The 72,089-nt window shown below is 46.9% G+C and overlaps 1 long non-coding RNA gene across 2 annotated transcripts; it reads right to left on the minus strand.

Annotated features, from left to right (window-relative positions):
* Window positions 1–35,287: 35,287 nt before the first annotated feature.
* Window positions 35,288–39,118, minus strand: LOC139363655 (uncharacterized). Of its 2 annotated transcripts, none has more exons than XR_011624377.1 (3): window positions 38,779–39,118; window positions 36,417–36,584; window positions 35,288–35,580 (listed from the first exon to the last, which is right to left on the minus strand). It is a non-coding gene; the product is annotated as an uncharacterized lncRNA (long non-coding RNA). The 2 variants fall into 2 exon arrangements; XR_011624378.1 differs by lacking the exon at window positions 38,779–39,118 and adding an exon at window positions 36,704–37,043.
* Between the last annotated feature and the right edge of the window lie 32,971 nt (window positions 39,119–72,089).

The raw sequence follows: 72,089 nt of genomic DNA on the forward strand, positions 1-72,089 counted from the left end.
CCTGCACGTGGTCGGCATGTGCCCTCTGCCCTCCTCGCTGTGATGTGTGCTGTTCCCATCGCTGGACCACTATTCTCCTAGCTGTGATGTGTGCCGTTCCCGTCGCTGGACCACTATTCTCCTCGCTGTGATGTATGCTGTTCCCATCGCTGGACCACTATTCTCCTCGCTGTGATGTATGCTGTTCCCATCGCTGGACCACTGTTTTCCACCTTGCACCCTTTTCTCTTGACTGAGACAACTTTATTCAGGTCTTGGATCTAACTGCCTCTGGAACCACAGTCCAGGTTCCAGTTGGACCTAGAAGGCCTTCCAGCCCTACTGATTTTGATTTCCCCGGGATCTGATATGCAGGTTTAGGAGACGTGAGTTCGCTTTCCTCTGGCGTACCAGGAGGCATGGCCCACCTGCTCTGTCTGTGGCTGTGCCCACCAGGGTGGTGCCCAGTCCTCCCTCACTGCTCACAAGCAGCATCCTGAGTGGGAAAGAAAATGCCAACTGGGAGACAGAGGCTGAGCTACAAGCCAGAGAAAAATGGCCCTAATGTCAGAGTCTGGGCACCCCAACCCACCATCCTGGGCTCCCCAGGCTACGAGCCATTGTCTTTGTTTGTTCAAACCAGTTCATGTTGAGTTCTGCCCCCTTTTAACCATGAATGTGATGATGACATCACCTTCCTCCTGGCCTCCTGCCTTTTTTTTGTTGTTTGTTTGTTTTTTGTTTTTTGTTTTTTGGCGGACAGAGCAGTGGGGGAGGAATGTTCTGACTGTCTATGCATTGACTGGTTCCCCACAGGAATGCCAGGTCCCAGGTCCCTGAGATGCTTCACATTCACTCCACGCGGTGTCTATAGGGGTTTGTAAAATGGGAAGTCAGGAGGTAGTTGTCGAAAAAGGGAAGAAAGATGTAGGGAGAAAAGGAGGGAGAGATGGAAGAAGAGAGGGAGGGAAGGAGAAGAGGGCAGAAGAGAGGAAGAGAGAGAGGGAAGAAGAAAGGGAGGGAGGGAGAAAAGAAGAGAGACGGGGTGGAGGGAGAGAGAAAAAAGAGAGAGAGAGATGGAGGGAGAGAGGAAAGGAAGAAGAAAAGGAAGGTTCGAATATTTTACTATATATTGCTGGAGGAAAGAACTATAGGCTAATATCAAGGAGAACTCAGATTCAGCATGGCTTAGCCACAAATCTACTACTGAGTGTGACCAAATCTCCTCTCCCATTGGCTCTTCAGTCTTCCATCTATGCAATGAAAGTGTAAATGGTCCAAGACCTTTCCCAGCCTCGACACTGCTCTGTGAGACGGGAACAAGCTCTTCAGTTGAGTCTGCTGCCACTGAAGGAGTCCACGGAAGGCACTCAGTGTGGACTCCACAGCCTAGAGTCAGACATGATAAGGGGTTGGACTGAACAATCTCCAAGCTTCTTTCTGAACCATTTGTAAATCTCTAGCTTATAAGGGATGAGTAAAAATAAGACTGTGAGGACCAATATCTGCCCAGGCTCAAAGCCCCAGCACAGCACCTGTTGAATTATTATTATTATTATTATTATTATTACTTTATTTTAAGTTCTGGGATATATGTGCAGGTTTGTTACACAGGTAAACATGTGTCATGGTGGTTTGCTGCACCTATCAATCCATCACCTAGGTAAGAACCCCAGCGTGCATTAGCTATTTATCCTGATGCTCTCCCTTTCCCCAGCCCCACAACAGGCCCCCGTGTGTGTTGTTCCCCTCCCTGTGTCCATGTGCTCTCATTGTTCAGCTCCCATTTGTGAGTGAGAACATGTGGTGCCTGGTTTTCTGTTCTTGCATTAGTTTGCCAAAGATAATAGCCTCCAGCTGCATCCATGTCCCTGCAAAGGACATGATCTCACTCCTTCTTATGGCTGTATAGTATTCCATGGTGTATATGTACCATGTTTTCTGTATCCAGTCTATCATTGATGGACATTTGGGTTGATTCCATGTCTTTGCTGTTGTGAATAGTGCAGTAATAAACAGATGTGACACCTGTTAAATTACTGGGTGACCCTCAGATTCTGGGGCCCAGGAAACAAGTGTCTGTAGTTGGGTGATGTTGCCACTAGATGTCGCTAGCCCCCCTCAGGCAGCAGAACACTGGGTTTCTGCTCCTCAGGTACCTGGTAGGGGACTGGGCCCAGAACTGGGGACCAGGGCAGGTGTCTTCAGTGGGAGTCTCCCTTCCTGGCCAGGTGAGGCAACACTCAGACAAGGAAATCAAGAAGCAGAAGGTTAGTATGGGACTGGTTTTAAAATTGGATCTTAAAAAGCAATAAAATAGTTCTAGGGTACATGTGCACAACGTGCAGGTTTGTTACGTATGTATACATGTGCCTTGTTGGTGTGCTGCACCCATCAACTCATCATTTACATTAGGTATATCTCCTAATGCTATCCCTCCCCCCTCCCCCCTCCCCGCAATAGGCCCTGGTGTGTGATGTTCCCCCTCCTGTGTCCAAGTGATCTCATTGTTCAGTTCCCACGTATGAGTGAGAACATGCAGTGTTTGGTTTTCTGTTCTTGCGACAGTTTGCTGAGAATGATGGTTTCCAGCTGCATCCATGTCCCTACAAAGGACACACACACATCCTTTTTTATGGCTGCATAGTATTCCATGGTGTATATGTGCCACATTTTCTTAATCCAGTCTGTCACTGATGGACATTTGGGTTGATTCCAAGTCTTTGCACATGCACCCTAGAACTTAAAGTATAATAATAATTAAAAAAGAAAAGCATAACATATTCTATAAATGAGAGGTAATTATTATAATTTTTTATTTATTTAATCATTGAGTGTTTTATTTCCATCTTTGTTATTTCCCATTCATAGTTAAATATATTTTTTCAAGGTGAAAAAAAGCAATAAAATAGACATACAAGGTAGATATTTACTGTGGACTGAAGTTCCAGAGAGTAGTTACCAGAACAATCAGGACTGTGGGCACAAGGGGCCTGGGTGGCAGCGGCTTCCCAAAGCCCCTTTCTTCAAGCATTGACCGGCGGGCCCCAAGCCCAGCAGGGGTTTCGGGCTTGGGCCTTCAGGTGCCCAACAAGGTGCCATACGGGGGGACGGCCTGCATGGGTTACCCAGGCACCTTCCCACTGCCCTGGCCCTGACCCTGCCCAGGAGGCAGCCTGGGCTGCTGCATGAAGACCCTCGGCTGTGCACAAACCACAGGATGGCTGATTTAAAACTCAGGGAACAGGCAGAGCCAGAAAGACCCCTTGGTCTGGTTTGGCTGTGTCCCCACCCAAATCTCATCTTGAATTGTAGCTCCCATAATTCCCACGTGTTGTGGGAGGGGCCTAGTGGGAGATCACTGAATCACGGAGGCGTTGTTCCCCATACTGTTCTCATGTCAGTGAATAAGTCTCACGAGATCTGACAGTTTTATCAGGGGAAACCCCTTGCACTTGCCTCTCGTTCTGTCTCTTGCCACCACCACGTAAGAAGTGACTTTCACCTTCCACCATGATTGTGAGGCCTCCCCAGTCAAGTAGAACTGTGAGCCCATTAAACCTCTTTTTCCTTATAAACTACCCAGTCTCAGGTATGTATTTATCAGCAGTGTGAACACGGAGTAATACACCTCTTCTGTAAAGAGAGGAGTCTTTTTAATTAGAAAATGATCAATTCCTAAATAGCCCAATTCAATGCATATTTCGAAGGTCATTGCCTGTCATTTAATCTTTGCAAATAGCGAGGAAGGGGGCACAGATGGGCCAGGCCAATGGACACTGTGCCTGTGTTTCTTTGTCATCTCCTGAGATCCTGTTACACTCCATGCATCTGATGCTCTGCAAGGTTCTCCTGCAAATGCACACCTTGCCCACAGGGGTAATGGTGAGGGCTTCACTGACAAGGGCAATGACGAGGACCCACACAGCCCTCCAGGCGACAGAGAACCCTCCTGTACATGAGCTCCTCTGATTCTCCCATCAGCCTCGGGAGGTGGGCTGTGTTACAGTCGCAGAAACATCAGCTGTATATGGACCCCTGACTCTGCCATGCGCTGTTTCCTGAGTGGCCAGGCATTCTGGTACACCCAAGCCCAGGGAAAGGCTGGCTCCTGGGAGGTGGTCCCCAAGTCGCTAATGAAGAAACCCTCATTTTACATGAGGAAAAAGAGAGAACCTGTCCCCGACATCGTCGAACATCAGTAAAAACCAATGCCTACCCTAAAAGCGGCAAAGAATGAAAATTAAGCGAAACAAAAACAAGAAGCCACAATGAGCTGGCTTCTCTGTGGTGCATTCTCCAGAGAACACCAGACGCTTGGGGGTCAAGGAGGTCCATGGTGTGTGAGGAGAGGAATTTCATGCAGCCCTGGCCATGGCCTCTCCCCTCAAGATCCCAGCACAAACCCAGAGGCTCTGGACTCCCTGGGAGTCCAAGGAGGCAGGTGTCTCCCAGGCAGGGCAGAGGTCAGCGGGAGCCCTGGGCCTCACATGCACAGCTGGGACCCAGAAACGCCGTGTCCACCTGCCTATCCGCGGACTGTCTCCTACTGGCTACAGTCAGAGGCTCCAAGTGGTCTCCTAGTAACCAAGAAAGTCTTCAACACCAAGCCTGTCTCCTGAGAGGGGGCACACGCCTGCCTCCAGCTTCATTACCCGGCAAGGATGCAAGGAGTCTCTCCAAGGCCAATTATTCCCGCCTGAACTTCAAACACCAATCAACAAAAATTAATTCAATGGAAACTAGCTTGAAACTCGATCACGCTGCTGAGATATAAGGGCTGCTGCTCTGAAATCAATAACACTTAACCCAGGGCTTCCAGCCACTCACTCAGTGGCTGGGAAGTGCCCCCTCAGGTGACCCGTCCTGAAAGAGGCCAGTGAGTCAGCCACACAGAGGCCACCCAGCAAACGGCGGCCAGCTTCACGGCGGCCAGCTTCACGGCAGCAGAGCGGCCCGATAAGGGGCTGGGTCACATGCGTCTCCCACCTGCATCAGCGGGAGGGACAAATGACCGCTTCACAATGCCACACCAGCAGTGGAGTCTTTCTTCCCGAGAGCGTCATGAAAAATCAGACTTTAAAAAATGCTCAAAGGTGACGTCTGTTCAATCTTGAAACAGCAAGTAACACAGTTGGAGGTATAATGGCAAAATGCAGATTATTGTCACATCTGATGCCTCTGCAGGGTGCAGGGGGGCAGAAGTGCAGCTGCTGAGGGCCAGGCCCAGACCAGGAAGGCCAGAAGGACGCCCTGAAGATGCTCCTGGTGATCACATTTGCACACTCGACGGTCTCCGGCCGCTCGTGGACCACAGACGGGGCAGGGGCAGGGAGTGCTGGCCAACCGGCCCTCTAGAGAAACCCCGTCTGTGGCCTTTGTACATGTCCACGTCCCACGACCTGGAGCACATGTCCTCGTGCTGCCACCCAGGAGAGGGAGAGGACACACTTCCCTGGATGGTCGGGGTCATGAGACTTGGGGTAACTGTCGTGTGTTCCCCCATCCTATGTGTACCCCCTGTTGGTCATCTGCTGTGAATCCTGCTTGGGGCAAGACAAAGGAAAAGCCTGGGTTTAGCCTTGGAGCAAACTGGGTTGTTGACAGGTGGCCCAGGTGTCCACAGAGTCCAGCTGCGGTGGGAAAAGCCGAACACAGCAGGGTCCAATGAAGGCGGGCTTTCCCTTGCCCAAAACCCGGCACAGGTAGGCCAGGGAGGGGGACAGCAGGGCAGGTCACAACCCCCAGGCCCTTCTGCCAGGGTGGCGACACCCTCCGCACACAATCGCATCTGTGTCCTCCCTCCTGACACTCAGGCTGAAACCACGGCCCGTCTGCCAGAACCTGGCCACACTCTCTCATATGCAGCGGGAAAGCTGGGGCTGGTGGCCTGAGCGTGGGAACACGGCCCAGTCCATCGTGGGGAGAATGGGTATCGGGAGACAGCAACAGTCTCTGCTGCCGGTCAAGGACCAGTTGGGGGCACCTCCAAGGGCCTACCCTGAGGTTGTAACATGGAAGGGGACACCAACATGCTGAGGGTGAACTCATGGTGTGAGCAGCGTGGCAGACCTGGGATGTCTGGAAACACGCAGGTCGTCTGACCTCAGGATAACGGGGAATGGCCAGGGTTGGGGATGTCAAACTGCCCTTCACAATGGGATTATCCCACTAAACCCTGCGGCACCCCTGCAAGAAGCAAAGTGGGAATGCCCTGGATATCCTGGGCACCCAGCGGGAAGTGGCACAGAGCAGAGGGTGATGGGAGAAGGAAGAGGAGGGGGCGACAGGTTCTTCAGGGGAGGCCAGGCTTTTCAGCCCAAGCAACTAGGACTGCCCCAGCTGTGGGCTGTGCCTGCAAACCTGAGGGTCGTGTGAACCCTGGGGAGGAAACGAATGGGAGAATTAAAGTCTCCTCTGGTTCAGGAGGTGGGCCTCAGAGTCACGCCAATGAGGCCAGGTGCAGTGGCTCAAACCTGTAATCCCAGCACTTTGGGAGGCCAAGGTGGGCGGAGGTCAGGAGTTCAAGACCAGCCAGGCCAACACGGTGAAACCCTGTCTCTACTAAAAATACTAAAATTAGCCTGTAATCCCAGCTACTTGGGAGGCTAAGACAGGAAAATTGCTGGAACGTGGGAGGCAGAGGTAGCAGTGAGTCTAGATTGGGTGACAGAGCGAGACTCCATCTCAAAAAAAAAAAGAAAGAAAGAAATGTCAATGAGAAGATTCTAGGAGCTGAGCCTTGGTGGCACCGGGGCTGAGAAACAGGTGCAGCAGTGATGTGGGGACCCAGGTGAGAGTTGAGAAGGTGGCATTTGGAGGGATGGGCCAGCGGAAGTGGGCTGAGCCTCGTCAGGGAAGGAACATAGCAGGACATGGTTCTGCGAACAAGGCGTGTGGCATAGGAGACACAGTCAAGGCCAACTCCAGCTGACTTGGGCACACACATACTCTGCAGGGGTAGCTCCCCTCACCGAGAAAACTCAGCACCAGAGATAGAAGAGGTTTGTGGAAAAGACAAGGTTACTCTGGGATGTGTTAATGCAATGGGCTGCATGTGTTCACCCCACCCCAAAGCCATGTATTAAAGTCCGAATCCCCAACATGATGGTTAGCAGGTGGAGGCTCTGGGAAGTGATTAGGTTGTCAGGGTAGAGCCCTCCTGAATGGGATTAGTGCCTTTTAGTTGTTGTTGTTGTTGTTGTTGTTGTTGTTGTTGTTGTTGTTGTTGCTGTTTTTTGAGACGGAGTCTGGCTCTGTTGCCCAGGCTGGAGTGCAGTAGCCGGATCTCAGCTCACTGCAAGCCCCGCCTCCCGGGTTCACGCCATTCTCCTGCCTCAGCCTCCCGAGTAGCTGGGAGTACAGGCGCCCGCCACCTCGCCCGGCTAATTTTTTTTGTATTTTAGTAGAGACAGGGTTTCACTGTGTTAGCCAGGATGGTCTCGATCTCCTGAACTCGTGATCCGCCCGTCTCGGCCTCCCAAAGTCCTGGGATTACAGGCTTGAGCCACCGCGCCCGGCCGGGATTAGTGCCCTTAAACCAGAGGCCCCAGAGGCATCCCTGGCCCCTTCCACTATGAACCAGAAAGTGGGGCCTCACCAGTCTCCAAGTCTGCTGGGTGCTTTTATCTTGGGCTTCTCATCCTCCAGAGCTGTGGGCAATAAATTTCCATCATTTATAAGCTACTTGGCCTATATATTCTGTTATAGCAGCCAGATGGACTAAGAGTTGAGTTTAGAAATCTATAAACATCTTCTTCTGGAGGCTGAAGTCCAGGTTGGGACGTCAACGTATGAGACAGCGTGCAACTGCTGTGGCTGGACAGCCTGTGGTGCCAGAGATTCTCAGCCCGGCATTCTCAAACCACACGGCCGTGCAGAGCTGAGGAAGCCACGTGCATACTCTAGCCTCATGGAGGGAGCCGCCTACCATAGCTGGTTTTGCAAAGGGACTTTCTCCAGCCTCACAGAGGGAGCCTTCTACTAGAGGTGGTTTTGCAGAGGGACTTTGGGTTTGCCTCCTTTTGCTGTGCTTGCACTTTTGTTTGTCCTCCTGGGTCTGTTACTCCATCTCCTTCCAGGGTCCGGCTTTTTCTGAACCCCTGGGTGTGCCTGTGCATGCTAGGACTCCATAACCTTCTCCACTCGAAAAGGAGAAGAGATTCAGAGCATGCGGGTGGAACAGGGCTGCTGGCCAGGCGAGGTGTCCTCACGTGGGATGGAGGAGAACCACAGCCAGGCAGTATAGAAAGATTTGGAGAAATCCAACAGGTGTGGGCGTGAAGTTGAAAACCCTCCTCCGCACCACGCAACAGCCGAGTCATGATTGCTCATGCCTGATTCTGGGCAAGCGCATTCTTGCTGGAATTGTTGAGGGAGAGGCAGCTGAGTGGGGTGCATTGGTGGGATCAGCACCTGTGGCCTCAGAGGACTGTGTCACCTGGCCCTCTGTCACCCAGTGGCATCCCAAGGAAACGGGCTGCTCATGTTGAATCTGGAATAGCCCCTTGCACGTAGGTTGTATCTCTATAATCAAACAGGAAACGGGGCTCCACTGGCTGCTTTTCTTACAGCACCATATATGCCCTGCAGGCTTCATGGGGAGCCATCATCTCTCAGGCAGGCAGCCCTCCTGGGGTTCACCAGATGGTCAGAAGGAGGGGTGAGCCCCGGATTCAGCAGCCATTCGTGTGAGATCACAGATGCCGCTCAAGGATCCTCCCAGGTCAGTTACTCCATCTCCTTCATGTGAGATCACAGGTGCCACTCAAGGATCCTCCCAAGTCGGTTACTCCATCTCCTTCGTGTGAGATCACAGGTGCCACTCAAGGATCCTCTCAGGTCGGTTACTCCATCTCCTTCCAGGATCAGGGTGGTGGGGAGAGGCCTTCCCACCAGAATACCTGTTGTGACAGCGCTTCGTGGCTTCCACATTGCAAAATACCTCCCATTCTGACCCTTCAAAGAAGTCACTTTGCTGCAAGCGAAGAGCAGGTGGTTTAAGCAGATTGAGTGATGCGTGGGCGGGTGCCGAGGTCTCCCAGCAAGATTTCCGTGTTCCGGGTGCAGCTCGCCAGCTCTGAACATGGGCCTGTGGGCATCAAGCACTCAGATCTGAGGGTCCAGGCAAGGCGCAGGGCTGACGAGGCACAAGAGTCACCAAGGCTCAGCTGCTAGAATCTTCTCTGTGACATTTTTTCTTTCTTTCTTTTTTTTTTTTTTTTTTTTGGAGATGGAGTCTTGCTCTGTCACCCAGGATGGAGTGCAATCTAGGCTCACTGCTACCTCTGCCTCCCAGGTTCCAGCAATTTTCCTGTCTTAGCCTCCCAAGTAGCTGGGATTACATAGTGGAAGGGGCCAGTGTTCATCACTGACAAAATAAAAAAAAAAAAAGGATAAAGAATTGAATCTAAAAATGTAGAGGCGGCTAAAAAAGTTATGGAACATTCAGGCACTTAGGTGTTATATAATTACTTTAAAATAGTATTTTAAATTATAAATGCATAATTTATAATTATAAAACAATAAAATGGTACTCATAATGTTTAATGAAATAAATGACAGAAATGTTTAACTTGGGTATGTTCTACTTCTATAATGCTTACATGTTTATATTTTTACAGGGAAAAAATCAAAGAAATATTTGTATTTACACCTGCAGATATTAGTATGCTCTTATTTTTATCATTATGCTTTTCCCTAATATCTAAATATTCAACAAATGTTACTTTCAAAACAAAAAATGCTGCTTCGGAAAAAGAAAGGGGGGGAAGGGGCATGGGTGTGAGGCTGTGGTTCCCATCGGCCGCTGCACGGTGCCTGGCCGGTCCATTCTGCCCTGGTTCAGCTCAACCTCACAACACTCCCAGGGACCCCTCATGCTGGCGACAGAGCAAACAGTGCATGTGGGGTCCTGGCTTGGGGGAAACGCTCTGCACGTGGACACCAGAACATTCCGTGAGGATGGTATGTGGATTCGCCACTTAGGGAGGAGCCTCGGATGTGGAGGGATGAGTGTCTGGAGCTGCCTTCAGGCCCCCAGGGGCTCCAGTCTGGGGCTCCCTCTGTACCTCACCCTTGTTTTGAGTGACGCCCACAAGTCAGGTGCACCGAGCTGGGGCAGGAGAGAGCTGAATCCCATGTTTACTGCATTCTTGTCTGAACATTTTGGCAGGAGAAAAATCGTTAGCACCTCTTTCTGAAAGTCATGATTTTAACGTGGAGCTCCGTCCCCGGGAACTGGAGCTCCCCAAGCCCACTCCTGTCTGCATCCGGGCTGCAGTGGATGGAATTACAGAAAACATACAGGGAAGAAGGTGATTGCCGGGGGTGCCAGGACATCAGAACCCAACCACGCTCCGAGCCTCGCAGATTCCAGAGTGGCTTCCAAACCTGAGGCGGGAGGCATGGGGAACACTGGTATGGTGGTCCTCCCCTGCCGTGCAGCTCTCACCACAGCCTCTATGTTAGGCAGCCTGGCGTCCCCGCGCCAGTGACATCGGCAAGATGGGAAGGTCCAGAGGAAATGTCACCTTCTGTCCTCAAAGAGCAAACAAACGAAAAAGCTCCTCAACACTCGTAGCTGTGCTTCCTCAGCTCAGAAACAAGGACTTTTAAAATAAGCATGCACACCACACACACCCTCACACACCAACTTTCGCTAGGTGTCTGTTTTAACATGTGCATGTGCTTTCACTTTGTAGTAGATTAAAGCGGCAATTTCTTCTTTCTTCAAAAATAAAAGCTAACACTGTTAAACGCCTCTAGCACCACATTAGAGCTATACTATAAGAACAGTGTTGCCTAGAATAATAGCTTACAAAAGAAATGTAAAATTAAGATCCAAACACAGCAGTAATGTAATGCAAATAAAAATTACAACATCTTCGTAAGATGTTCTCCATCGCATGGCTGACTTAGGGTCCTGAGCCTTCCAGATGAGTGTTCCAAACTGACCTGGATGAAGGGGATTCCACACCCCACAGCCTGGGTGCTCCTGCCTGACCTGTCCTTCATCCTCTGATTTTATCCCCTGTAAGCATCCTACCCCTACAACCACCCATGCTAATTCCCAGCCCCTGTTTCAGATGCTAACTCATTAAAGTGGGAACAGAACACTGAGCATCCTGGTTCCATCTGCTCGTCAGTACGAGGAGCCCGGACATGACCAGGATGTGCAAATGGCCCATGCCCATGCCAAGGGGCCCAGCGCCCAGAATGCCAGCTCCTGGGCCCAGGCGTGTGGCTCCAGCCCTTCCCCAACTGCCTCCTGTAAAATCTACCCTCAGTGACGATGCCCAGTCAGGGCCTCTCAGCCTCACGCCATTGCTGTGGGGGCCAGACGGTGCTTTATGGGGTGGTTAACTAGTGCACTGGGGGATATTGAGTGGCCTTGAGCCCAGACCCCAGTGGCATCCCTCACCTGCCCCTGCCCTTAGTTCTGACCATCAAAACTGTCTCCAGACACTGCTAAAGGTCCCCAGGTGGGCGGGGGGTGCAGAGAGCATCGTCACCTCCATTGAGAATTAGTGCATTGATTAGCTTAACCTCAGACTAGAGCTTTTAGCAGAGGAGATCATGTTCCTAAATATACCGCCTGCTGGTCTCCTTAACAAACGGCGTTGAGTAAGAATGAGGTAATGTACCTTCAAGATACAAAAGAAAAATGAGTGAAAAGTGAGCTGAGAAAAATAAACAGATGATAGAGAAAAAAGCTTTGAAGCGGATAATGGTCTAAAAAAATAAAATTTATTTTCATTATTTCTTTTATGTGCTTTGGAACCGAGGTTTATATTGAACCTTGAAGAAGACAGAGAGACTCTGTGCCTTCTATGCCCCATTTTGGCACTGACTGGAACGCTAACTTCCAGAAGGCTTGAAACTTCGTGTCACTTGGCCAATCCAGGAATAGAGGAACCCAGCCCCTTCTCACCAACAGGAAATCTCTCAGGAGAGAAGAGAGCTCGTGCCACGGCCGCCCTCCTGCTTCCACACCAGGCTCCACTCTAGCCACCGGGAAGACGCCTTTCGATTCCTGTCTCCAGGTATGTTCCAGGTTTCTTTTTCTTGTCGATTGGTTAAAATGGCGTATTCCACCGCAGGGAGTCTCCCACAAGTGTTGGGTGTAGGACACTTCCCTGGCCATCCCCGCAGTCATCCACAAGCTACCTCTCACAGGAACGTGGCATTGTTCTGTGGTCTTGTCGCGGAGGCTCCACCGTGGTCACCAAAGACTCCACTCTGTCGGAGGTTCCTTCCTAATAAAAAGCTGGAGCCATGGTAGGGGCCTGTGTGTGACCCTGTGCCCCTGACCCGGATGTGCCCACAACGCAGGTGCGCCCTTCTAGGGTTATGGGGACGACAAGACCTCCGCCTCTGAGGTAGATGGGAGCCGGGGCCGTCCAGCCTGTGGTGGTTCCAGACATGACCCCACAAATGCTTCCCTGTGTATTGCCTTCCCAGAAGGTGGAGATCCCACGCCAAAACCGGGCTCAGCACCCTGCAAGTTTCAGAAAATGGTCCTGCCCCTATTCCTGCGGGCCCACTCCTGCCATTTCCCTAATGTAAATATTAGCCAAATGTGACTTAGTGGTGCACTTCCAAAATTACTACAGTGCCCATGGTGATGTACTGAATAACGCAGCAGACAAAGGGGCTGCGGAGGAAAAGTGTCAGCCCCAAATTCAGACACGGGCCCCCTGGACTGCGGGGCTGTAATACACAGAAGAGCTCACGTCTAACATTCCCGGTTGTTAAATAAGATTCTTTGTGACTTGCAAAAAAAGGAAAACACAGTGAAGAATTATCAGGGCCTCCTCCACAGAAGTAATCTACATGTGTTTATTTAATAAACAGAAGATGGCTTTATTATACACATTTGATTTCCATATGCAATCGTTTCCTTATCTGTCACTTGTATCTAAGCAGGGCGCTTTATACAAACCTGAAAATGAAAAATTCAGCACCGGGCACAGGAAACTCATTTAATGTCGAGAGCAGTCAAAATCAAGATTTCTTTATTTGTAGTAACAATGCTGTTAAATCAGAAAATTACTCCCCCTTTCTGCATGTCCTTCTTCCTTTACAATTTCGTTGTTTGATCATAAATTGTCGAGTGCTGTGACTTGTCTCCGCCACTTCCCACACTGGCCGAGACAGATTAAAAACTCTGCACACAGACCAGCCTCGGCATACCATTAGCATATATATGAGATTTGAGACATTTTCTAATATTCTCCAGCAGGACTCATCTGTCAGCCAGGTGATGGATTATAAAAACTCTTAACTTGTTTGGGAAATAAAAGGGAGGGGGCGAGAGGAGAGATGAAAAGGACTCAGACCCACCTTTCCTTTTCCCAACGCGTGATCCAAGGGGGTTCGGAAGTCCGTGTCCATCCACTTTGGGAAGCAGAGAGTGTCCAGAGCCCGTTTGTCCCAAGGCAGGGAACCGCCATCCCAGGACTGGAATGTGGGGTTGATGAGGTCCCTACAGAAAATGGGAGAACTTTCAGCTTTTCTAAGCACTTTTGTTATGTTTTGTTTTGTTTTTTGACGGAGTGTCACTCTTGTTGCCCAGGCTGGAGTGCAATCCCATGATCTCGGCTCACTCCAACCTCCACTTCCCAGGTTCAAGCAATTCTCCTGCCTCAGTCTCCCAAGTAGCTGGGATTACATGCATGCGCCACCATGCCCGGTTAATATGTGTCTGTCTGTGTGTGTGTGTGTGTGTGTGTGTGTATTTTTATTAGAGACGAGGTTTCACCATGTTGGTCAGGCTGGTCTCAAACTCCTGACTTCATGTGATCTGCCCGCCTCAGTCTCCCAAAGTGCTGGGATTACAGGTGTGAGCCACCATGCCTGGTTAATGTGTGTGTGTGTGTGTATGTGTATGTGTGTGTGTGTGTGTGTGTGTGTGTATTTTTATTAGAGACGAGATTTCACCATGTTGGTCAGGCTGGTCTCGAACTCCTGACTTCAGGTGATCTGCCCACCTCAGCCTCCCAAAGTACTGGGATTACAGGTGTGAGCCACCATGCCTGGGCCCCCAAGCATTTTTAAAATGCAATGCTTTTGCTTCTAAATTACATGCCTCTCAGGGTTAATAAAACAAAGTATTGAAAATGTGAATTCAAGGTTTAAATACTGGATCCAATAAGATGCAATATTGTACCTCCTGGGAATTAGAATGTAAGCTTGGGGCAAAGGGAGTGCTTTGGTCAGAGTATGTGTGTGTGTGTGTATGTGTGTGTGTTGTGTGTGTGTTTCACTTTCCAAGGCTCTGTCCCCATGACCCAGACACGTCCATTGACTCAGCATCCAGTGAGTACTTGGGTTGAAGACTTCAGTGCGATTGAAGACTAGGTAGAGCAGGTATCGTAATTACAAACAATAGGTGTGATTATTTTCCTCTTGCATTTGATTTTGTAAAGTCTTAGAAAAGCACCCAGTGATGATTTTCTGCCTCAGAAACATTTGGAGTGGGAATCAGATGAATTGCTGACACTGAGTGAGCTGCAGATGCAGGGCTAGGAGCCCCCCAGGAGTCCTCAGTGGGTGGGAACCTAGGGTGGGTCCGGCCCCCATTGGAGGGCCCAGCTCTCTCCTGTCCCGCCCCACGCCCCAGTCATGAGCCTGGAAGGGTAACACTGACTAGTGTCTGGAAGGGTAACACTGACTAGTGAGTGTGTGTGTCATGCCCTAACCTGAGTGCCCTGCCCCACATGGCCTGCTGTGAGCTCAGTTCATCCTTGAAGAAGCAGCCACTTCTGTCTGGGCAGTGTCCACATGCACCACGTCTCCAGGAGCATCAGTGGACTTCTCTGTGATTTGTACACACCGAGTACATATTTCCAGTGCAGAGGTAATCACATGGTATTGTGCTCATTTGTTTATATTTCTGTCTTTTTTTTATTAAAGGAAAACTCCTTAGACATGGAGTCCACATGAGGCTCACTGGCGTCACAGCCCACCTGACAGCGGATGCCACACAGGCAGTGTGGGCCACGGTGCTCTCCAATGAGGCACAGCCACGCCTAACCACAGATGCCACACAGCGTGGGCCACAGTGTGCTCCAGCGAGGCAAAGCCATGCATAATAATGGATGCCACACAGGCTGCACGGGCCACGGTGCTCTCCAGTGAGGCACAGCTTTGCCTAACCACGGATACCACACAGCGTGGGCCACAGTGTGCTCCAGCGAGGCACAGCCACACCTACCAGTGGATTCCACACAGGCAGCGTGGGCCACGGTGCTCTCCAGGGAAACAATCAGAAGACAGAGACTCACTGGACATAAAAACGCACAGGATTCGGGACAGTGCTTTGGATGGAGCCGGCCACCTATAAGGAAAAGGCAATGAGCGAAGTCCCTGCAAGGGGGGTTTGAACAAAGTGATGAGGAGTTTCTTCTCCAACTCCAAACTGGTGCCAACACATACACAAGGCGTGCTGACTCAGGCCCATTTAGAGGCATGAGACGGGAGCCCCTGGGCAGGAACAGACCTTCCACAGGCTCCAGTGGTGGGCTCAGCAGGCTTGCACGAAGGAGCAGCCTGCTGTGGATGCTGGTAGAGAGTCACAGCAATAATTAATTAATGGATTAATGTGTGAAGACACAAGCACTTTGGAAATGGTGTGTGGGTTGAAACGTGTGTCTGAGTCCAGGAAGAGACAGAGGTTTGTTTCATTCATTCCCTTCTTGCTGGCACCTCTAGGGGCACCTGACAGACAGTGTCCAATCAGCATTTACTGAAATGACATTAAGAATAAGAGCAATTCATGGATAAATGTAATTTACCATTTTGAAGAAGAGGTTAAAATCTCTTCAAGAAAATAACCTGGTCAGGCACGGTGCCTCATGCCTGTAATCCCAGCACTTTGGGAGGCTGAGGCGGTTGGATCACCTGAGGTCAGGAGTTTGACACCATCCTGACCAACACAGTGAAACCCCATATCTACTAAAAACACAAAAATTAGCCAGGCGTGGTGCTGGGCATCTGTAATCCCAGCTACTCGAGAGGCTGAGGCAGGAGGATTGCTTGAACCCAGAAGGCAGAGGATGCAGTGAGGAGATTGCACCATTGCACTCCAGCCTGGGCAACAGCAGCAAAACTCAAGGAAGGAGAGGAAACTCAAGGAAAGGAAACTCAGGAAACTCAAGGAAAGGAAATTCAAGGAAAGGAAACTCAGGAAAGGAAAGGAAACTCAGGAAACTCAAGGAAAGGAAATTCAAGGACAGGAAACTCAGGAAAGGAAAGGAAACTCAGGAAACTCAAGGAAAGGAAACTCAGGAAAGGAAAGGAAACTCAGGAAACTCAGGAAATGAAAAGGAAGGGAAAGGAAGGGAAGGGAAGGAAAGGGAGAGAGGGAGGGAGGGAGAGAGGGAGGGAGGGAGGGAAGGAGGGAGGGAGGGAGGGAAGGAGAAAAGAAGAAAGAAAGAGAAAGAAAAAAGGAAGGAAGGAAGGAAGGAATGAAGAAAGAAAGGAAGGAGGAAGGAAGGGCATCCAAGAACAGTAAAACACCTGCTGCAACATATTAATTGAGAGGTGACCTTGTTTGAATGATGGTGGCACCGCCTTGCGACTCTGACTTGGAGATTCTGAAATGGGTGAGGAGCCCATAGGGCCTGTCCACACCCCGGAGCCTGCCCCCACCCTGCCAGCAGGGTGACGGAATGCAATTCATCATCTGTAATTCATAGTCACCACTCTCACTGACACCAGGTCCTTGTGTCTTTCTGAGCACGACCTGAAATGAATGGTCTTCCAAGAAATACAACTCCAAGGAATGTGTGATGATGTGCAGGAAAAGACGGGCGTCTTCCGGTTCCCCGGGAATGGCACAGCAACGCGGCTGGTTGTCAGCATCACAGTGAGTGAAGCGGCACAAGGATGAGCTCCTTTCCTTCCCAGGCTCCGCCTGCCATGAGGAGCACAAAGGGAGGCTCTGCTTTGCCGTGTGTCTCCAGGAAGAGCAGTGGCCCCACCTGGGGACACCCCAGAGCCAGGCCTGTGTCTTCCTTCCTGTAGCCCAACAGTTGGAGGCCCTCTCCTGTAAGAAAGCCACTCTTGACAGCCAGCACGGACTGGCCTGGCCCTCACAACTAGATCTCAGTGTTCTGCTCAGCACCGGACTCAGACAAAGCCGCTCTGTGACCAGGATGGAGCAAGAAAAAGAACATCTACCCCATGGTCACCTCCGGGCACAGATGAAGCATGAACATTGTCCAACCCACAAGACGACTCAGCAGGCCTGATCTGAGCTTGGGCAAGAGACTGTAGCCTCCTTACCAGTCACAACTCAGGCCTCGCCTCATCTCCCCGTTCCTGGATGGGATTTACTAAGACACAGAATCTTCCCAGCTCCCTGACAGCATCCAACCCAGAGCCAAGTCCTGCTTCCCCGAATGCCCCTCAAAGCTGCCTGATACAGCCTGGATCCTCAGAAAAGGCCATTCTCACGCCTCACGGCGATGCCCGTGTTTCCCCAGCAATGCCTCCTCCCTCCCTGCAATGAGCCATGAAGTCACTTCTGTCCACTCCCACACGCACGCCTCGTCCCTTCTGTCCACTCCCGCATGCACGCCTCTTCCCTTCCGTCCACTCCCGCACGCACGCCTCGTCCCTTCCGTCCACCCGCGCACGCACGCCTCGTCCCTTCTGTCCACTCCCGCACGCAGGCCTCGTCCCTTCCGTCCACCCGCGCACGCACGCCTTGTCCTTTCTGTCCACCCGTGCACGCACGCCTCGTCCCTTCCGTCCACCCGCACACGCATGCCTGCAGGTTCGGCAGCAGGACATCCACAGTTACACGTTTTACGCAGCAGAAAACTAAAGTCATCAATACCACAATCACCAATAGCTAATACCGCAAAATCCATTGGCTGATAACACAAACTGATATTCTCAGTCATTCAGGGGTATCAACTGATTAGGATTCAACAAATGCTCAGCTCTGTAAGGAAAAGCTGGGCTCTCTATGCAAACCAACGACAGCATGCTGCAATCGCCATAAGAAGTGGCTCCCTTGGTGCCCTTCGTCCCTGCAATTCCCAAGTCCAGAGAAGTCTTGGGACACATTAATGTAATTGCCAACTGTTTTTCTCTCATTTGTTTGTTTCCTGAGTGTCAATTTTATTTTTTAAAAGGAAAGATAATACAAGATGGAAACATCAGTATATCCAAGACTTTGTTCCCAGAAACAGCTGAGACTAGAAGGACCAGCATCCCTTCTGGTAACATTTCCAGAGGAATCAATATCTGGATGTCACCCTCTTCAGGAGCCCACCGTCACCATTTATTTTGTGAAAGGAATTTGGAACATTCCCATGGGCATAGACATGCCAAGTGTGGCCAGAGAGCAAGCCTGCATGGGGCAGGTGCACAGGGCAGAACAGGCCAGAGATGCAGGGGAAGAGGAGAGTCATCTCCAGCGTGGGCACAGACTGCCCCTCCAATGGCCCTCAGGCTCAGGAGACCAGAAGGGCAACAGGTCGAGAAGGGCAGGAAGGATGTTCCCAGGGAGAGGACAGAACGTGCCCTGCCCGCCCAGTGAAGCACAAGGAAATCCTATTTAGCCTCCATAACCAATGGCTGTAAGCTCCCAGGAAATCAGGAAAATGAAGCTTAGACTATGGTCAGGTCTGTTTTCCTGGACAAGCCTGGAAGCTCTGGGATCAGTCCCCACCCACCTCTCCCAGGCCCCCTCTACTGGTGGCTGTGCTGGGCTCCACACTCCCCACAAGGACAGGCAACTGAGACGTCTCTAATGAGAGCTCCTAGAGGTTGTGGGGTGACATTTGGACCCCTCAGCACAGCGCTGGGCCTGGAGGGTCTCGGAACTCGGGCTGGGGGTCTTCCTGCAGCGCCCCCTAGAAGCACCCTGTGCAGGTGCTGATTCCGCCCCCAACACCCCTGCCCTGAAGCGGTGTGGGCCTGCCTCCTCTCCTGCCTCCCGAGCACCTGGCCCCTGCCACAACGAGCCGGTTCTGCTCCCAGTATACTAATAGCAGTTCCAAAATCAGCTTCTTCACAGCATGACCAAGAGCAGGACAGTCCACAGTCCCGCGTTCCCAGAAGCAACTAAGCCCGAGCGGGTGTCCAGTCTGCTTCCCTCCCTCCAGCACAATCTCCTGGGAAAGAACAGCTCTCAGCGCACTTCCGAGCTCTTCATTTTAGCTATCTGCCCTCCAAACTCCAACAGTTTACCAGGTCGACTGGGACCGTGTGTCCCTGAGCCCTGCAGGGACCGTCCACCCACGTGATCGATGAGCACAAACCGGAGAGTTTGTAACCCCATCTACCTTTACCCCAGTGTTTGGACAGGACCTTGAACACCTCTGAGGAAAAACAGCCATTTTCTGAGACAGTCCAGAATAAATTTATACTTAGAAAAAGAAAATAATTTGCAAAGATGAGTCGCAGCCCCATCACGTGTTGACAGTGACTGCTCAGGTCCACCCGGTCTGAGCATCTTTACTCCGGAATCAGACCTTTCATCACCTCTGTAAGAAGCCAGGCAGGAGCCAGGTCATCTGCAGGTGTGGATTAGTCCCTCCCGCTGCCTCTGCAGTGCAAGTGCGTGCAGCCTTTGGTGCTGGGATCTGCAGGCATGAATTAGACCCTCTCCTCTGCGTCTGCAGTGAGGAGTGCATGCAGCCTTCAGTTTCAGGGTCTGCAGGCATGAATTAGACCCTCCCTCTGCCTCTGAAATGAGGAGCGCGTGCAGTTTTTGGTACTGGGGTCCCTCTTCCCATCAGGCTTCCATTCCCTAGGACTGAGTCTTAACCAAAGCAGAGCTCGTGGAGAGAGAAGCAAGGTGCCTGGATGCTTGGAGGCTGGAGGGCAGATGTAGCTTTTGTGCAGATTGCACTCTGGCCACGCCTGAAGGGAACTTGGACCTGGGACTGGAGGTCATGGCTGCAGGTGGGGCTTGACCTCTGTGGGGGTCACAGGACATAGGAGGTCATCCCAGTGAGCACCAAGGAGCCATGTCCTATAGCAGATGGAGGCTGGGGCTTTCCTGCTCTTTTAAAAGCTGCCTGGGTGTGGTTGGGGAAATACTTTACCCCAGTCTCATAGTCTTAGGGGCACGCCCCCACTCCAGGGTCGGTTTAGCTCCCTGAACCTGACATCATTTGTGTGAGAGTTGACGGCACTCATGTGTTTCTGAAGTTTTTGAAGCTTCTGAAGGGGAACATCTCTCCCAGCCACACTGCAGCGTTGAGACCTCGAAGCTGGAAACGGTCACCTGCAGGTTCCTGGGATGTGCCGGGTCACCGCGTGGCAGTGCGTGGGCTATACTTTCTCTATGTACTTCCTTGCTCATAACTAAAAGAATAAAACAGCCTGGACTAATGGAACCCAGTGGCCAAAAGTCCCAGCGGCCAGCAAGGCCTCCAGACACCTACTCAGAGGGAGTGACAACCTGGCTGCCCAGCCAGCCGGGTCCCCAACAAGGCCAAATGAAGCACCCTCCGGTGTCCACATGCCTCAGCTCCCTTCAGCAGAGCCTCGTCCTGCAGACCTGCAAATCGCTTTAGTGGCATCCTTCCTAGGGACAATGGCGTCTCCTGAGACCGTGCACCTAACCGTGTGCCTCTGGGTGGGATCATGCGTTCTCCCATCAGCCTAGAGAGAATGCTCTCCAGGGCAAGTGCACTGAGTGGTGACCCCAAACTCCACATGCTGAGACCCTGGTCCCAGTGGGACTGACGGGAGACAGGATCTTTACAGGGTTAATTCAGGTAAAGTGAGGTCATATAGGGCCCTAATCCACTAGGACTGGTGTCCTTATAGGAAGAGAAGAAGAGGACACAGACACCCAAGAGGGACGACCCTGTGAGGACAGCAGGAGAAGTCGGTGTCTACAAGCCAAGGAGAGAGGGCTCCAGAGAAACCTACCCTGCCACACCTCAATCTCTGACTTCCAGCCTCCGGAGCTGTGGGAAAATAAACATCTGTTGTTTAAGCTTCCCAGTGGGTGGTGGTCTGTTGTGGCAGCCTAAGCAAACTAATACGAGAGAAAAACTTTTTACAGGCTGGGGGAACCACACTGCTAAGCCCCTGTGGTTAGAAAGCGAAACTGGAAGACATCATTAGAAAGATTAATCCAAACCCCTGCTGAATGCTTAGCTGTGGAACTGCACATATGAACATCGGATTATTCTGAAATTTTGCTCCTGGAAGGGAGAGAAGAGAAAGTAGACAAGGATGACTCACATCCACTCACCCTGTGCATTTGTCAAGAGCGGCTGCTGTTTGCAGGGCACAGTTCATGGGTTCCGAGGCAATAGAGACACCAGAGAGAAAAGGTTAGGCCAAAATCCCTGGGTCCACACAACCAGAAGAGGAGAGAAAGAAGCACAAAAGGAATGAATCAGTATAAATTGTCTTGTAGGGATTGGAGCCACGGAAGAGTCAAGTAGGGAAGCAGGCATTGGAAGAGTCAAGTAGGGAAAATCTGAGGGATTTTGAATCCCTCAGAAGGTGGCATTTGCGCAAAGACTCCAGGAGGCTGGTGTCACCAGCCATCAAACACTGCTGCCTGTGAGAAGGGAATCAAGCCTCGGTAGGCTGTAAGACTCTGCAAAGTGCCCTGACTGAGGGCATCGAAATTTTTGGCACAGAGGTGGGAGCCGAAGCCTGACCAAGGCCAAGAGACTGGGTGGAATTGGAGACGGCGGAGAACCCTGGAGCAGAAAGAGGCAGCATGGCTGCTGCCATCACAGAGGGACATCCGGCATTCCTTCTGTGAAATAGAAGAAAAAAACGTGTTTAAAAAAAAAAAAAAGGTCTCCTTCTACAGCAACTGACCAGTGAGAAGTCACTGGCGAAGAAGCTGGGACAATGGAAGCTCCTTGGGAACAAGGGCCAGGGAGGTGTGGTCACAGCATGGTGTGGTGTGTGGGAGACACCCTGTGCTGACCACTGTGTAACATGGGAGGCTACACTTCGTGTGTCCACCACTCTTCACGTGGCTCTTGTGTGTCATGTGACCACCACACTTCACGTGGCTCCCATGTGTCATGTGACCACCACACTTCACGTGGCTCTCGTGTGTCATGTGACCACTACACTTCCCGTGGCTCCTGTGTGTCACGTGACCACCACTCTTCCCATGGCTCCTGTGTGTCACATGACCACCACTCTTCCCGTGGCTCCTGTGTGTCACGTGACCACCACTCTTCCCGTGGCTCCCGTGTGTCACGTGACCACCACTCTTCCCGTGGCTCCCGTGTGTCACGTGACCACCACTCTTCCCGTGGCTCCCGTGTGTCACGTGACCACCACTCTTCACGTGGCTCCCGTGTGTCATGTGACCACCACTCTTCACGTGGCTCCCGTGTGTCATGTGACCACCACACTTCACGTGGCTCCCGTGTGCCATGTGACCACCACACTTCACGTGGCTCCCGTGTGCCATGTGACCACCACTCTTCACGTGGCTCTCATGTGTCATGTGACCACCACACTTCACGTGGATCCTGTGTGTCATGTGACCACCACTCTTCACATGGCTTCTGTGTGTTATGTGACCACCACTCTTCACGTGGCTCCTGTGTGTCATGTGACCACCACTCTTCACGTGGCTTCTGTGTGTCATGTGACCATCACTCTTTACGTGGCCCCTGTGTGTCATGTGACCTCGGGACATCTGTGGTCACCACAAACTATGGGGCCATTATGCTTCACATCACTCCTGTACTCCTTGTGACCGCGACCTCTCCTGGGGCCCCTGCATGTCCTGTGACTCCGTGCCAGGCTGCCTCACTGCAGGTGCTTTGTGTGGGTGTTATGGGCATGTGCAGTTTGAGAAACAGGTTGAATTTCTCCGGTGGGATCACATAGAGTGGGAAACAGAAAGGAGGAGTGGAGACAGGACCTGCACCAAGGGCCCCCAGGGAGCCCACACTGGCCTGGGAGTCCTGGAGGTTTAGGGAGAAGCCGTGTACTCCCACAGGTCACAGAGTTATCTCTCCAGCTCCTGAGAAACGGGGATGCCCCAACTGAGAGATTTAGGGCACCCCCAAGTTGCTTTGGTCTGCTGTGGATCTGCTTTTCTTGGGTGTGCATTCTGGCATCATCACTACACCAGGAGAGACTGCGATCAGAAAGAAAGAGAGAGCTACTGAGGGAGGGAGGAAGAGTTTTCACGTATTGCAAAATGTCTCCAAGTATTTGGAACCCTAGCATGATCTGTTATTTCTACTCAGAGTCTGAGCCTTTAAGAACATTTTTTGAAGCAGAGAAGAGAGGGAACATCTGACAAGTATTCGGTAAATGAATAAGAGAATTCCAAATTTCACTGTTCCGCTGTTTCACTGTGGTGTTACTGGGGGTTCTGGACAGTTTGCCTAAGGCCGCTGTCTCCAGCTTCAGCCAAACCCTCAATATCACACACAGTCCACCTCCTTCCCACCCTCCATTTCAGTTGGGAAGGGGAGGGGCTTCCCATCTCCCCTTTTATGGGAGTCCTGATCTCCATACCTGCTTTCCTGGGAGGCCCCTCATGGACATGCGGTCGGGGAATATGCCTTCCCCTCAGGCAGAGCTGGAAGACAGAAAGCCAGGAAACCCCTCTCATCAACTCCTTCCAAGTTCCTGGCCTTCTGTGTAGGGGGGTGGCTGGAAGTGCCCGGCCTTCCGTGTGTGTCAGGGGTGCGCTGGGAGTGATGGCAGACAGGGGCCGTGCCTTCTGGGACTAGGTTCTGAGTGGCAAGGCCTAGCCCCTCTTTTGGAACAGGACTTCTTGTTCCCCGTTCACAGCCTCTGCTGAAATACAATGAGAGTAAATTCCCAGTTAACCTCCTGTTCCCCAAGTCACCTGATTTTCTGTTGGTTGCACAAACATCCTATTGTTTTATTCTTAGGCCACAGTGGAACATGCTGCTATTTGACTTTTTATATGAAAACACTGCCTTTCCAACTATGCTGTATTCTTTAGGATACCAGGGGGCATGTAAAGCTGTATCCCTCTCTCTCCTGCTAGGGAAGGCCAGAGCCAGTCGCCCCAGGCTGGGCCGTCGCAGCCTCTGCAGGAGCTCCAGGTTCCAGGCGATGAGGTCGAGGGGTTGCTGCCGCACTGTGGGACTCACCCGAGCCAGTTCTGTTTTGTGGATCGTCTCGGTTGTAAGGAAGGATCAAAAGTATTGATGGATAATGGATCGTTTCCTTTTAAAATGATTGATTGCTGTAAACGAAGTACAGTTCAAGGAAAAACAATGCACACACTGATGAACAGGAAAGGACCACAGGAGGCCAGGGCCCCATCCGCAGAGGCCGGGGCTCCATCCGCAGAGGCCGGGTCCCCATCCAGAGGTCGGGTCCCCATCCAGAGGTCGGGTCCCCATCCGCAGAGGCCGGGGCCCCATCCGCAGAGGCCGAGGCCCCATCCAGAGGCCGAGGCCCCATCCGCAGAGGCCGAGGCCCCATCCGCAGAGGCCGGGGCTCCATCCGCAGAGGCCGAGGCCCCATCCGCAGAGGTCGGCTGCGGAATCACGGCTCTGCTCCCCTTTCCCTCGCCGCGCCCTCCTTTTCTCCCTTTTTGCTGTGGAGCAGGGTGGATGGCACTGGCTTTCTTGTGATTATCGTCCTGACACAAAGCAGAGCCCTCTCGCTCTCCCCGAGGACTCTGAAAGTCTTGGCGCTGAAAGGAAACTTGCACACGAGCTGCTGCAGCGAGGGAAACGCGCCACCGAGGCTTTCGGCAGCCTAAGCACTTTCGAGACGATATATTTGCCCTTGAATTATGTTTTTCTTCTCGTGATGATTTGCGGTTCTTGAAAAACATCGCTGTTTAAAAAAAAAAATTCAAAGGAGACAAAGGAAATGAATAAAGTCCCTGCTCGGAGGGGGAAAGCGATAGAAGCTGCCAATAGGAAGATTTCATGCTTTCGCTAATTAAAGGAGCAAAGGGGAAAACAGGACAGGAGTCTGCAGCCTGCATTACGGCTTCCACTAACCGAAGGTAATAGACAATCTCTGGGCTCGGTTCCTGCGAGCAGGTAATGGAGATTTGGGACTGGAAGGCTTCGCGGCTGTCAGGAGGAGGGGCCCTTCCCCTCTCTTTTATTAAATGACGAGTGCAGCCGTCTGTGTCCTATCTCTGCCTCTTGCAACTGTTGGATTGTATTATTTTACATTTTGATTGAAATGATGTCACCACCAGATAAAAGCCGGGCCGCATTGTAATTGAATCGGCCCACGTTGTTTATTCTGGTGATCCACAGCCGAGCTCCGCTTGTCCCACCGCCACAGACATAAAAGATCCCCTCCTGTTTAACACGCCCCTGATTAGATCTCTCTGCAAAAAAAAGGGATCGAGCTGGGGGGTCGAGGGTCCAGAGAGAGAGTCAGATGAAAAGACAAAATTGGAATAAACACTTACATGAGAAGAGACACCATCTGCCCAACTTCTCAAGTGTGACTGAACGTTTCCGTAAATGAATTTTGCACAGTGTCAGCGCCAGATGCAAACACCTCTGACGGACAACACCTAAATGATGGGTAACGGGAACGGGTGCATTTGGGAGACGTTTTTACCTCCCTTCCGAAATGCCATTCCCATGTTCTCATCCACACAATAACCCGAGCTTTATTTATAGCATACATGTGCATTTGCTTTATTTGGGCATAAAAGTGACATAACATCTATAGGGATGATGAAGATGAGGGAAATAATTAAATGTTTATATCCAATTATTCGGCTTTTTTAATGATCATGTTTCTCCCCAAAATTCTGCTTCTATAAACGTAACTGTGGTGATATATCTGTTCTATCTGTAAAACTAAACATAGCACATGAAAAGGAGTAGTGTCATCACTATTTGTGCTAGCAAGAGAAATGGTTTTTTAACCCTATACATTTCAGTCTAATGGCCAAACTTCGTTGTGAGTGAAGGTAATTTTTTTTTTTTAGATAGAGTTTCGCTCTCGTTGCCGAGGCTGGAATGCAATGCCGCGATCTCGGCTCACTGAAACCTCTGCCTCCCAGGTTCAAGCGATTCTCCTGTCTCAGCCTCCCGAGTAGCTGGGATTACAGGCATCTGCCACCACACCCAGCTAATTTTTTGTATTTTTGGTAGAGACGGGGCTTCATCATATTGGTCAGATGGTCTCGAACTCCTGACCTCAGGTGATCTACCCGCCTCGGCCTCCCAAAGTTTTGGGATTACAGGCATGAGCTACCATGCCCAGCCGAGTGAAGGTAAGTTTTACATTAAAAAAAAAAAAAAAAGTTGTGTAGCATACATTTTTGTGGATTTCCTTATTTCTGGATCTTGAATTCCTAATTCCCTCCCCACTCACTCAGCCATAGGTTCAGTCCTTCCTATTAGAGAGAGGGAGATGGTTCCATCCTCCCCGTCAGATAGAGGGTCAGAAACCATCTTACTGAAGGGACCCAGCACAGGAGAGCCTTTAGGCAAACCTCCTTCACCTTCATCATGAAGCTGTTCACATGGTCAAACGTTCAAAATTAAAGGAATGTTAAATGCACTTTTACTGTTGCTGCTACACAGGCTAACTATGCACCTGTCAGAAATGGAAGATGGCTCGTATTTATTTGACTTGCTGGTTGGGAGGGTCTTGCCACCAGTGGACCCAAAAGCGGCCTGGCCCGTGGTGGTTTCCTACGTTTTGCTTCTGATCTCTCTGCAAGATCGCCTTGCACCTTGGAAAACCTAACCTCATCATCAAAGTCCAAAGACCACAAAGTATCTTTCCCTTAAAAAAATCCACATTTTAATCTTAATGCTTTTTCCTTAAAAAAGAGAAAAAAAAAAGTTGATTAGGCAGAATGCATGCTTCTCAGTAGTTCAGTAGACAGACAAACTGTGGCTACCCCCACGCAGTGGATATTACTCAGCTTTAAAGAGAAATGGTCTATGAAGTCACGAAAAGACACGGAGGAATGCTACGTGCATACGGCAGAGTGAAAGAAGCGAGTGGGAAAAGGAGGCCTACTGTAGGATTCCAACTCCATGACACCCTGGAGAAGGCAAAACTATGGAGACAGTGGAGAAATCAGTGTTTTCCAGGGGCTCAGAGGAGGGAGAAACCGGGGGAGCACAGAGGAATTTTAGGGCAGGGAAACTCCTCTGGATGAGACCATAACGGTGAGTCCATGTCATTGTAGGCTTGTCCAAACCCACAGACTGTACAATACCTAGAGTGAACCCTCATGTAAACCATGCACTTTTAGTTAATAGTAATAATGTATCAATATTGGACCATTAATTGTAACAGCTATACTGCACCATTGCAAGATATTAATAATAGGAGAACAAGGTGTGGGGCATGTAAGATGCTCTCTGTACGCTACACTTTCTGCTTAGTTTTTCTATAAATCTAAAACTTCTAAAAAATAACCTGATGATTTGTCAATGCACAATTTATCTTAGCTTTAATATTTTTCTTGGAAGTTCAGGATGTGTTTTCCCCACACCAAAGCATGCTGTGGCCCTAGGCCAGTGCTTTGGGGTCCTCCACACCTACGGTGGTTGTCTCTCTGCCACCGCCAGAGTCTCTTCTACAAAACAAAGGAGCCCTCAGTCCAGCTGGCGAATCAGACTAACTTTCAGAACCCACTAGCACCTTCTGCTCTTCCTTTTTGGATAGGAGGAAAACCAAGGCTTAGCCTCACTCTTGGGCCCAGGACTGTGTCCCCTTCTCAGTAGCTCTGGCAAAGTCGGAGGGACCCTCTCTCCGGCAGGGCCCGACCATCGTAGGACAGAAATTCGGGACGGTCCCACAGGCATCCCGCCTTCTTTCCTGTCCAGAGATTAATAAAGCTTCCCCTTCAGATACGTCCTCAGCATCTGTGGGCATTTCACAAATTTAAATAGTGAGGAAAAGACCATAACAATGTAATTTAATTTGCTTTTGGTTTCTTGTGAAATCTGTATTAAAGGAAACATGCCCAGATCCATTAAAATTTTCCCTGCCCACACAAATATGTTTTTCAGTTAATAAGCACCAACAGAGGCGACAAAGAGAATAGCACGGTCAGCATGTCCTTCGGCCTCCTGGCACCGGCCGCCCTATTTACCTCCCGCTGTTCGGGCGAATCTGTCACCCGTGGAAAGGTCCCCCACCCTCAGCTCCCCACTGCGTTTGCTCCGCACTGAGCTGCAGCGGGCTCCCCCTTCCTGGGACGCAGTCTCCAGCCACGTCCCATCCCACAGCCTCACACTGGGCCTGGAGTCCATGGTCCATCCCTGAGAGCACCCTCACACACGCCCCCACGCCTTTCCCCCCATCCTGGGAAAGTGCCAGCAGGGCCGGCCGTCTTCTTCCTCTTCTGAGCCTGTGCCTTAAGCAGCAAAGCCCTGAAGATAGAAAGATCCCCCGCCCAGTCTCCCCACCTGTATCCACCACCCTGCAAGCTTACTGTCTGTCTGGGCATCTCGCTCTCTAGCCTTTAGCAAAAGTTACTCTGAAATGGCCCCCTCCATTGTCAGCCTCTGACTCTTCCATCTCTCTTATAACTCTCAGGAATGAGATCGATGTTGAAAATTGCCTCTACACCGTAGACGAAGTAGAATCCACCAGAGCGCAGACTCACGCCCCACACCCACGTCTACACCCGTCTGAGTTGCCTCCCGTCCTTCCTGCTGAGGAGCAGCAACTGACCGCCCTCCCCTTGGTTTGACCCCTCCTGGGCCCTCCTCTCAACACCTCCTCACAGGGTCCTGTCCACCTTACAAAATGCTCTGTGGTCTCTTGCACTGAATTGAGATTTAAAGCTACTCTCCCTGGAGCCACACTCCACCATCCCAGCCGCTTCCCCACATCACAGAGGCTCTTCCTTCCCCTTACCCCCAGGCCACTGCAACCCGTATCCCACCCACCACCCGTATCCCACCCACCTTCCATCAGGATGGCCCCCGACACTCCAGCTGCTGCTATGGCTTCGTCTCATCCTGTGGGCTTCCTGGGTCTCCCAGCCAGCTGGCCTGCTTTCCTCCTGCAAGCCCTGCCTGTCCCTGCCCTCACCACCCATCCCACCTGGCGTGTCTTCCTTCTGCTCCCCTGGGTTGCTCCTTCTACCCCATCCCCTTAAAACGCAGGGCTTCAGGCACCATCCTGGGAATCCCCACCCTCTTCCACTTCATATCAGAGCTCCTCAAGAAACGTGGCATGAAGGGGCATGGGCATGTCGAGAGCCATTTTCTGCCCCATTCCTGGGGGTGTCTGGGGGGCTCTGCTGCTAGAGCCCACAGCCTCCTGGATCTGGCAATAGTCAGCCTCTTCCTTTTGCTCAATATTACATACGCGTCGACTACATGGATGCTCTGAAGGGCTTTGTCCCTCAGGGAGGGCAAGGTAAATGCTCAGTTTTCTTACCTTTTATGCAGCAATTTTTAGAATAATGAGCTGGTGCCCTGGCAATCTCAAAAGGTTGATGCTGATAGTTGTGATTGTTTTAGCACAATCAGGAACTCATAGGCATTAATGAGAGTGATGCTTTTCCACCCATGGTCTGCTGCCTTTATGGATGTTCAGATTGGCCCCTGCTGGGCCAGTGGGGGCCTCTCCTGTGGGCTCCTGTGTCCTGTGACTGGTTCTGGTTGTCGCCGAGCGCCTCCTCGCTATCTGAGGTGACAGATGCTCCAGACCTGTCCTTTCTACTTCCCACCCTACACCTGGAATCTGCCAACAGGCCAAGAAGCCCTGCATTCTTGTAACTGATGACATTTGGAGACCAGCGTGCTGGTGTGAGGAAGTTCTTGGTACCGCGTTAGCATCGCATCCAGGCTGTCCTGGAGAAGAGCTGGAGAAGCGCATGTCATGAGTACACCCTGGCGTCGCAGAGTCAAGTGCCACATTGTGGACGTCTGGGCTGAACACCATGGTTTTGAGCTGCTTCTGCCCATTCCTCCTGCAGAGCGTGACTGTGAACCCCAGGCAGGAGGCAGGAAACACCCAAAGGGGGACTCTGGCTGGCAGTGCAAAGAAAGGGACCTGCCTTGGGAACTCAGGACTGAAAAGATAACACATGGCAGGGCACCTTACGTCCCCAACCAACTATGAAGACCACTCAGACCCAGCACTTCTCGAACACAATGGCAGAAGGCAGCCCAGGGAGGCTCACTGCTCTTGGGATCAACCCGGAGTTCTTCTGACACCACGTGAAGGACTTGGCATTGCTAGGAAAGGGATCAGTTGAGACCTTCAGTAACAATCAGTGCCTAGGGAAGCATCGCTTCCCCTGTGAGCCCTGGAACCCCCATGCCAGAGACACTGGGACAGCCAGGGACACCTAGGGGATCCCCTGTGACAGCTGCCCAGTCAAGCCCCTTCCTCCTCCCGGCTGGAGACTCCTTGTCACTGCTAGGAGACACCCAGTGCCCTGGCCTGGGGAAGTCCCTTCCACCCCAGAGGCGGTCCCAGAAGAGACCAATGTGAGCCCCAGAAGCAGCAGCTAAACCAAGATCAAAACAACCCCACAAAGCCCTCAGATTAAACCATTGGAACCACAGCTCACAAAGGAGGCCAGGACCTGCATGCTAAAATACAGTAGGGGGACTGCAAGCTGAAATAGATAAAGCAAGTCAGACCCAGTGTCTCATAACATGAGAGACAAAATGCCAGGTACAACCACCCACGATACCAATAAACAAAAAATCACATTCTGAATTTTAGAAGATAATCAGTTGATGACAACACACTGATACAACCATATATCTGAAGTTAAAATTATCTAACAAAGAGTTTAACGCAGCTGTCATTAAAATTCTTCAGCAATAAATTGCAAGTTGCCTTGAAAGAAATTAAAAATATTTAGAAGTTACAGAAGCTATCCAAATCAAAATCATAGAACTGAAAATTCCCAACAATGGAACGCTGATTGGAAAGAAATTTTTAAAAATCACCACAAAGAAATAGAAGTTACAAAAACTATCCAAATCAAAATCATAGAACTGAAAAATTCCAAAAATGGAACACTGATTGGATGGGTTCAACGGTAAAGTGGAGAGGACAAGGGAGATGGTCAGCATACTTGAGAAAAAATTAATAGAATATACCCGACCTGAGCAACAGAAAAATAGAATGAAAACAAATAAAGAGACCCTCAGGGACCTGTGAGACAATAACAAAAGGTGTAATAGTCGTACCATTGGAGTCTCAGACAGGTGAGAGAAACAGAGTGTGACACAGTTTGGCTGTGCCCCCACCCAAGTCTCATCTTGAATTGTAGTTCCCATAATCCTCACATGTGGTGGGAGGGACCTGGTGGGAGGTAATTGAATCATGGGAGCGGTTTCCCCCATGCTATTCTCATGATAGTGAGTAAGTTCTCATGAGATCTGATGGTTTTATAAGAGGTTTCGCTCTTTGTTCGGCTGTCATTCTTCTCTCTCCTGGCGCCATGTGAAGAAGGACATGTTTGCTTCCCTTTCTGCCATGACTGTAAGTTTCCTGAGGCCTTCCCAGACATGTAGAACTATGAGTCAATTAAACCTCTTTCCTCTGTAAATTACCCTGTCTCAAGTATTTCTTCATAGCTGCATGAGAACGGACTAATATGGTGTCTGAAAAAGTATTTGAAGAAATAATGGCTGAAAACTTTGCAAGTCTGGTGAAAGACACAAACCTACACATACAACAAAATGAACCAACCCTAAATGAAATACACAAGACAAACAACAGCAGCAACAGAAGAAACTCACAAACTCGTCCCGATTAAACTTCTGAAAATGAAAAACAAAGAAAAAATCTTGAAAGCAGCCAAAAAGAAGCAGCACCTGACCTACAACGGAACCCTAAGTTGAATAACAGCAGTTTTTTTTTACCCCAAAACTTGAAACAAAAAGAAAGTGGCCCAGCATTTTTGTAAGTGCTTAAAGAAGAATTGTGAGCTATGAATTATATAGCCAGTGAAACTGTCCTTCAGGAATGAGGAGGAAATGAAGAAATTCTCAGAGGAAGGAAAATTAAAAGGATTTGTTGATGGCAAATTTAATCTTGCAAGGTTTTTACTGAATCTCTTTAATTGTGATAATACTTAAAAGTAGAATATTTTACCCAAAACTGTCTACAGCTTCAACGCAATCTATATCAAAATTCCAGTGGCATCACAAAAAAAAACCTTAAATACCCAGAGCAATCTTGAGCAAAGTGAATCAAGCCAGGGTCATCACACGACCTGATTTCAAAACCTAAAACAAAGCTATAGCAATAAAACAGCATGGTACTGGCATAAAAACAGCAGAAACATAGATCAGCGAAACAGAACAGAGAGCACAGAAATAAATCCATATATCTGTGGTCAACTGATCTTTGAAAAAGTTGCCAAGAGAACCTAATGAGGAAAGGACAGTCTCTTCAATAGATGGTGCTGGGAAAACTGAATATTCACATGTAGAAGAATGAAATTAGACCCTTATTTCACTCCATATATAAAAATGAACAGAAAGTGTTTACAGACCTAAGACCCCAAACTGTAAAATTACTGGAAAAAAAAACCATAAATATTAAATAAAGACAGAGTCTAGCTCTATGTCCCAGGCTAGCATGCAGTAGCATAATCATAGCTCATTGCAGACTCTAACTCCTGGGCTCAAGAGATCCTCTTGCCTCAGCCTTCCAAGTATCTAGGGCTACAGACGTACACCACTGTGGCCAGCTAATTAAAAATTAAAAACTGCTTTTGTAAAGATGTGGTTTCACTTTGTTGCCCAGGCTGGTATTGAACTCCTGGTTTCAAGCAAGCCTCCTGCCTCGGCCTCCCAAAATACTGGGATTACAGGCAGAAGCCACCACGCCCAGCTGGAAAAAGCTTCTTGACATTGGTCTGGGCAAAGATTTTTTGGATACGACCCCAAAAGCCCAGGCAACAAAACTGAACATAGACAAATGGAATTGCATCAAACTAAAAAGCTTCTGCACAGTAAATCAGCAGAGTGAAGAGGCAACTTACAGAATATGAGAAAATATTTGCCAACCATGCAACTAATAAAGGTTAATATCCAAAATATAAGGAGCTCAAATGACTCAGCAGCAAAAAACCAAATAATATGATTTAAAAATGGACAAAAGACCTCAACAGACATTTATCAAAAGAAAACACACAAATGACCAATAGGTATATGGAAAAGTGCTGAACATCAGTAGTTTTCAGGGAAATATAAATCAAAACCACAATGAACCATCACCTCACACCTGTCAGAATGGCTACCATGAAAAAGATGAAAGATAAGTATTGGTGAAGATGTGAAGAAAAGTGAACCATTGTACACTATAGGTAAAAATTAAATTAGTATAGCCACTATGGAATACAGTATGGAAGTTCCTCAAAAAATTGAAAACAGAACTACCATGCGATCCAGCAGTCCCGCTACTGAGTATTTCTTCGACATACCTCAGTATGTCGAAGGGATATCAGTTCTCCCCTGTTCATCACAGTATTCAAAATAGCCAAGATGTGGAACCAACCTAAATGCCCACCAACAGATGAGTGGTTAAAGAAAATGTGCTATATGTACACGATGGAATATTATGCAGCCATAAAAATGACTGGAATCCTGTCATTTGTAACAACATGGATCAATCTGGAGGACATTATGCTAAACAAAATAAGCCAATCACAAAAGATAAATGGGCCAGGTGCGGTGGCTCATGCCTGTAATCCCAGCACTTTGGGAGGCCGAGGTGGGCGGATCACGAGGTCAGAAGATCAAGACCATCCTGATTAACATGGTGAAACCCTGTCTCTATTAAAAATACAAAAAATTAGCCAGACTTGGTGGCGGGCACCTGTAGTCCCAGCTACTCGGGAGGCTGAGGCAAGAGAATGGCATGAACCCGGGAGGTGGAGCTTGCAGTGAGCCGAGATCGAGCCACTGTACTCCAGCCTGGGCGACAGAGCCAGACTCTGTCTCAAAAAAAAAAAAAAAAAAAAAAAAAAAGATAAATACTGCATGATCTCATTTATATGTGGAGCCTAAAACAGTTGAACTCAAAAGCAGAGAGTAGAATGTGGTTATCAGGGCCTGGGGGTGGGGACGAAAATGGGGAGATGTTGGTCAAAGGATACAATGTTTCAAAAAATAAATAAAAATTAAGAATTAACAGTAGTACTTTCTAAATTGATTACTTTTTAAACTTTTAGGATTGCTTTTACTGGAAGGAGGAGAAATGGTACCTACAAGATCCCCCAGGCAACCTGCCAGTCTATGGATGCAGAGCCACACCGTGGAGAAGCAAGTATGATGAAGGGAACTGCGGGGTCTGCCATGCCCTGCTCTGCCTGTATCAATGCTGGACGAGTTAAGAAAATTTAACAGCTAATGAAAGCAGGAAAATTATCATTTATCATCTGGAAAATCCACAAAGTGCCTGGAAATTCTTGGCATTTTCTGGAATGCTTCCTGCCAATGCAAACACGTGTAATTTTTTATAAACGTGTTCAACACCATCCCAATGTGTTTTACTATGATTAAAAGCACTTCAAATTGTTCCAAATTTTCCTCTAATCCAAAATGCACTCCTGGGGGCTGGCAGGGGTCAAGCAGGGAGCAGTCTGCTGAAACAACACTAAATGAATGTCAATAAATACTCATTATTCCAAGAGGAAAAAAAAATGTTTTATCTATCTTGGAAAATATTTTTTTAAAACTTAAGTAAACCTGAGGCACAAAATCGCTTAAAAATCTATAGCTCTAGGGAAGAGGAACTAAAAGGGGAAAAAAACCCTATTCCTTATCGAAATGATGAGAGTAAGAGTATTGCATGGCATGAACAAAGTACTGAAAGAGATTTCCGTTTGACCCAGTCACAGCCCACCTTGTAGATTTGCTGCAAGATTTCTGGGCTGCTCCAGCCTCCACATTAAAGAGCCCTTGGCTGGGAGGAAGCCCTGCTCTTTTTCAATGCCCTCACTCCAAATTCCAGTGTCACACAGCAGTTCCATCATATTAACTTATTAACTTCAGAAATCTCAGGTCAAGAAAAAGTATTGCAGTTATCTGTGAAAAATGTATGAAAATAACTCAGAGAAGGGATAAAACAGGGAAATCAGCTATTCAAAGAATAAGACAGGTTTGGTCACATTTTATAACAGATACTTAAAGTATTTATCATAAACAAATAGACCCTTTGGCTTTTCCCGAAATCCCATTCCTCACCCCTTAACTTGCCACACTGAGTCCAGAGTAGTATAAATTGACAGTTCGTGTTCTTGAGGTTACAGACTTTATGCATGACTCCACTGTAAATATTTGATAGGATCTATTTTGGCATTTATTAGGAATCAAAAGTGCAATTCTGAGAGCTTGAATTAGTACCTGTGATAATTATTTATTTTTAAAGAACCAGGAAAGGTAGAAAATTAGTTGCCTGTCCACGGGGATCTTATAATTTCTTAGTAGCCAAATATCAAAGGTTTTACAAACAAATTTAAAAATCATCCACTTTAAGTGGAGTGAACCTTTTATCTGACGAGTTGGTTGGTGGTTGTCTTAACCATCTGCCACTGCGTGTGATGGGGTTTTACATCTCAGGAGTGTGGGCAGGTGCTCAGAGCTCATCTCACAGGTGACTTGGGAATACTGAGCCCCTCGGCGCTAGAAACTGGGTTTCTTCCCACGGGCTCCTGCACTGCAGTGGAAAACAGACAAACAAGTAGACAAACAAGAATGCAAATTGGAGATTTGTGATTTGGTGTTTATAAACCACAGAGTTCTTTCCTATAAGATGATAGGAAAGATATTTCAGAAGTTGGCATTAGTTATTAGTAGGTATCATGGTAGTAACAGTGTCAGGTAAAAATGTGACAAGCATTTAGAACCCCTCTCCCATTACCTCCCAAGGGGAGTCTGCACAGGCCCTTGTTTTCCTTGCTGGATGTGTGAATGACTCCCTGCATAGAAAAGCTAGGAGGAGGTTTTCTGAATGACAGTGGGGCCCCACCCTTGCTGGAGAACACAGGAGGAAAGGAGTGAGAGGGCAGGGGGCAGCTGAGAGTGTGGGCCTGGGCGGGAAAGACACGAAGACCATGCTGTTGAGTGAATTTCAGCGACGCTCTTTCTACCAGAGAACACCTGCATTTCTTTTAGAGGCTTCCTGGAGTGTGTGTGAATGTGAGTGCATGTGTGTGTGAATGTGAGTTCGTGTGTGTGTGCCCTGACACAGCATCCTAGTGAAAGGAGCCTTAGGGAAGGAACATGGCGCCCGGGTCTTTTCTTAGTTGCAATGTCTTTATTTACTGAGTGTTTTCTGGATGCCAAGTTCTCTGGTATTCCCCTGTGAGTCATAGACCAGCAAACGGAAGAGCCTTGTCTTTCTTACTCCAATGTCTGTGATTTTAAAAACCACCCCCACTAAATTACAGGGCAGAGAATTTCTCCCAGCAAAATCCAATTTGGGACTAAAATCATGGAAATGGGTTCTCAGGGGTGCCCGTGGCGCCCCCTACTGGAACTACTGATCCTCACCCCCTCTCCCAACTGCAGCATCATAACTGCCACATGTTGGCCAAGCAGAAGCTCGCACTGGGCTGGCTGGCTGGCCTTTGTGGAGGCCACCGACTGACCGGAAGAGCCTGGACACGGCCCTGAGGTCCCATCACTCCTCCATCGGGTCCTGCACCCACCAGAAGATGCCTAGAGAGAAACGTCAGATTAAAGATTGTAAGATGTTAGGGAAAGCAAAGATTGTAAACGTGCCATTTTCCCCCAAATCCAGGAAATCTTAGCTTTCTTGTAGCAAATAGTAAGAAAACCTTTAAGGAAGCAAAGGAAATGTTTGCCCGACTGTCATCAGGCTTCCTGCAGACAGACACAAAAGATCCATGAGCATGGAGCAGTGAAGGAGATGGGAAAATGTGTTCAAAGTAGTCGCGCTTTCCTTTCAGGCATCGGAGAGTGCTCCATCTACTTCCGGGGCGCCTGGTTCTGTGGGGAGACCGGGAGGGACGAATTCCGAGTGTTGTTCATTGATGACATGAAGAAATGGCCATGCAGGAAAGATAACTGATGAATCAAAGAACTATTCTTCACCCCACGGTGCCGCGGGAAGCTTTGTGGCTGTCACAGATTCACCGGGAACTCGGTGTTTGGTGACTTAGTCTCCTGTGTGATGATGTCTCAGATGGGACCTTTGGCAGATTATAGGTCATGTGAGTGAGGCCCTAAAAACAGGATTAGTGCCCTTAAAAAAGAGACATGAGGCCGGGCGCGGTGGCTCACGCCTGTAATCCCTGCACTTTGGGAGGCCGAGATGGGCGGATCACGAGGTCAGGAGATCGAGACCATACTGGCTAACACGGTGAAACCCCGTCTCTACTAAAATACAAAAAAAAAAAAAAAAATTAGCCGGGCGCGGTGGCGGGCGCCTGTAGTCCCAGCTACTCGGGAGGCTGAGGCAGGAGAATGGCGTGAACCCAGGAGGCAGAGCTTGCAGTGAGCCGAGATCCGGCCACTGCACTCCAGCCTGGGTGACAGAGTGAAGACTCCGCCTCAAAAAAAAAAAAAAAGAGACATGAGACAGCTTCCTCTTCCCCAGCGCCTTCCCCACCAAGAGAGGACATGGCAAGAAAACGCTGTCTGCAAACCTGGGGGAAGGCCCTCACCAGACACCAAGTGTCCGGGTGCCTTGACCTTGGACATCCCAGCCTCCAGAACTGGGAGGAAGAACTGTTTGTTGTTTGAGCCACTGCATCCACAGCTTCTGTTGGAGCACCCTCGGCTGGCTAAGACAGTAACAAACATTTAAAGAGATTAAAGAACCTAGAAATTCTGGTAGAAATGAGTACACAGCATCTACAGTCAGCGTAGCCAACATTTACTAAACTCCAGGATGTAGTAAATAAACGATGAGCGACGGGTGGGTTCTGCTTATGCCAGAGGACTCTGGTTCTGCAAGGGCAGGGAGGTTGGCTTTGAATCCCGTCTGTACCCAGACGCAGGGTCTTCAGCAAGTCACTTAGCTTCTGTGCTCTGTTTCTCTCTGCATGAAACGGAGGCCACAGCATCTAAACGAGAAGGTAGGGTTGCAGATGGAACACCACACTATCTACAAGAGGTGCTTAACCCGAGATCTGTGTCTAGTTGGGGAAGAAAGAGGTGCCATTTTCTTTTCCATGCTCGGCAGGGAAAGAACGCCTCACCGTCTGCCGTGCCATGGCTCTGGTGCCTCCTCCGTCTCCGCAGTGATGTGACTGGCAGACAGCATGCTTCCGGGCGCTCCTCCAACCCGTCCCACCCATAGCTGCAGTGCTCACAGTTCTCAGGCAGCCTGGACTCCACAGCCAGGAGCAAGGCTGGCTGAGACTCTCCAACAAGCTGCTCTTTTCCGGGCACTGTGCTGAGCACCACGCAGACATTTAACCCTCATATGAACTCCAGGAAGAAGGATGATCATTCATTGTCCAGTTCAGGACAGAGATGGTGCTTAATCTCTCTATGGCCACAGAGTCAAACATCCAGCCAGAATTCAAACCCGTATTTCCTGACATCTCAACTCCTAATTAAAATTACCTTCAGGATTCCTGAAGCAAATGTACCAGGGCAAATGTACCAGGCGTCTTGCTGTGGCACCAAGGGGCATGTGGGGGAGGCCTGGGCAGCAGGTGCCTCCTGCCACTTCACGTCGGTGGCCGTCCCCTGGCCCAAGCACCCCACAGACACCCAGACATCACATTTTTAATTATAATAGTTATTTCACTTTTACTCTGTACATACATATGTCCGAAGTGCCTCCACAGAGACTTGCAGAAGTTTACAGAAACTGAGAGAAAATAAAACAATGTAGAAACGTAAGCCAAACATTGGTGTCAGAACCCACCGACTCACCTACCTTCACAGCCCAGGAGGATCTCTCGGTGCTGATGATACCCTGCCCAGGACAGAGGCTGGCGGCAGCTGCTGGAGGCACAGAGGGCACTGCCTCTGCTTTATGGGCCCTGCCAGCCTCGGGCTCAAGGAGACATCAAAAATCTCTGCTTGTATTTGAGCCACAAAAGCCTGTCATTTTTCTTAAATATCCTCATGTAGCAGGAAATCCAGTCATCCTACAACTTGACTCTTGTCCCTTCATTTGCAAGAATATGCACTGAAGTTTGACCCCGTAACTGATACATTTTGCCTGTGTTCCACCCAAATCTCATCCTCAACCGTAGTTCCCATAATTCCCACGTGTTGTGGGAGGGGCCTGGTGGGAGAGCACTGAATCATGGGAGTGGGTCTTTCCCATCCTGTTCTCATGGTAGTGAAGAAGTCTCACGAGATCTGATGGTTTTATAGCTGGGAGTTGCCCTGCACATGCTCTCTCTTTGTCAGCCGCCATAGAAGACCTCTCTTCGCTCTTCCTTTACCTTCTGCCATGACTGAGGCCTTCCCAGCCATGCAGAACTGTGAATCCATTAAACTTTTTTTTTAATAAATTACCCAGTCTCAGGTATGTCTTTATCAGCAGCGTGAGAACAGACTCATACAGTAACCTAGAACACCTGTAATGCAGGTGAGCTGGGGTTGACCTTGCTCTAACCTTCTAAGGAAAGCCCATCCCTCCAACGTGGGTATAATTTTGCTAGCCACTCCCATCTTGAAGACAGTAATAAAAGACAATTCCTGATCTTGAAAGGGAAACAGAGAGACAGAAATGCACCATTCCCCTGATGATTTGACATGGGCAGGAAGAAAGCCATTCCTTTAAAAAATATATCAGCAACAACAACAACAACGGATTCTAGGGATTTTGAGGGTACTTTTAAGGGAACCAAAAAGATCTCTCTGACTTGGTGGAAAGCACAGGCCATATGGCCATGCCAGCAGGGCCATTCTGCAAGGAGCGGGCGTGGCCCCTGCTCAGTAATGTGCAAGCTCCAGGCCACATGCAGTGGGGCCTCTGAGGACGACATCCCAGCAAGTCTATTTGGTGGCCTTTGCACAAAAGTCTGTGAATCTATCCTTCCTCTTGGGTAAGGGGAGGGGTTGAATATGAAAGGACCTCATTTTTCCCTCCATGTAGCTCTCCCACAGTCACAGGCTCATGCCTAGACCCAAGCCATGCAAAGCCTGAGCACCAAGCTTTGCAAGAGCTGGCGGCCTCTGCAGGGAGACGAGAAGGGGAGGCACAAAGAGCCTGCAGGAGAACTTGCTGGAAATGATCTACAGAGGGAGGCAGGGCAAGAGACCACACCCCACAGAATCCCGGTGTGCAGGAGCTCGGGGCCAGCTCCCCTCCCAGGGAAGTCAGGGCCTGAGGAACGGCACTTGGAGGAATCTGCCAGGCACCGTGGGCTTAGGCCATTGTGCACAGCACATGGGCCACTTATTTCACGTTTCCAGAGAGGGCCATTCACGTAGACCACCTTGCGGACAGGGCCTCTTGGAGAGGGACAGCTTACATTTACGTAATCCTCTGGGTCAGCCCTGAGACCTCCTACTAGACCCACGCACCAGCAATCTCACACTCCAGGTCCAGGAGTATTGACCCCTTCTCACTCACCATTCACTGGAAGAGGATATCTAACCATGGGAAGGACGGGGATAAGTTACCAGCACCGATGCTTCTGTACTGCTTGGTTTAATCATCGACATCAACCCCACCTTCCTACACACATGCTTTTGTGAGACACTCAGCGATCCTTACACAGGTGACAGGCATGGATGTCCATTTGGAGCAATCACTTTGGCTTTAATCCTGAAAAGGCAAAATCTTCAGTGATCAATTATCTTGCGATTTTGAGAGTTATAACTGCAAGAGGAGAAACCAAGTGCCACAGTTTAATTATACACTTAAACCTAGATTTGCATAGTTCATCTCGGTATCTATAAAAATTATGATTAGGTGCCTAAAATTGTATCTGCCATTTGCAACAGATACTGATATCTTTCTATATGGATGGAGTTCAGCAAAACGCCAATTCGCTAATGTGGAATTTTCCTTAAAAAAAAAAAAAATTACCTTGGTTCATGGCTGGAAAGTCTCCACCCTTGTAGAGGTGAGCACATTCCGTTCACAGCCCACAGGACGCTGAGTGGATTCCCCCAGCTGCAGCGCACACCTCAGCCCGCTCACCATCCTAGAGGTGTGGGCAAGGGCTGATTCCGAAGACTTCAGTTTTGCAGGAAAGTACGGACAGGAAAATAAGTCTAGAACCAGGGACACGGTTATCCCCCAGGCACCTTCCTCACTCACTGGAACCCTTGCTGCGACCCGGCGTGGAGCTGCGCTAGCCGGCGACCTCTGTCAACACCAGAGCAGGCTGATGCAGACACAGGCAGAGTCTTAAGCTGTGGGCAACATTTGACCAGGCGGGCAGAAAAATTCTTCCGACCTTATTAGGAGTTTCAGAGCAAAGCTAGTTTTACTGCAAATATAGCACTGGGAGTATGTTTTCCAGTCTCTTGTTAAACTTGGCCTCCTGGGAGACAACTTTCATATCCTTATCTTTCTTTAGCCTATGACTAGCCTGACATTGTTGAGCATGCCATGTGTGCGATGTGTGTCTTCCACTACATCACTGAAGAGTCACCAAAAGTATGAGGAAAAAATGATGTTCAAGCATCAACTGTATCTAAAAGTGCATTGTTTATAAACAGTCCTCCAGCCAGATTGAGAAATATTAAAGGCTCGTATTTGAGAAATTACACTCCCCAAATGGGATATTGGCAGCTCTTCCATTTTTGTCCTTGTTCTTTACAGGAGACACAGAAGCTGTCACTTCTCAGGCCCATACCCAAAAATTATCTGGTCTGAATATTCTTCTGTGATGCAATTTTGCAGGGTTGACATAATCAGGGTGGCATAATTCAATTTTTTTTAATTAGCCATTTATTATAGTGTGGGCAAGACATAAACATTTCCATGAATCACACACGTAAATAACGGAAACTAAAAGTAAAATGAATTTTCCCTATCGGCAGGGTAATAGTTTAATTGTACACAGTTATTCTTACATTAAAAGCTGCATACCTGGCAAGCTTTATCGGGTAACAGGGACTTTTAAATGTGCCAATGTTTCTACACAAGTAACGTGGGTCAATTGCAAAAGGGATAACCATAATGATTAAATCATTAAAATTTTGTCTATGCTTCACAGAGCATAGAGAAAATTAACTTCCCACCAACCTCATTTTTCTGCTGAACATGAAATAATGATTTTCTGCCAGTATAATTACAAAGCTAACATCTGATAGAGTCAGCATCCAGGGGGATTATCACAGGCATGAGTATTAGACCTCATTACCAGCTTGACTGCAAAATTATTACATCTTGTAATTGGAGGGTGAGATTTATATACAGATTGGCCGGGTTTCTGTAAGATTGTAATTACAAGCTTCGTTGGTTTGCTACTTATCACACGGTGCAGGAGGCGGCAAAAACAAGCAGAGGGAAGGCCATTTCATTAAGCTGTAACCCTATCAAGGGAGGAGCGCTGTAACGTCCCTGTATTTATTAGGCCAAACAGAGCTGTTTGCAGAAGGGGAGGCCATTTATTACCTCCTGACAAATGGGATTTCATTTATTTAACCTCGGTGATCTATTTCAGTAAAATGTACAAACGAGCCATCCATTTTATGATTCCGGAGTCAACGCTCAATTATCTAAAGGCTAACTGAGTGTTAAAGTGGCCATCTGCTAGGATGAATTCATTGATTTAATTTGCTTCATGTTGCTGAATGGTTCCGGGGAGGCGAGGCGGTGGGGCGGCTGCCTGAGGGGGGCCGGGCGCCCCGAGAGTGTGCGCGCGTGGGCCTGGGTGTGCACGCGCACGTGTTTAATCCCCACACAATGCAAGGAGGCGATCAATAGCAGCTTAAATTTTATGAGACAAGGAGTTAAGTTGCTCAGCTCAAGCCAGAGCACCTTTGTTCTCCCATAACAAGTAATCTCCGCGGCGGAATTAATATTGACAGGCTGGCTTCTCTGTGGCTAATTTGGAGGGCACCCGGGCCAATGGGCGGGCGGGCGGTGATAGAGCTGTTATTAGGGTTCATTACGCCCCGCGCGATCGATGCCCGCAGCCTGGCCCCCGGCCTCGGCCAGTCCACGCTGCACTCCGGCTTTCCAAAGGGGGCTTTTGCAAAATGAACAAATAGGAAGGAAATAAATGAGGAAGGAACTAAACGGGCGTTGCTTGGCGAGGCAGGTCTCGGTGGTCGGAGCCATGGACTTGGGGAGGAGGAGAGGAAATGCGCGGAGGGCGGCACGGAGGCGGTCGGGCCCTGCTGGGCTCCGGGGACCGGCGTTCCCCAGGACTGGACCCCGACCCCAGCGGAGGCTCCGTTCCTTAGGGTTCGATGCCCACCCCCCGCCTAGTCCTTGCCAAGCCCCACAAGCCGGCTCAGCCTCTGTGGAATGAACAGGAAGGTTCCATGGCAGGAATGAACGTTTCTGGGGTGGGGTGAACGGTGTCTCGAGGGCGCGCACACCCTTGCTGAGGCTTTGGGAGTGTTTTCTTCACAGACGTTTTCACCACACAGAAGGAGCCTGCAGAGCAGGTGCCCACAGGGAAGTTTCTAGAACATTCCTCTCTGCAAGATGCTGCCTCTCTCAACTCTGAAAGGGTCCTAGTGGGTACAAGCACCCCTCAGGCAATAACCCATTTCTCTTGTGGCCGACTCAGCACAGGTGAGAAGCTTTCCAGAGTGGGCACAGGAAAGCCGTGCACCCTGCATTTCGCTCTGTGGCCTGACAGCCGTGCGTGAAATCGGGACAGCATCACACTCCAGAAGGGAAAAGGACAGGCCTGTGCTGATGAGGGCCATGGCTCCGGCCTCTCATGTCCTTGCGAGTGGGTGGAGGGTGGATGGAGAGAGTGGCGGCCTCTGCTCTGCAGCTGGCCGGGCCCATGTGCTTCTCTGCCCATAGCACAGGGGCAGGAACTCTGGATTCTCTTCATGCACACTTTCTCCTTGTGGTCACAGTCTCCGCTGTCCTCCCCATCTCCTCCCCAGTGAGCTCACTCTCTGCCTCCAGCTGTGGGCTCCACCGCCGGCCTCTGCCCACCTCTCCCTAGCTCACTGCCAACCCCCTCTCTCCCACCCATGTCTTCTCCTCTAAGCCCTCTGTTCCTAAGCAACTCTGTTGGAAGAGAGCACTAGCGTCCCCTGTCAGTGTTGGGAAGGACGATCTCTCCCGTGTAGCTCCTCCTGCGAACTTCTAGAGCTGCCCGGGTCCTGCTGCACACCTGGATCCTGCCGCACATGGCCACTGGCTCACTCTCCTGGTGAATGAGGCTTTGCCAAATGCAATCACTGCTCCCACCAGTGTGTCTCCTGGGTTCCCACGCAGGATGTCCACGCAGCACACCAGGGCGTCACCTGGGCGACACTGTCCTCAGAGAACAAGAGAATACTGAGAGGCCTCAGGAGGTGGGCTCTGCTGAATGTCTGTGCGTCTTCAGGGCCTGGTGGGGACTGCAGGGGGCCTGGAGTTTGCCCCATGGAGGCAGCGGTGCAGAAGCGTGGGGAGTTTGCCATCAGGTGGTCCCTGCAGGTGTCACGATTCACAAGTGCCTCAGCACTGCACATTCGGTTCACTGGGAGAGAAATGCACCTGTGTTTTTAAACGAGTATTCTTAGTCCAATACTTCCAGATCAGAGTTTTCCCCGAAGAATCAATTTGGAAATTCTCTGCCTTTATGAGCACTGGAAATATTCTGTGCCTCTTGTTTTCAAAGTCTTTCCTGTATTACAGGGCACTGTTTGAATTACCCCAATAGAGGCCCCTCTTTGCCATTGCAGGGGGCCAATTTTTTTTCTTATTTTTTTCTTGAGACAAACTGAAACCAGTGTTTATGTCACATGTATAGTGTGCATTTAGTTTGTCTACTCAATATGTGTTCATTACACTGATCAACTTGTAATCATTAAGAAATATTTACACTTGAAACTTTGAAAATCATTATTGAATGGGCTAACCTATGCTTTATAACTTACTTTTAAAATTTATTTAAGACAGTTCTTGGCTTCTGCCAGGAATCTATGGAATAAATATGAGCAATTGGTCTTGTGTTCCATTTGCTCATAGATAAAATAAGCAAACTTGACATATCAAGTATTTCTCCTTAGAACCTGAATTATCCTATTGATTTTTGTATCTAAAGAACTATATGGCACTCTATCTTGCCTCTCTTATGTGCTATTTTAGGGGCAGGCTGCTTTAGGCTGTATTTATTTAGAGCAATCGATGTGATGTAGTCGTTTAATCATTTGCACAATCTAAATGGTTCCCACAAGCCATCGAAACAGGAAACTGACTTAGTTGGTCTTAGAAATAGCCACAATAGCCAGATTAGTTGAAATGCTTGGATCAGGCAGTTGCTTAAAACAGAAACAAACACAAAAACAAAATCAACAACAATGATGTCAGTACAACTGTAGCCAGGAGAGACCATGTGCTGTGTGGACTTCCAACCAGATGTCTGCGTTTGTGTGGGGTGTGGGGGGACCCACAGTACACGGTGCCCAGGAGTGATGTGGAAGCCCAGCTTTACTGATTATTCAGTTACTGTTACCACAGGGAATTGAAGACTGGGGTTGGGTCAAGATCTGAGCAGGACTCGGAGAGTTGAAAGTGGCATATCCCATGACTGACACCAAAATGCCTTTTCCAGTAAAAGAAACAGTTGAAGTGCTAGCCTCCAAGGAGCACAGGCTCACACGGCCACCAGAGAGAAGGCGGGAAGGTATCCCAGCTTCAACCAGACTCATTTCCTCCATTCGAGGCACTGACTCCAGGGAGCCTTCTTGTCAGAAGTACAATCTTTTTTGTCTGCACTTAAAACAACTAAAACGTGTTGTTCAAATCCCAATTGTTTTCAGCAATAGAAAAAAGCACAGCAGGATATGTCTAGCATTTTCTAAATATCAATGAGTTATTGTTCAACTCATTCTTTCTACTTGAAGACAGCAGAAACTACAAGATTAATTTATGTTGTTCATCCCTTGAGAAATTGTCCAATTTATAATAAACATTAGTACATAAACCTAGACACATTCACATTTATTACTTATATCTAATATATTCAGTCTCAGGAAACTATATTACCTTTTTTCAGAGTATTGTGATGCTACAAATTAATTTGATTCAGCTTTCTACCTTAAATAATTCCTTCTAACAGCAAACCCTGTTTAGACTATTTCCACTTAATGCAATTATTGATAGTTAGATTTAAATCTTCCACCTTGCAAGACGTCCATGTTTTCTACTTGATTTCTACTTTCCTCATTTTCTGCCTTGTTTTTGATTAATTTAATATTTTTATATTTTAATTTTATCTCTACTATTGATACAATAGTTATATCTATCCATCTATCTACCCATCTAGCCATCTATCTATTCATCCATCCATCCGTTTATCCAGTCATTTATCCATCTATCCATCTGTCTATTCATATATGCATCTATCTCTTCATCTATCTACCTATTCATCTATCCATCTATCTATCCATCTATCCATCTATCTTTCTATCCATCTATCCATCCATGTATCTACCCATCTATCTATTCATCTATCCATCCATCTACCTATTCATCTGATATGGTTCGGCTCTGTGTCCTCACCCATATCTCATCTCAAATTGTAATCCTCATAATCCCCACATGTTGAGGGAGGGACCTGGTGGGAGGTGATTGGATCACAGGTGTCGTTCCCCCATGCTGTTCTCATGATAGTGAACAAGTTCTCATAAGATCTGATGGTTTTATAAGTGTCTGACAATTCCTCCTTCATGCACTCTCTCTCACCTACCACCATGTAAGCTATGCCTGCTTCCTCTTCTGCCATAATTGCAAGTTTCCCGACGCTTCCCCAGTCAAGTGGAACTGTGAGTTAATTAAATCTCTTTTCTTTATAAATTACCCAGTCGTAGGTAGTATATTTATGGCAGTTTGAGAAAGGACTAATATACTATCTATCTATTTATCTATCTCTATCTACATCTATTTATTCATCTCTCCATCTATCTATCCATCTACCCATCTATTTATCCATCTATCTATATACATCTATCTATTCATCTATGCATCTATCTACCTATCCATCTATCCATTCATCTATCCATCCATCTATCCATCTATTCATCTATCTATCCATATATACATCTATCTATCCATCTATATATCTGTCTATCTATTCATCTATCCATCTATCTACCTATCCATCTGTCCTATTCATCTATCCATCCATCTCCCCTGCACCTGTCCTTTGGGCTACTATTGTCATACATTGCACTACTACTGATTTTATAGAATTCCATTTCCTTTCATGGTTGCTCTGGCAATTTAATACACTTTTAACTTTTAGTAGGTCTACTTTTTATGTAAAATATTGAAATCTTACAGTCTTAAGGTCTATATTTCTTCCCTGCCCTTATGTTATTATTGTGATACATAATACAACTACACACATTATAAACCCATGACACACTGTTACTTTTTGGCAAAAAAGAAAAATAGTATTTTGAATGTATTCAGATATTTACCATTTCTGATACTCTTTTTTCTTTTTGTCCCTTATGTTCTGAGCTTCCATCTGGTGTCACTATTATTCTTCCCCAGGAACTATCATCAACATTTCTTGTAGTGATGACTTATTTTAGTTATCTTCTATCTTAAAATGTCTTCATGTTACCTCCGTTCTTGAATGACAGTTTCACTGGATATAGTATTTGGAGTTGACATTCATTTTCTTCCATCACTTTAAGGATGTTGGTCCACTTCCTTTTGGCCTCCATGGTTGCTAATAAGAGGCAGCTCTTGACTGATTTTTTTTCTTGTGGTAAGCCATATTTTCCTCCTCTCATGCATGCCTGGAAGTGGCTTTGTTTGTTTGTTTGCTGGATGTTGCAAACTGTTAATTTTATGTTGTTGGATGCCAGATTTTATTAGATTCCTATATTGTGGGGTTTTTTCCCTGTTTGTACTTAGGTATTTTTGAAATTGGTTTGATCGTTTGAGGATCTGAAGCTTCGTTAGGGAAAGTCAGAGCACGACACAGCCTAGAGCTTGTTTACCTCCACTTCTGAAGCCACGCGTCTTCGGACTCTATCTGATGCCTCCTGCATTGTGGGTTTTTCCCACATTGGCTTGTTGCAATTCAAACTATTCTCAGCTCTGTGTAAACTTTGAGAAAATATTCAGCCTACTGCTCTCAGATGGTTCTTTCCATTTGTAGTAAATTTTTGTTTTTTCTTTCTTGAGAACAGAGATGTTTTCCTTGTCCTTGGTGGTTTTCAGCTGCATTTCTATATCTTGGTGAGGATTTCTTTTTAATTCTGCTGCTTGGGGTTTACTGGGCTTCATTAACTTGAGATTCTTCGTCTACTGTCAGTTGCTGATAGTTCAGAGCCTACCTTTCTAATGCTGCCTCCTCACCATACCCTTACCTCTCTGTCCTTTCTTTAAACACTCTTGTGTATTTTCTATATTTTAGTAACTCTGTTGTGCATCCTGAGTCAGTCCTTAAAATCTGTCTTCCATATTTTACATAGAGTAACTTAGCTCCAATTCAGCTTCTAAGGTCTACGTGGCCCACCCACTGTGCTTATTTTGATTATTACGTTTTTCATTTCTAGACATTCTATTTGGTTCTTTGTCAATTCCACATGTCAATCTTGGTAGTCTCTGTTACCTTTGTCGTTCATGCATTTCCTCTTCTGATTTTTAAATATATTACATGTGTTTGTGTTCCGTTTCGGGAGATGCCAATGTCTGAGTGTGTGTGGTTCAGATTTTGTAGCTGTTTCTGTGCGTCCTGGGTTGTGGCAGCTTATTTCCTCATTTGTCCTAGGAAGCTTTGTTCTGACCTCATGTTTGATGGAGTTTCAACAGTGGGAAGTCTTTGAAGTCATTGTCCTTATGTAAAGTGTGTTCCTCCAGAAAAGACCTGAATTTGTTTCTGCTTGGATGTAGCAATATGAGTAGGAATTTTCCCCCTCATTCTCTCCATTAGCGTCAAAATTAAGACAGGTTCTATTCCAGAAAGTGCGTTTTCCAGACCTCCCACTGAGGATGCCGTTCCTCAAAGCCCGGACTTTGTGGCGCCCCTGGCGTGATCTCCCTCTCACCCTACCCAGGCCCCGCCTCCTGTTCCACCCAAATGAGACCCTTTGCACTCAGGTTCCAACTGCCAAACGTCAGTGAACACCCTCGAGGCGGTGGCTCACCCCACGGATGCAGGGGACCCAGGGCTGCTGTCGGCAGCTGAGTAGGTCACTCACAGTGCCCACGGTGGGGAGCCATGAACACGCCCTGTGATGTAAGCAACTCCTTCCTCAGTTGTGCAGAAAGAGCCACAGAGCCAGAGCTTCCGCACCGTGCCTTCTAAGAGCCCAGTCACTCCCGCACCGTGCCTTCTCCTATCCCAGTCACGCCCGCACCGTGCCTTCTTGTAGCCCAGTCACGCCCGCACCGTGCCTTCTTGTAGCCCAGTCACACTTTCACAGCCCAGCATTTTCAGAGACGCTGGGTGAGAGGGACTTCTCTGAACATATAGTCAGAAAGAGTACTGGCAAGGCAAACTCCACAGCCTTGTTTGCCCCCAAGTACCCTGACTCCCGGTCTGCCCTGGTCATCTCTGACGCTGCCTCACTGTGCCCACACCTGGCCTGCAATTTATTTCTATTTACCAACCAAAGGCAATATCTGTTCCATTTTGTAAGTTAAAAAAGAATGTAAAATCTTCGTGGAAATGAATTGAAAATCGCCTCAATCATTTACTTAAGATGAATTAAAAATTCAAAATTATGACAAATAATACTTGTGTAAGTTACCCATATAATTACTGTATTTCAATAAGAAACTACCAGAAAACGCTAAATGTGTGACATAAATATAAGACAAAATATTGCATATAATTTGGAATAAGATTAACAAAGAAAAAACTATCACTTTTAAGCAAAACTTACCAGCGGTCTGGCTTAAATTTGGGTTGAATTCAGGGTAAGCCCAGTCAGATGAGCCATTTGGATGAAAAGCTTTCACTTTGTGTTTCTTATGATAGCTCCCTGAGGAAGCAAATTTCTTGCCATTTCACATCCAATATAAGTCCATTGTTGGTGAAAAGATGGCTAAATTGGTTCGTCATTTTGTAATAAAATATCTCATGACTTGTTTATCTGATCAATGAAGAGTGCATTCTCAAGCTGTTCAGTGTTAATGGGCCTGTTGCCCTAAAATGGTGAATTATTGACTCTCAGGGAGACATGGGGGTTTGAAAACTCAGATCAGATTTCCTGCTTGAAATTGACAAATTGCAGTGAAATTGTGAGAATCAAGAATGCATGCCCTTTGCCTCTCACGCCGTGGAGATGCGTAAAATGTAAAACTATTGCTAACAACATTATGAAACTAGCTTTTTTAAAAAATTACATCTTAACACAAAATTGCAGATTCAAATGTGAAAAAGTTATGCACATAAACACAGAAATATTTTGGTGCAATTTGAAAGGTCCAATTTCTGTGCTCCAGTGATGTATTTATCTTAGTTTGCTTTGAGCTGGGTTTTGAAATGTTATGCATGCGTTCATTCACCATTCAAGTATCCATTTGCCGATTTATCTGCTCACCACGTTTTAACTGTGGGCTGACCATGTGCCAGGGACTGTACTAGCAATGAGGGCACTGCAGTGTACAGAGGTGTGGTGCCTGGCCTCAAGGGTCTCACGGTGGTCCTAGGGAGATGGCAAGCAGCTGTGCCACAGACTTGAGCCACATTCTATTGGTCCAGAGCCTGGCTTTGGAGTCAGGTGAATGCAGGTGCAGGGAAGCCTGCATCTCAGCCCTGCTTGGCAGCCTGAGAAGATCACTCCCCTCTCTAAAACTCAGTTTTTCCATCTGTGAAATAGGGTTCATAACAATATTGGCTTACAAGGTTATTATGAGGAACCAGCAAGATGACCTACCTAGAATGCTTGCTACCCACCTGGGAGATAGAAGCCCTCACGGACGTTCACTAACACTACGTTCCAAAACACATGTGCCTCAGAAAACACAGCGAGGTGACCCAGCAGCTGCCAAGTGTTCCATTTCCCAGCCGCTGTATGGCAGCACCGGCTGCAGGCCCTTGCAGCCTCCACTGTAGGCTGCACAGAGAAAAGCCCAGGGCAGTCAGGCCCCAGCATCTATGCACTCTCCTGCCTAGCCTGTAAAGGCCAGAGCATCAAGATCCACTTTGCAGGCCTCTGGGAGGAGACAGTGGGTTTATGATTAAAAAAGCAGAGACCACTCCCTTCTCTCTGCAAACTGCCAAGATAATCAGGAAAAAAGATAGCGATACCTTTCATAAAATTAGAAAAAAACCTCTCACCACCACAAACCCCAGAAGGACTGTGAAGCAGGCTGGAACTTGGCCCTCATGCTGCCCCGAGGTCTTCAGGGGAGCAACACAGCTCAGGCCCCGGCTTCTGCAGCTGCAGGAGAGCAGGGGGGCAGCAGGAGGGGGCAGCTCCCTTCCCTTACGCTCACCTCTGCAGGGTCTGATGTGTTTTACTGCAGGGCTCTTCACCTGAAAGCTGCCGTTCACGTGGCGCAGTGGCCTCTGCTTCAGGACACCCGCTTCCCCGGCCTCCTGCTGCCTGGCCACCCTCCACCATCACAGCCTCCGTTCCTGGAAAACTCTGCTGCCCTGATTTCCTGGGGCATGTTCTCCCTGAACCGGGGCTTCTATTTGTCTTGGCCTATTGAGTGGAATCATGAAGCTGCAGTGATGTCGGACGAACAAGCCCAGGGGTCTGGAAGGCACCACGATGTCTGCCATTAATAAGGCCGCACGGCTCTCTGGAAAGTCACTGAGTAGATTCCAGCGGCTCCCAACACATAAATAAAGGAGCTATGTGAGGCGAAGGAGGTGTTAATTAGTTTTACCAGAGTGATCACGTCACTGTGTCAGTGTACATGAGAACAACATGTTGTGCACCTTAAATATATACAATTTTTATTTAAAATGTAAAGTAATGTTAGGCAATCAATGAAAATAAATGATGGCAAAAACCCAATCTAATGGTCTTTTGTCCAATCTAATGGTAGTAACTGGGTACAATTATTCGTATACTAAGCAAACTGGTCTCTCAAAACGTTTAAGAGTAGCACGGTTTGGTGCAGAGAGAAAGAAACACCTGAGCGCTTGCAGCAGGCAGGCTCTGGAGAAGTCACTCGGGAGCGGCCTGTGCCGAGGGCTCTGCATCCCCACAAGGCTCACAGTGGTGCTTTCACACACAGTCCTCTTCCATCCAAACCTGTGCCCTCCAGCTCAGAGCCACCTGCCCAGTGTAGCTGTCGAACACTTGAAGCATGCTTAGTCTGGCCGGGCATGGAGGCTCACTCCTGTAATCCCAGCACTATAAAAGGCCGTGGCGGGCAGATCACTTGAGGTCAGGAGTTTGAGACCAGTCTGGCCAACACGGCTAAACCTCGTCTTTACCAAAAATACAAAACTTAGCCAGGCACGGTGGCACATGTCTGTAATCTTAGCTATTCGGGAGGCTGAGTCATGAGAATCGCTTAAACCCAGGAGGCGGAGGTTGCAGTGAGCTGAGATCACGTCACTGCACTGCAGCCTGGGCAACAGAGAGAGACTGTCTAAAAAAATAAATCAGTAAAATAAAGGTGTAAAATACACAGCCAATTGCAGAAAAAAAAAGTAAAATGTACATGCTGAAATGATATTTTTAATATACTGGGTTAAATAAACTATATCATTAAAAAATAAAAAGAACCACAAACTCAAGTGCTTTAGGGACCAGGCAAGAAGAGAGAGACATTCCGTGTAAGGAAGAAGTGGGCAGGCACCTGGGGAGGGAGGAACCCCCCTGAAACTGTTGCATCCAATCTCCACCTGGGTGGACAGATCGCGGCTGCCACTGAACAGCTGCGTGTCCAGCCATGAGCCCACAGACCCTGTGCTGAGGCCCCAGCAATTTCCTTCCATCCAAATCAAAGTCCTGTTCTCAGAAGGAGGGCTGGCTTTGGAGTAAAGAGGATCTGGGCTCCACTCCAGGTGAAGTGAATTATTTCAGCATTGGAGCCTCAGTTTCCCCAATGTAAAATGGGCCCAGTAATACCATTAATACCACTGCAAGCTTTAGGATAGAAACTTACGTCAGTATGTATGCAAGTTCACATGTCAGTTTGACTCCTAGGAAGCACTGACCAGTGGTTGCGCAGTGATGCAGTCTAGATATTTACCAGCCATGCACGTTCGTGCTTGAAAACGCTTCCAAGTAAGTTGCATCTGCTGCACAGGTGAGGAGACAGAGGCTCTGAGCCCCCGGGCGGCAGTGCAGGGAGTCCTCTTGAACCACTGGCTCCTCCATTCACAAAACACTTATCGTTGTGATCCTGGAGAGTAAATTTAGAATCTGACCCATGTTTCAAAATAACTGCATAAAGTTTCTACTAGGTATTAAGTAATTTTTTCTTTTGCTGTGGTAAAGCATACAGAATAGAATACTTGCCATTGTGGCCATTTTCCAATGGACAATGCAGTAGCATTAAATCTATTCACACTGTGTAACCATCACCACTGCTATCCCCAAAACATTTTCACCATCCCCAACATAAGCTCAGCACCTCCAACAACACCACCTACTCCATCCCATTCCCCAGCCTTGAGTGTCTCCGCTCTACCTTCTGTCTGGAAATTGCCTATTCTGAGTATTCCGTGTCCGTGGAGTCATGTCATAGCTGTCCTTCTGTGTCTGGCTTACTGTGCTTCATGTGCTTTGCAAGTCCATCCTGGTTGCAGCGTGTATCAGAACTCCATCCCTTGTTGAGGCTGAAAGCATCCCTTGTATGGACAGACCACGCTGGGTTCACCCATTCACCTCTCAATGGGCACGGTTGCTCCTGCCTTTTGGTTATTGTGAGTGATGCTGCTATGACTTTGCTGTACAATTACCTGTGCCAGCCTCTGCCCACAATTCTTCTGGACATATATGCCTGGGAGTGGAGTTTCTGTGTAATACGGTAGTTCTACATTTACCTTTGTAAGGAGCCACCAAACTTTTCCATGCCAGCTACTGGGTAGTAGTTTTTATCGGAATTTACAATTTGTTTTGGGGGTTTTGGGACCTTACCTCACCATCCACTAATATATGTTACTGTGGAATGCACTAAAGTTCTAGAAAAAGAAAAACAACAACTTAAGACCATTGCAAAATAAAATACAACATACATCATAAATGCCCTGGCCAACAATTATGTATGGGAAGTTCTAGAGGAAAACCAACAACTTGTGACCATAGTGAAATAAAATACAACGTAAATCATAAATTCCCTGGCCAACAATTACATGTATAAGAAGTTCTAGGGGAAACCAACAACTTAAGATCATAGCAAAATAAAATACAACATAAAGCATAAATGGCCCGGCCAACCCTACATGTCCAGGATATGGACAACTTAACCAACAACTTAAGGATAACCAACAACTTAAGACCATTGTAAAATAAAATACAACATAAATCATAAATGTCTAGAGGATAACCAACAACTTAAGACCATTGTAAAATAAAATACAACATAAATCATAAATGTACCAGCCAACAACTGCATGTATGCAAAGTTCTAGAGTATAACCAATAACTTAAGACCATAGTAAAATAAAACATAACATAAATCATAAGTGCCCTGGCCAACAATTACATGTATAGGAAGTAGATGACTTTAAAATTACTATACATTGACCAGTGTTTTTACTGTGGTTTCTTCTGCTTCAAGCTTAGCCCTAAGAAAAGGAAAAGAAAAGAGAAAACCATAAATAAAACAAAAGTTGTAGCCCCCTTTTGTCTCTTTGTCCCCACTAGAGACTAAGTATTTACTCCTGGTCTACCCCATCAGTTACCTCCAGAGACGTTCACTGAGGTCCACTCACTGCCAGGAGTTTCGCTGAGTCCCAAGAGGGGTCACACGTGCTCAGCCCTATTTTTATATACACTTTTTACAATGGAAGAGGACCTGAAGGATAGAACTTTTTCTCCTTTGTTTTCAAGTTAAAACCCAGAGTCCTTTAGTGATCATGTTGCCCAGGAAATAGGAGTAGTTGGCAGAACAAGAGAACTGAGTCCTCACCCCCGGCCCCCACCATCCCACAGCTTTGTGACATGGGCCCTTCATCTGTTTTTCTCTGATCTCGATTTGACTTTCTCAGCAGGAGGAGTGGAGCGTGGACCCCGCTCCCTGTCACTGGGCTGAGCCTGGAGACCCCAGCTGAGCAGAAGGAGAAAACCAAGTACAAGGAGACTTGTGATGGGGTCTCCAGGACACACCCAGGTGTGATGGGATCTCAGGGACACACCCAGGTGTGATGGGATCTCAGTTACACACCCAGGTGTGATGGGGTCTCGAGGACACACCCAGGTGTGCCGGAGTCTCAGGGACACACTCAGGTGTGCTGGGGTCTTGAGGACACACCCAGGTGTGCTGGGGTCTCAAGGACACACCCAGGTGTGTTGGGATCTTAGGGACACACCCAGGTGTGATAGGGTCTTGAGGACACACCCAGGTGTGCCAGGGTCTGAGGGACACACCCAGGTGTGGTGGGGTCTTGAGGACACACCCAGGTGTGCTGGGATCCCAGGGACACACCCAGGTGTGGTGGGGTCTTGACACACCCAGGTGTGTTGGGATCTCAGGGACACATCCAGGTGTGTTGGGGTCTCAGCGACACACCCAGGTGTGTTGAGGTCTCAGCGACACACCCAGGTGTGATGGGGTCTTGAGGACACACCCAGGTGGTTGGGATCTCAGGGACACACCCAGGTGTGTTGGGATCTCAGGGACACATCCAGGTGTGATGGGGTCTCGAGGACACACCCAGGTGTGCCGGGATCTCAGGGACACACCCAGGTGTGATGGGGTCTCGAGGACACACCCAGGTGTGCCGGGATCTCAGGGACATACCTAGGTATGCTGGGGTCTCAAGGATATACCCAGGTGTGTTGGGGTCTCAGGGTCACACCTGGGTGTGTCGGGGTCTCGGGGATATACTTAGGTATGTTGGTGTCTCAGGGATAGATCCAGGTGTGTTGGAGTCTCGGGGTCACACCCAGGTGTGGAGTTGCAGAAGGAGTTGGCCAACCCCCCTGGGAGATCTTATCCACCCTGGATATCAGAAGTGGACTAGGCGCTGCCCGGTGAGGAAGAGGATCATGTGCTGATGGGGCTTTCTTCTGACGAGAAACCTTCAACATTGATTTAAACTGGCGTCGGTGTGAACTTCCCACACTCACACTAGATTGAGCCAGACCATGTAGCCGACACAGGGGTCTGTCTCTACGGATGTGGAGCAAGGATGTGGGAGTCTCACAGCTGCCACCCCAGTAAGGAAATTTGAGATGCAGCTTTTCTAAGTGTGAATGTAGGACACATTAGTGATATTAAGCAGTTAGAGTGGTGGGTGTCCGTCGAGGCCCACCCAAGGAAGCAGTACTCAGCGCTGCTCCAGTCACTCAGTGAGCACCACAGCAGAAGCTGGGGTTTTTTAAAATAAATGAATACTATACAAGGTCGATCTTGAAGACTCTGCTTTTAAAAGGGAAGCACTTGTGAAAATTGCTGGAAAAGATGCAGGCCTGTGGAGAGCAAAACTCAGGAGGCCTCAGGGTGTGAGGTCCTCATGGGTCTTCCTCTGCAGCAGCTGAGCCCTGAGTCCTGAAGACCAGCTCAAGGCATGGTCCCCTCACCTGGCACCAGGGGCCGATGGTGGACCAAAAAGAGCGCCATCCCCAGTCAGCGGCCATCAGATCTCTCTCCTCAAACGTACGTCTCCCATCTGGACTGCTTAGGCTCTCTACTACGAATCCTAAGCCTCTCTGTGTTCCCCTGCAAGTCCTAGGTCTTCATAATAAATAGCCCACAAGATCCAGAACTTGGGTCTTGGTTAAACCTCAGTGAAGATGGGGAAGTTTATAGTAAAAGGGAATATGGAGGAAAGAGAGCACGACTGCAAGGAAGGGGAAGGACAAATGTGGGGGTGGGGAAAGAGAGAAAGAGGGAGAGTAAGAGGAGAGAGAGAGAAAGGGAAAGAGACAGAGAAAGAAGGAATGAGAGAAAGAGAGAGAGAAAGAGACAGAATGAGAGAGAAAGAGAGAGAGGAGAGCACTCTGTTCCCACACTCAGGTCCCTTCAGGAATGAACACAGAGGCCTGGGCTGGACGTGGGGTCACTGTGCCTCCTTTATTGCCTGCCTCTAGGAACTGCCACCCTTAGGTCATCTGGGAGATGAACATGGGTTTTGTGATTTCATGAGGGAAGGAGAGGAAAGCAACCGACTTCAGCTCAGCAAAACCTTCATTCCTGCTCGGACATCCTCGCACGCTGGATCCCCTGCACGGCAGGAGTCACAGATCACCCAGAGCCGGGGGACCTGCATTTTTCTAGCAAATGTACTCTTCCTGCCAGGTGAGCAGGTGCCTTTTGTGGCAGATCAATGGCAGCCTCGTGACTTTCCAGCACCCATCGCCCCCTCAGTCCACCCCATTCTATCACAGGAGGAGCAAATCACGTTTCAGGAGACACTTGGTACCATAGAGGGCATCTCCTTAGGCACAGGTCCTAGGACAGTGCACGGGGTCACCTGTGGCAGAGCTCACCATGGACCCCTCGTCTTCTTGGCCCCACAACACTTCATCACAGGTCCTGAGGTCCTGAGAGATGTACACCCCGGCTTTCCAGCCATGGCGGCACTCAGTCACCGTAGACGTGATCGCCAGGGGACAAGGTCACGGACATTCTTTTGGTGTCGTCCACTGGAGATATGATCACATGCTCAACCCTGAAGCAAGAGAAACAAACTGAGAGCAGAACTGGAGGCGGGAATGGGGAGAGCCGCGATGATCCATCAGCTCACCTGTGGAGAGAGAACCAGGGAAAAACAGTATTGATTTTTTTACAAGCCAGTGCACAGATTTGTCAGACAAAAGAATAGAGATGTCAACCCCTGGATCCGCTCTCCAGCATGGCAGAGCCTCGGGCGGCCGGAGCCAAGGCAGCACTCAGCGACTCCCACTCCGGCTGCGGAGGGGATGGGCAGCTTGATGAAGGAAGGAAAGGCCAGCCCTCGCTCGGATATGCGTGTCAGTAACTCCCACCTGAGCAGAGCTCAGAGATGCTTCTAGCACAGCGCGAGAGAGGTGGCTCCCTGGTCTCAGCATCTGCCGAGGTCTCCTGTCTCCGCTGGGGGCTGTGGGAGGCTCTTCTGCACAGGTCACAGGAAGGTTTTGGATATTTACCTGAAAGGCGATTCCCTTAAAAAACTCCAAAACCAACAGACAATTTTAGATTTCAAAGACAATCCAGTACAACATATTTTCATTTCCTAACCCAACAAAAGGGAACCTGACTTGATTATTAGAAGTTTGCTCTTTTACCTGGCAGGGGGTGAAGAGCATAGACATCCCCAGGTCTCCAGATGGGCAGGGGGAGGAATTCATCCACTAATGCACTCCCGGCACAAACACCTGAACACACAGGAAAACTCGGTGTATCTGGAGAAGGAATGTGTCTGTTAATTGCATTTTCGAATATCTAGCTAAGCACAACATCCCTTTCGAGTCCACCTGTCCTTTAAGATTCTTTCTAAAATAAATCTGACAATTTCCTGATCCACTATGCTGAATGATTTGATGACATTCGTCATTTGGGGAAATCACGGCTGTCAGAGGCCATTCAGAAAATAATAATATGAGGATGAAGGACTCCAGGTAGGGAGCCCCACAGAAGAGTTGGAACTGCTTCATTTTTGTGTTCACTCCTTTATTCCGGCTTGATAGGTTTCTCTGAGTTTTACCTTCATCTTTCTAAGAAGGAAACTGCCACGATTAGGGCTTCCTTTCGGTTTTGTGTTGTCATATGACACCCTCTGTCACTCATGACACCATCTGAAAAGGCGCAAACTCATGGTCCACGACAACAACACCCCGTGCTAGGACACTCTCCCATGTGAAAGCTGGCTGGAGTCCTCGGTCTGCAAGGCCATGAAAGAAAATTCTAGTGACTAATTCCCACCAAATCATCACTGAAGAATTGTTTTGAAGTTCTGCTGGAACACCAGGTGCATGGGTTTATATTACATTTTTGTTAGCTTCGTAAGTGGTGTATGAATCATGTTTGTTTTTTAAATGGTTGCTCTGGAGTTGACAATACACAGAATTAACTTATCAAGAATACCCAAGAATAACAAATAATACGGCATCACTTCCCGTGTAATTTAATGATCTTACAACTGCCTGGTTCCATTTCCCACCTCCCAGCCCTTGTGCTCTTGTTAGCATTTTGCTTCTACTTATGTTATAAACCCCAAATATATTATTATGACTGCTTAAAACAATGTTCAATTAAAGAGATTTCAAAATATGGTCAACACGCTTTGTATTTGCTGATGCATTTTATACCCACTCCTGTTCCTTTGTGTAGACCCTCATTTTTATTACTTATCATTTCCCTCTGTCTGGAAACCAACTCTAAAATGTCCTTTAGTGCCTCGTGGTGCTGGCTGCTGAGAGTGGTGTCTCTACTTTTGTATGTCTGAGACAGTTTTCACATTGCTTCTATTTTTTAACAACCTTATTGAGGCTGAATTTATATAACAATTATATAATTGATATATACATTATACATATTTAAAATATAAAACTGGATAGATTTTTAAAGATGTAGAAACCCATACAAAACACTGAATCTATCAAAATCAGGATAATAGTCATCCCCTTGGGAATTTGCTTTGTAATAATGTTTTGAAATTGTTCCTTCTTACTCCTCCCCTCTTCCCCACCCTCTCTTGGCAATCACTGATTACCCTCTGTCTCTAGAGATTCATTTGCATTTTCTGTAATTTTATAAAATAAGATCATAATTATGTATTATTCTTTGTCTGACTTTTTGGTTCAGCATAATTGCTTTGCAATTTGTCCATGTTGTATGTCTCAACAGGTTTTTTTTTAACCTTTATATCACTAAGTATGACCCCATGGAATGGACGTATTTGTATTTATCCATTCACCTGTTGATTAACATTTGGGTCATTTCTGGTTGTTAGAAATTACAGGTAAAGCTTCCATGACCATTTGTGTTCAATTCTTTATAAACACATATGATTTCATTTCTCTTGGGGAAGTACATGGGGATGGAATTGCTATGTCAGACGGTAGTTATATGTTTAACTTTTGAAAAAAAGCTGTTTGCATAACACTGTGAATATGCTTAATGCCACTGAACTATGCACTTAAAAATAGGTTAGATGGTAAATTTTATGTTGTGTGGTTTTTACCACAATTTTAAAAATAAAAATAAAGCAAATAGATTTGACTGAAAAAAAAATTAATGACAACAGCACGTTGCCTCTCTTAGACTAGTCATTGTGCCATATTATCCATTATTTGCATCTATTACTAATGTAGTTAATACTTTTGAAGATTGATAAATGCTCTCAGATAAATAAATTCAGCTATTTCACTTTTTAATCACAGTATGATCAAGCATTTAGATCAATAGTAAAAACTGTCTTCATTTGACTGATTGTTTCATGTATTAAAATATTATTACACATTATATATGATTTAAAAAGGAAATATATCAGTCCTTCAGGGAAATTTGACATAGTTTACAGGAAACAAAAGATAATATGCTTGAAAATTCAACAAAAGTACACAATACAAGATTTTGACCAACAAGTGTAGAGTATTATACTAAAAGATTCTTCACAGTAAGATGAGGCGGGCTTCCTGTCTCTGGTTTCTGCTGTGGTCTCATCTCAGTCTGCCAGGCCCGTTGGAAGCCATGTACCCCTGCTAAGATTTGCTCCTCCTTCTCCAGTCCTTTCTGATGTGATGTTAGTCACACTTTTCTTTCAAGGACAGAATGCAGCTACTCACTTTAAAAATGTGCTTTGGAGCAGGAATGTCTAGGGACACTGCTGCCTGATGGCCACTTAGTGCTCAACCAAGCAGCTGTGCGTGGCTTGTGTGAAAGATTGAGAAGCAAGCTGCCAGGTGAGAAGGTCAGTGGGAAAAAGGAAAACTCATGTTAAATATGTGTGAGATATGTGTAGAAAAGAGAGGCAGAACAAAGCTGCCTTAGAAATTCTACGAAGTCTAACACTTTGTATAACACCCACATATTGAGTATTACACAGCAGTGTTTTGTCATTTATTGTATGATCCAAATCTATTTACCTTTTGTTTGAAGATGTTTATATAATTTTGCAATAAACCCCTATACCATGAATAGGCTCAAAAATAATATTAAGAGATTTTAAATAAAAATGGAAAGTACGAAACTAGAAAAATATATAAAACCTTTCCAAAGTGGTTGTAACATTTAATATTTTAACCAGTGATATGTGAGCATTCCAGTTCCTCTACGGCCTCACTCTTACCTGGTGTCATTAGTCTTTTTAATCTTAGTCATCTAATAACTGTGCAATGATGTCTCATTGAGGTTTTAACTTGCATTTCTCTAAGAACTAACGGTATTGACCATCTTATCGTGGGCTTATTTTCCATTCACACATTTTCTTTCGTGAAGTGTCCATTCAAACCAATAGTTCATTTTTAATCAAGATATCTGTTTTCATTTTATAGAGCCTTAACAGTTATCTACATAATCTGGATAAAAACCCTTCGCTCTATAAGATAAGCAAATATTTTCTCCCAGCCAATGGCTTGCCTTTCATTATCCTAGCAGCGTTTTTCAAAGAGAAGGTGTTTTAATTTTTATGAAGTCACATTTATCATATTTGCTTTTAAATACAATGCCTTTGTTGTCATATTTAAGAAATTGTTGCCTAACTCAAGGTCACAAAGAATTTCTCCTAATTCCGTCTAAAAATTTGATGGTTTTAGCCTTTACATATAAGGCGATAACCTATTTCTGTGAGATGTATGGATCAAAGTTTATTTTTTGCATGTGGCTATTTAATTGTTGCAATGCCATTTCTTTAAAAAGCTACCTTTTCTCTGCTAAAATGCATTTGCATTCCTTTTAGAAATCAGTTATCTCTATAGGCTGTTGTCATTTTCTGTACTCTCTATTCCATTCCATTTATCTAGTTGTCTAGCTTGATGCCAATATCACACTTTCTTGATTATTGTAGTTTTAAGTCTTAAAATAAACTGGTGTTCATCCTTCAGCTTTATTCTCTACTTTCTTTTTTTTTTTTTTAATTTATTTATTATTATTGTACTTTAAGTTGTAGGGTACATGTGCATAACGTGCAGGTTTGTTACATATGTATACTTGTGCCATGTTGCTGTGCTGCACCCATCAACTCATCATTTACATCAGGTATAACTCCCAATGCAATCCCTCCCCCCTCCCCCCTCCCCATGATAGGCCCCTGTGTGTGATGTTCCCCTTCCTGAGTCCAAGTGATCTCATTGTTCAGTTCCTACCTATGAGTGAGAACATGCGGTGTTTGGTTTTCTGTTCTTGTGATAGTTTGCTAAGAATGATGGTTTCCAGCTGCATCCATGTCCCTACAAAGGACGCAAACTCATCCTTTTTGATGGCTGCATAGTATTCCATGGTGTATATGTGCCACATTTTCTTAATCCAATCTGTCACTGATGGACATTTGGGTTGATTCCAAGTCTTTGCTATTGTGAATAGTGCCGCAATAAACATACGTGTGCATGTGTTTTTATAGCAGCATAATTTATAATCCTTTGGGTATATACCCAGTAATGGGATGGCTGGGTCATATGGTACATCTAGTTCTAGATCCTTGAGGAATCGCCATACTGTTCTCCATAATGGTTGAACTAGTTTACAATCCCACCAACAGTGTAAAAGTGTTCCTATTTCTCCACATCCTCTCCAGCACCTGTTGTTTCCTGACTTTTTAATGATCGCCATTCTAACTGGTGTGAGATGGTATCTCATTGTGGTTTTGATTTGCATTTCTCTGATGGCCAGTGATGATGAGCATTTTTTCATGTGTCTGTTGGCTGTATGAATGTCTTCTTTTGAGAAATGTCTGTTCATATCTCTACTTTCAAAGTTGTTTCTGCAATTAAACGCCCTTTGCAATTTCAAATTAATTTTAGAATAAGTTCATCAATTTCTACAAAAATAAAAGCTTGCTAGTACTTATTGAGATAACATCAAATATGTCAATTTGGGAAGAAATAAAAACAATACTGAATCTTTAATCCCATGAACATGATATATCTCTCCATTTGTTTAGATGTTCCTTAATTTCTCTTGGTGATGTTTTATGGATTTTAGTACACAGTACACAGGACTTGCACATTTTGGTCCGATGCTATTGTAAATAGTAATTTTTAATTTTAATTTAAAATAATTCATTGCAAGAATAAAAAAGATTGCAACATATATTTACATTGTATTCTGCTGTCTGCTAAACTCGTGAGTTTTTGTAACTTTTGTGTACATTCCTTAAGTTTTCTTTTACAGATCGTTATTATGTCATCTGAGAAGAAAAACAGTTTTGCCTGTTCACTTCCAATCTGGATGCCTTATATCTGTTTTTATTTCTCTTTATGTCTTTTTGGGTTTTTTCTTTTTTTTTTTTTTTTTTACTACACTAGTTATAATGTCCAGTACAATGTCAAGTACAAGTGACAAAAGAAAACATCCTTGTCTTGGGGGAAAAGAATTTAATGTTTCACCATTAAAGATGTTAATTATATTTTTGCGTTTGGGTTTTTTTTTTGTTTTTTGTTTTTTGGGTTTTTTTTTGAGACAGAGTCTTGCTCTGTCACCCAGGCTGGAGTGCAGTGGCCGGATCTCGGCTCATTGCAAGCTCCACCTCCCAGGTTTACGCCATTCTCCTGCCTCAGCCTCCCGAGCAGCTGGGACTACAGGTGCCCGCCACCGCGCCCGGCTAGTTTTTGTATTCTTAGTAGAGATGGGGTTTCACCGGGTTAGCCAGGATGGTCTCGATTGCCTGACCTCATGATCTGCCCGCCTCGGCCTCCCAAAGTGCTGGGATTACAGGCATAAGCCACTGTGCCTGGCCGCGTTCGGGGTTTTTAAATCCTTAATTTTTTTGTTATATGCCCTTTATCATATTGAGGAAAATTCCTCTTGTTCGTAGTTCATTAAAATATTTTTTAAATTAGCAATTGAAATTGGTTTTGGTAAAAAAAAAAAAAAAAAATGGTTTGGAATGTTGAGTTGATCATACTTTTTTTTTTTTTCCTAGGGCGTCTATATAATAACTTGCATCTATTTTTTATGTTAGGCCAACCTTAAATTTCTGGAATAGGCACTACTTTGTTGGCATATGTTATTATTTTTATATATTGCTGGATTCAATTTGCTAAAATTATATTTAGAATTTTTTGCATCTACATTCATGAGAATTGTAGGTCTGTTATGTTCATTACTTACAATGTCTTTCTCCAGTTTTTGTGTCTGGGTAATGCTGACCTCACAGGACACACTGAAAAAAAAAATGTTCTTTCTGCTTCAGTTTTCTGAAAGAGCTTTTGTAGAGTATTATTTCCTGTTTAAATATTTGGTAAAATTTGACTTTATTTAAATTCATCTATTATTTTTTTCTGTTTTCTATTACTTTGAATTAGTCTATGATCATTACTTCTTTTCTTCTACTTACTGTTGGTTTAACTTCTTCCTCTACTTTTTCTTTTCCACAGAGGTTAAGTTGATTGATTTGAGACTATGTTTTTATCCTACATTGGTATCCTCTAACATTGCTTTTGCTTCATGCTACAAATTTTAACATGTTGCGTTTTTACTTCTAATTTCCCTTTTGATTTTTTCTTTAACCCATGGGCTCTGTAGAAGTGCCTTTTTCTAAAAATGAGAGTTTTTTTCAAGAGTTACTCCTACTGTAGATTTCTAATTTCTTTCCATTGTAGACAGAGAAGATACTTTGTATAACTTGAATCATTTTTAAGTTATTGAGATTTGTTTTAAGGCCCAGAGCATGGTCCACCTTGGTAAATTACTTGTGTGCTCAAGAAGAATGTATACTCTGCTATTCTTAGGTAGAGTGCTCTATAAATGTAAATTAGGTTATTTAAATGAGAGTATCTGTCTTCTTTTACTATCAATCATATAGAGAGAGTCATTGAAACCTTGACTATTTTTGTGGTTTTGTTTATTGATTCTTATAGTTCTATTGGCTCTGCTTCATCTATTTTGAAACATTGTTATTATATGTACATGTTTAAGATTGTTTCATCCTTTGATATATTGATGCTTCTGTCTTTACAAAGCAGTAATGTCCTTGGTTCTGAAGTCTGTCTGATATACTGTAGCCACTATAGTATTGTTAAATTTTTAAACTGTTATTTTCCTATGTCTCTTACATATGTTAAAGATAAAACTTTTAACTTTTAGCTTACTCATGCCTTTATATTTAAAGTAGTTTCTTGTAGAGAGGATCTACTTGGGTCTTTTTTTTTTTTTTTTTTTGAGATGGGGTCTCACTCTGCTGACCCGGCTGGAGTAGAGTGTCGTGATCTCAGCTTATGCTTACTGCAACCTCCACCTTCTGGGCTCAAGCAATCCTCTCACCTCTGCCTTCCAGGTAGCTGACACTAGAGGTATACACCACTAGTCTTAATTTTTTTTATTTTTTGTTGAGATGTGTTTTTGCTGTGTTGCACAGGCTGGTCTCAAACTCCTGAGCTCAACTGATCCATCCGCCTCAGCCTCCCAAAATCCTGGGATTACAGGCATGAGCCACCATGCCACCTGGTTCTTACTTGTCTTAATCCAAGCATTGCATTAAGAAAAATAATTGAATTAAGAAAAAATTGACCAAGAAAACTGATTGGATTAATCCAATCATACAGTGACTGCATTTTAATTAGAGTATTTAGACCACTTACATTTAATATGATTATTAATATAATTAGTTTCAAATCCATCAACTTGTTGTGAGGGAACTTCAAAATGTTAGTGAAAAAGTAGAATTAAAAGATAAAAGTAAAAATACAAATATGTTCATTTCTCAAAATGAGCAGTAAGTCTAAGACTACTAAGGCCCTTAGTAGTTCTCGGGGTGCCATCTGTGCCTGTGCAGGTCCTCTCTTAAGTTTCTGCCACACAGATTACAGCCATCTCACTCAGCATCCCAGAACCCTGGATTTATCACCCTTGTGTTAGCATTTTATAATTAATAACTCAGAAAAAAATGCTAATGATTTAAAGTTCCTGACAATTAATTTACTTCTCATCTTCAGTGGGCTTTTTACAATGGACTTTTGTTTTAGTTGAATTAATTGGGTTGGAGTAAAAATTTAAAAAGCAAATAAATTAGTAGCTTAACTGTATAATTTTTGTATCAATTACAAGGCTAGAAGTTGATGAACCATGTATTAGTTCTCACACTGCTATAAAGAGACTGGGTAATTTATAAACAAAAGAGTTTTAATTGACTCACAGTTCCACATGGATTGGGAGGCCTCGGGAAACTTAGAATCATGACAGAAGGCAAAGGGGAAGCAGGCACCTTCTTTTTTCTTTTTCTTTTTCTTTTCTTTTTTTTTTTTTTTTTTAGACAGAGTCTTGCTCTGTTGCCCAGGTTGGAGTGCAAAGGTACAGTCTCGGCTCACTGCAACCTCTGCCTCCTGGGTTCAAGAGATTCTCCTGCCTCAGCCTCCCAACTGGCTGGGACTACAGGCATGCACCACCATGCCTGGCTAATTGTTTGTATTTTTAGTAGAAACGGGGTTTCACCATATTGACCAGGCTGATCTCGAACTCTTGACCTCAGGTGATCCACTTGCCTTGGCCTCCCAAAGTGCCAAGATCACAAGTGTGAGCCACTACACCCAGCACCTTCTTCACAAGTTGACAGGAGAGAGAGAGACAGAGAAGGGGTAAGTGCCACTTTTAAAACCATCAGATCTCATGAGAACTCCCCCATTATTACAAGAACAGCATGAAGGAGACCACCCCCATGATCCAATCAGGTCCCACTAGGCCCTTCCTGGACACATTGTGGGGATTACAATTCAAGATGAGATTTGAGTGGAGACAGAACCAAATTTATATCAAACCATAATCTCTAAGACTTAAAAATTGCCAAAAACTGAAGAGTTTTCATCTCCTCCCTCAGCTTGATAGCAGATTTAAATATATAATAAATAGATATTTTTAATACTTCTGGTTTTAATGAACATCGTTTTCAGGGAAAGAAACAGAAAAAAAAAATCACCATCTTTCAAACAATGTTGTTATCGACAATCTATGAATACATCATGTGAACAAAGGCTTGCTTGTCCATTGGCTACAAATCAGATCCACCTGTGACAGATCTTTGCCTTCCTGATGCACAAAGCCTGCAGAATCCTTCCAGCTCCAGTGGCTGAAGATGAAAAGACTGACTCAGCCACTCCCAACACACTGACATGGCAGTCATAATTTTCTTTGCCTATTATGATTTGTAGTCAAGGCTATATAAAAACCAGCCAATATGAACTTTATTCAGTCACATTTAGAGGACAGTTGCAATGCTATTCAAATTTTTCAATGCATTTACCCTATCTGGTGGCCATAAAATCATTGAACCCTGAATTCAGCAGATCTTACTGAAACACACTCAGTTTTGATGTTGGTCACTTCAGTTATCTATTCCTGCATCAAAAGCCACCCCAGAACTTTGAACTTGGATCAAAGCAAAGCACATTTCTCCCACATGATTCAGGGAGTCGTCTGGGCCACTATTCTGCTGGCCTCTCTCAGGCTGCCTCACGTGGTCAGGTGGGACCACGTTAGCCAGGCTCCGAGGGGGCTGGACCCTGGAGGCAGCCTAGGCCCTGCACAGCAGCCCAGGGCACTCTCAGAGGGCAAGGCCCAGAGCGCAGGGCCCAGCCAGCCTCTCCCTGTGTTCTGTTCACTGACCACCCTCTGTCCAAAGCGAGGCACCTGCCAAACCCAGAGTCCAAGAGAGAGGATCAGGCGGGCCTGGATCCTGGAGGTGTGGCTTGCTGGGGACCACTGATGCAACAACCACAGTCTCCTCTGTTGGCCCGGTGTGAGACACAGGGAGATCCCCCTGGCCCCCAAATTTCATCAATCACAGCGTCAGGCTGGCAGCCCATGGTATAGTGATCTGCATTCTATCTGAATGGAAGGGGCCTCCTCAGCACAGCTCCTTCTGACCCAGACAAACTAAAAGCACAAATTGTGTCCCCATCTCCTATATACCAGGAAAACAGGGGCAAACCCAGTGTAGGGGACCCAGCCAGAGTTTTGACCTTTGCTGACCCTGCCCAATGGCTTAGCAAGCAATTGCTCACTAGCATAGTTTCAATGTTAGGGAACATATTTTTAATAGAGAAAGGATATATATTGCTTTTTTTAAGAAGTAAAGTGTATCTTATTGCAGATTAAATAATCCTTTATATTTGTAAGGTATTCACTAAAAATCTACTAGAACTAATAAATAAGTTCAATGAGGCCACAAGATACAAAAGCAACATATAAAATGTATTTGTAGTTTTATATACTAGCAATGAGCAATCTAAAAATTAAGTTAAAATTACATTAACAATAGAATTAAAAGAAATAAACATTTAGAGATACATTTTACAATAGAAGTCCAAGTCTTTTACACTGAAATCTCTATTTACATGTTTTTTATTTATTTATTTTTTAACTTTTATTTAGGCGAAGGGGTACATGGACGGGTTTGTTATGTAGGTAAATTGTGGGTCCCAGGGATTAGGTGTGTAGAGTATTTCATCATCCAGGTAATTAGCATAGTACCCAAAACACAGGTAATTTTTCCATCCTCACCCTCTTCTGTCCCTCTACCCTCCAGGAGGCCCCAGTGTCTGTTGTTCATCTCTTTGCATAAACGTGTACTTCTTGTCTGCCTCCCACATACAATCGATAACATGTGGTATTTGATTTTCTGTTCCTGCGTTAGTTCACTGAGCATGATGGCCTCCAGTTCCATCCATGTTGCTGCAAAGGACATGACCGCATTCGTTTTTATGGCTGCGTAGTATTCCATGGTGTATAGGTACCACATTTTCTTTATCCAGTCTACCATTGATGGGCGTTTGGATTGATTCCACATCTTTGCTGTTGTGAATAGTGCTGCAGTGAACCTATGCATATATGTGCCCTTATGTCAGAAGGATTTATATTCCTTTGGGTATATACCCAATAATAAGATTGCTGGGTTAAATGGCAATTTGATTTTAAGTTCTTTTGGAACTTGCCTAACTGCTTTCCACAGTGAATTAAAAAGCAATACATACTGTTTTTTAAACACTTACAAATCCACAAATTAGCATTCATATAGAAATTAGTCATATTTGTCTGAAAAACTAGGAGGATGATGTTCTAAAATAAGTAAGGCACTGTAAGTCATTTCAACCTGATGAGAAGAATACACTCTTAAAGGTAAATGTAAGAGTTTTAGTCCTAAAATGCAAGTCAATGCAAGAGTTTTAGTCCTAAAACTCTGACGGTTTCAGGACTAAGAGTAATCATTTGGCAAATAGTCTTCCTGTTTTCGAAAGACATTCAGCAGCAGGTTGTTGAAATGTACCTCACAGAGAGTTAACCTAGGTTTAGGGTATTGACCACCAAATATTATGTGTGACTAAGTATTATTACGTGTAGTATAGTTTCATAAATTTATGAGTAAGTGTAAATTGTGGAAACTCATACATTGCAAAGTTATTATAATAAAATTGCCTGAACTAGGGAGACCTGGAGCTGCCTGAACTGGGACAGTGAAGACTCACTCTGCAGGCTGACCCCAAAGGAGAGAGCCTGGCAGCTTGGCAGGACCACCCAGGCACTGGCGTCCCTCACTCAAGTGCCCGGGACAGTGCTGTGGACTGTCCATGAACAGCAGCGGGATGGGGAGGCCATGAGCATGGAGAAGGGGCTCCCGTCCCTCCGTCTGGGGCCTGGCAGGGCTCAGGACAGCATGATGATGAGTCTTTCCAGAAGCCAGAAGGGCTCAGGATTTGCTGGACAAAGTCCTCACTCCAAACACTGGCTAATGGGGCAGAAAAGTGTAGTGTATGTGTGAGGCTGTTTGGAGAGAAAAGGTCACAACCCCAGACCCCCTGCTGTGGTAGATCCGATCTGAACACTGACAGGCAAAGGGACCAGGCTACCAGGTCACCTCCTCCCAGGCCAAGGTCCCTGGGACCAGGAGGGGACAAGACCTCCCTTGGTCACAAACACACCAAGCTGCCATGCTGATGCCCGCCACCCCAGGCATCCAGGAAGAGAGGATCTTGGTAATCTTTATAGAAGGTCCTGCAGCGGTGGGTGCTGCTGAGAGCTGAGTGGAGGCAAGGCCAGGGACACGCTGTGCTACCCCTGTGAGCGGACCCTGTGCGGACCCTGCCCTCAGAGCACTCACCAAGGATAGGTGCTGGGATCGTGTGGTGGGTGGGTGGGAGGGTGTCTAGGAAAGAAGGGGTCTCCTCCCCACCCCCACAGCCTTGCACCTGCTAGAAGAGTGTGCCTGGAGTCCTTCAGCATGGCCGCCCCATCCCCCCTACCCTGGTCCACAGCCGCTGTCCTCCGGCTCTCCCCAGCCTGGGGCCAGGGCAGGAGCAAGAGCCCATGGCTTCCTGCTTGGTGGCAGCAGGTGCCTGCTGCTCTAATAAAAGTCGTAAGAAAGCGTCTAACATCACCATAAATAAGAGATGTTTGTGGCTACATTTCTCGCAGAAAACTTCAGCCCAGGGGTTTCTGTTGGCTTAGCCCTCAAGGCCTCACAAGGGCAGAATCAGGAAGACAGCCCTGATCCCAGCTCTGCCTCCCGCCAGCCTGGGCCTTGTCCACTGGCTTCCCTGTGCTTGCAGCCTTTTCCCAAACAGAAGGCCAAGGTGGCGTGGGAGGGCTCTTTCCCTCACACCCATTTATCCCCACAGGACTCAACGTGCATTTCTTTGCTGAAGAGCATGACCAAAATGAAATTCACTCAAACTTGGGTTCATGGAGAGCCAAGACAATAATGTGGACTTGTGTGGAGCCCAGTTTAACAGACAGATAAGATGCTTAGGAGCAGCATGCATTCAAGGAATTGCTTAAAAAGTCAGAACAAACTTCAGATGCAATGCCAACGCCTGCCCAGGCCACCCCTCACCCATGGCACAGATGTCTGTGCCACCTTCGCACATGCAGACATTGCCACACGTCCCCACGTGAGGGCCCCGTCTTCTTGTCTATTTTGTGAGCAGAGTTGCATCTTTACGATGCAAGCCTCACTAGGATAAATGAAGAAAGTGAGACCTAGCATGGAAGGTCCAGGAAGAGCATCTCAGGGTAGTTTTTGAACCCTTCAGTACCAATGAACAAATGGAGCTTTATGGAGGGCCCTAAGTGTGTTTAATGGTGGGTCCCATGACCTCAACAAAGGAGCACAACCAAGATTCCCAGAAAGCGGCCCAAGACCTCTGCAAAGCTCCCCCTAGAGTTGAGGCTTGGGAGCCTCTGCCTGGATTTCAGAGGATGGTACATTTTTCTATCAGCATTTTGGTCACGACCACCTTATGAGTCTCTAAAAAATGCTAAACTTCCCCTCATCTTCCTGTCTTCTTTTGAGCCCTCCAAACTCTTCCAACCTCTGCCTGTTACCCAGTTCCATAGCCACTTCCATGTCTTCAGGTATCTTTATAGCAATGCCCCCCTCCTCAGTACCAATTTTCTGTGTTAGTCCATTTTTGCATTGGTATAAAGAAATACCTGAGGCTGGGTAATTTATAAAGAAAATAGGTTTATTTGGCTCTCAGTTCTGTAGGCTGTACAAGCATGGCACCAACATCTACTCAGCTTCTGGGGAGGCCTCCAGGAGCTTTGACTCATTGCCGAAGATGAAGGAAGAGCAGACACAACACATGACAAGAAAGAGAGCAAGACAGAGGGAGAGACACGTGATGAGAAAGGGAATAAGAGAGAGGGAAAGGCTCCCAGTATCTTTACCAACCAGATTTGACATGAACCCACTATTGTGAGGAGGGCACCAAGTCATCCATGAGGGATCTGCCCCCATGACCCAAACTCCCACCAGCACCCATCTGCAGCATTGGGGATCACATTTCAACATGAGATTTGGAGAGAACAAACATTTAAGCTATATCAGAGACAGTAAGAAACTTACCCAAGGTTACACAGCTAAGAAATGTCAGAGTGTGTACTAGTCTGTTTTCATGCTACTGATAAAGATATACCCAAGACTGGGA

Source organism: Macaca nemestrina, chromosome 6 (assembly GCF_043159975.1).
Source record: "Macaca nemestrina isolate mMacNem1 chromosome 6, mMacNem.hap1, whole genome shotgun sequence".
NCBI lineage: Eukaryota > Metazoa > Chordata > Mammalia > Primates > Cercopithecidae > Macaca > Macaca nemestrina.